The 72089-nt window shown below is 42.7% G+C and overlaps 2 protein-coding genes across 2 annotated transcripts in view; both read right to left on the reverse strand.

The window, feature by feature from the left end:
* The window catches only part of LOC142499950 (extracellular calcium-sensing receptor-like), a 12428-nt gene extending 2172 nt beyond the window's left edge, over window positions 1–10256 (reverse strand). The window contains exons 1-3 of the mRNA XM_075610008.1: window positions 9999–10256; window positions 6743–7582; window positions 5192–5416 (exon numbers count right to left, since the gene is read on the reverse strand). Coding sequence (XP_075466123.1) covers window positions 5192–5416; window positions 6743–7582; window positions 9999–10256 — 1323 coding nt within the window. The remainder of the gene's footprint in view (window positions 1–5191; window positions 5417–6742; window positions 7583–9998) is intronic.
* A 30677-nt stretch (window positions 10257–40933) lies between these two features.
* On the reverse strand, window positions 40934–46777 carry LOC142499951 (extracellular calcium-sensing receptor-like). Its single transcript, XM_075610009.1, has 5 exons — window positions 46493–46777; window positions 44622–45464; window positions 43123–43350; window positions 42276–42399; window positions 40934–41850 (listed from the first exon to the last, which is right to left on the reverse strand). Exons 1-5 carry the CDS (start codon window positions 46748–46750, stop codon window positions 40934–40936), a joined length of 2370 nt encoding a protein of 789 aa, XP_075466124.1. The 5' UTR covers window positions 46751–46777.
* Window positions 46778–72089: the final 25312 nt, after the last annotated feature.

The raw sequence follows: 72089 nt of genomic DNA on the forward strand, positions 1-72089 counted from the left end.
CACATTAACCGCCGTTGACTAACGCAGGATTTGGCTGATATACTGTACAGTACCTTACCAGAGATTAGGGAATCTCACCTTATGGGGCCTTTGCAGTAAGCATTCATAAGCGAGTTATCGAGCACTTATTGCCCAAAATGCCTACTGCTATTTAGTAAGTGTCGATAAGTGAGCGATAAATGACTGAATCATTCCAAAACATTTTGTTAAAAAAAAAATTGCAGAGTGAGCAGCGATAAGCTACTTATCGCCGCTTTCAGGAATGTTCATAAACTCGTGCAATTCTAGTAGCCGTGATTAGGTTATCGACGCCTATCGCGGATCTAGAAAGGCGATTTTTTCCCCCAAATCCAAATGCCAGGAAAAGTTGGTGTGAGGGTGGTGAGAAGCTGCCGGTAAGCGGCGAGACCGGCTTTTTTCTTAGAAAAATAAATGCATTTTTCCTGAATCGTATTGATGCTGGGCGTCTCCAGAGCTAATACCCGTTACTATCAGCACCAGAGACCCCCTGCATGAATCCGATGCATGAAAAATGCATTTACAGGCAACTTCATTAACTTAGCGGCTAACCGCTAAGGCAATGAAGGGGTTAACCACCAATGTCATGCTTATTGTGGGTAGCGGGAGTGGGTAAAGGTGGTATTTGGCCCTTGGTGGGTGTTTAGGCCTTGCGGGTGGACTTAACCCCTTCATTACCTTAGCGGTTAATATCACTAAGGTAATGAAGTGGTTAAACGGTCCCACTACCTACCCGGTAGGCCTAAACACCCATTCATCTACCACCGCTACCCATAATTAAAAAAAATACAACAGCCCTACTATCCACCTTCTAGGCCACCAAAAACCATTACAATATTTAATAAACAACAATACACAACCCTCCCACCCCCTGTGCCCCCACATAAAACCATTATTTATTTTTTTAAACACAGGATTAATACCACAGTCCAGCGGGGGTTCTGGGTGGTCCCCACGGGTGTCCACAGGCCCCACAGCGCACCCTGGGGGTTCCCACGGGTGTCCATGGGCCCCAACAGGGTCCACGGGTGGTCCCTGTGGGTGTATGGGGGTCCCTGGGTCATCCTAACGGGTGTCTGGGGGCCTTCAGGTGGTTCCCATGGGTGTCTTGGGGCCCTCGGGTGGACAAGGAAACTGGGGACTGTAGAGGGGCTTTAAGGAGCAGTAGATGCCAGTAAGCAAGATGGGCTTAGAAAAGGGGAGGCAGATTTTGCCAACAAGGATTTCAACAGAGGGTGGGCTTGGTAGGCAATGTAACATTGTAAATTGTAAGGTGGCTGCAATATAAAATAACACCCCTCCTCCTCTCTTTGACCATCTCTCCTAGAAATGGAGTATCCCTGAATAGCAAAATTTGCATCAGGAGTTTTGGCTCCATTTCCTAGATTTTGTAAAGGCTTTTGATACTGTTGATCATGCTATCCTGCTTAACAAACTCCAGTGCTCTTGATTAGGGAAACATGGTTTCATTCCTACCTATCAGGTAGATCCCAACATGTGTCCATCTCAGGATCTAACTCCAACCCTTTGGATATCACATGTGGTGTCCCGCAAGGCTCTATTCTGTTATGGGGCCCCTACTTTTCTCAGTGTTCATCAATGATCTTCCTACAGCTTGTAAGGGAGCCTCAATACACATGTATGCAGATGACACACTCTTATATGCACATAGCCATAGCCTCTCCGACCTTGATCACATACTTCAATCTGACTTTTTGAGACTTGAAATATGGATTTCCCAAAACAAACTGTTTTTAAACACTGACAAGACTATACCAATGGTATTTGGGACCAAGACTAAATTTTTAAAGCTTCCAGTGACTGATCTCCAGATCAGAACCAACGCTAACACCACCCTAGCTCCTGTTATTAGTTTTAAATACTTGGGAATATGGTTTGACGCCCACTTAACATTCAGGATGCCCATTGATACCCTGACATCCAAAACCTATGCCAAACTAGGTGTACTTTACAGGAACAAATCCTCCCTAAGTCTGCTGGTCAGAAAGCGTATCGCACAGCAGATGCTAATGCCAATTATCGACTATGGAGACATAGTATATGGCTCGGCACCCCAAACCCACCTTAGCAAACTTGACACCCTCTACAATTCAATATGCCGTTTTGTTCTCCAATGCAACTACAAAACACATCACTGCGAAATGCTCAAAGAACTAGATTGGTCATCACTTAAGTCTAGGCGCAAAGTACATCTTTGCTGTCTTGCCTTCAAATACTTTCTGGGCAAGCTACCCATGTATCTGAACAAGCTTCTTACCTCTACCACATGTAGTACTTATCATCTGAGATCTGACTCCAAAAGACTGTTCATGGTCCCAAGGCTCAACAAAGAAGCCGTCTGCTCCTCCTTCTCTTACCGTGCACCCCAAAACTGGAACAACCTGATGCACCAGGCCAACGCTTCTAAAGGTAAGATACATATTGGATGTATGTACTTCTATTTTTACAGGTTTTTTTTATTGGATTTTTTTGTTTGTTTTTGTTTTTCATTGCCCATTGACTGCCAATGTATTCATCTGTGCCTGTTTAGGGTACAGATGAATACAGTAATAGCAAATGCATTTTTGGCAAATGCATTTCTTCTATTTCCTTTTATATTTTCTATTTATTTGTATTGTTTAGATTAAATTGTTTGGAATTGTGATGGCTTGAATTTTCTTATATTTACAGATTGTTTTGTGTTTTTATTTAATGATGGGTTTTTTTTGGCTACTGGTTAAAATTGGTGTTGTCTAGTATTTGGATTAATTAATTGTTGTGTTGGTTAGTGCTTTTAACCATTACATTTATTTTGGGGCTAGTGGTGTGATTTATTTAATTGATTTGTTAGTGGTTTTATGTAATTGATTGGTTAGTGGTTTTATGTATTTAATTGATTGGCAAGGGGTTTTATTTAGTTAATTACTTGGTTGGATAGTGCTTTTAATTATTCTTTATGAGTGTTTAGGTGCTTGTTGTATCTGTTTTATTATTGTGTATTTTGGACATTCATGATTTTGTATTAGGGTGACCATTGAGTGCTATAGTGACTTATCATGCCCATATTATATGGGTATGATGTAGTACTATGCCACTCAATGGGTACAGGGTGTGTATAGTGGGTTCGGGGTGGGTGGTTAGGCTTCCTGGGTGGGTAGCGGGGAGGGTGGGTTAACCCCTTAATTACTATAGCGGTTATTTACCGCTTCGGTGATTAAGGGGTTAGGGGCCATTAGATTGTATTTATTATGTATGCTTTCTGGCAATGAAGGACATGGCCCTGCAGTATGCCCATGAGGGTACCCTTCATATTGTCAGAGATAAGTAGAATGGTTTAATGTACTTTATTTATACTGCCTGGATAATGTTGTGTTTAATAATGGGCAAATAATCTATTATCCATCTGGGTGGGTTATGCCTTGGCCATGTTTGGCGCTTGCTGGCGGAAGCGTGCTGACGCGCGCTCCCGCTCAGCACTGAGCCCCTACAGCCGCAATTAGAGCGGCTTTAGTAGGGGCTCACCTGCGCTTCCGCGCGCTTGCGGTAGCGCAGGTCTTAGGGGAATTTAAAATTCCCCTGCTTGCCGGCGAGACAGGCCGGTCACGTGAGCGGTTCGCCCAATGAGGGCGAACCAGCTCCGTGATGTCACTGGCCCGCCCCCGGCCATTGACGCGTCCGCCCCCGGACCGCCCCCTGACAGCCTGCTGAGAGCACTTGCGGTAAGCAACCGCAAGGCCAGTAAAAGCACCCGCTTTCCCTGAGCCTCAGGCCGCCAAAGCACGCCAGCGGTAAGCGTGTCTGAGGCCTTATGTATTGGTACATACTACATATTTTAAAATACATTTTATTACTAGTGTAGATGAGCAGGGGGTCTCCGGAACAGATCTGCATTGGTTTCATGTCCAAGGACCACCTGCTTCCCGAGATAGAGGCTCCATTATGGGGTGCCAGTATCTCCTATGCATGTTAATGTCCCACGTCCCGTGACCGTGCAAATTAAATGCATAGGAGATACCGGCACCCCATAATGGGGCCTGTATCTCGGGAAGTAGGGGGTCCCCGGACCTGAAACCAACGCGGTTCTGCTCCGGAGTCCCCCTGCTCATCTACACTAGTAATAAAATTAATATTAAAAAACATACGTTTTCTGCGACATTTGCACTGGGAGAGGCAGCTCTCTCTGAGCAGCTCTCTCTGCAGCAGAAAGGAATCGCCGGGTTAGGCCTTTTCAGAGAGGCGATCATCCCGCTGCCGGCAACTCGCCCGTTTAGTGAATTTTGCTATCACAGGTAATGAACGCTTTCTGAATACCGTGATAGCAAAGCTCACAAAAATGGCGATTTAAATGGTCCGGTGATTTTTTTTTTATGAACCTTTACTGCATAGGCCCTATATGTTCTTAGTCTGTACTCTTATAGATTACTCCTTTTAATTATGGCAGAAACAGGTTTCCCTGCTGTTCAATACTATTTTGGATAAATTAGGGGTAGAGAAGGGACAGAGATAACAGTATGTTTCATGCTGGTCCTTATTTTAGGCTTGTGAACCGTACATGCAACCATCCCTGCAGGATACCACCCCACGTAGAGGCGGAGGTTGCGCCGACATCGCTGGATCAGCGGATCCGCATTACCTTCCGGTAATAGGTGTAGGAGCACCTGGGCAGGTACTTCAAGTGAACCAACTATAACACCTTCAGTTCTTGTGGGCAGCGTTGTCACACACATTTGGGTGGCTTGTTGCTTCTGGACACAATGGTGGTTGGGTGCCCTAGGGCCCTATGTACTTTGGGTAATAACCCATCAGCTGGGACATTGGTTGGAGGACATTGTGGGTTACGGCCCTGCGAGGCCAAGTTGGTGGGGACATGGTACTATTGTTCATTACTCTTTTCATGCATGCAGTAAACTGTTATTATTACTATCAATGTGTGTATTACTGTATTGGGTCTTGTAACGGGGTTATCCAACATAGTAGGTTCCCGTACAGGTGGAGGTGCTGCCACCAGACGGATAAGGCACACCCCAGGCTCCCGGCAGTGGAGGTTCAGGCCTCTTCTGAGCCGCAGGTAATGCACCACATACACCGTAGCTACCATATCTCCCAGGGGGTGGGGGAAAGTGTGTTACACACAGATAACACCTTATACTGAGCACTGCTTAATAATACTTACATGACTCTGTCCATTCCATAAGATTCTGCTTTGGTCAATCTGCAGTTCATGGCCTTTCGGAGAGAGGGCATCAAAGCTTCCAATGTGGACGTATTGACTGCTCCCATTAGGGAAGAGCTGCCAGTTCAAAATATCCATATACACGGGAACATCACCATTCTCATCAAAAAATATCGTCTTACCAGCAGTATTGTTGAACTTCACTTTTTTGACGTAATAAAGCAGCTGAAAGGCAAAACATCACTAAAGCAGCAATCACTTTTATGAGAGATTGTACTTCTATTTTGAAAATTGAGCTACAGTTGTCCTGAGTTTTGCAAAATAGATATCCCTTGGTTTTACGCTAGTAGACAGGCATACTAGTTGTAGCCGATTTAGCTCACACTGCTAGAACTGCTACTGTACCTAGAAAAGCAGTGGCTGTGGGTTCTAGTCCTGTTGGATCTAAAATTAGTACAACATTCCAGTCACAAGGTGCCTTAGGTTTGTCAACTCAATATAGTTCCAATGGGAATCATTTTAGGAAGTGTGGGATGGGACTCATTTAAATATACTTTGCATTACCATTAGCATATGTCCTTGGGTACCTCAGGTGTACTCCTTTTTGGGGAGAGGAGGAGCAGATGAGAGAGGTCGAGGGAGAGATTTGCCGAGAGATCGATACACGGACTAAGAGAAACAGAGAAAATTTAACTTCTTTTACTTACTCTTCCTTAGTATGGCCCATGTTTTACTAAGCAGTCTCTGCCTATAAGACACTATCCAGTGCTAGGAAAGAAAAACTTACAGCCCATTGAGGTCAAGGTATCTTATGGCAGAAGACTTCACATATTAAACATGGGCTTTAATGATCAGAAATATCTTTTTGTTTTGAAACACTAAAAATCATTATCAGATGCAGCCAATAATTACAGCTGCTGATACTCTTTTAAAGCGTTATAATGATTTACAGTACGAATGTGCAATGGGTAACAGACAACAGAAAGATCTTCGTTATTAAAACAAGAGCAGTCACTGTGCAATGTGAAATGGTCAATGTAAAATTACCATATGACAATGACAATACATATGTGGTTTTTACAGATTCTTCTGTTAAAAAATCTGTTGTTGGGTTTTTGTTTTCACAGGGAATAGGTTAACCCCTCTCCACATTAAACATACAGATCTCTATATTGATTCTGATTACCTCTACTAATAACAGTGATTGTACTCAGCATAATTTATTTATTTATTTTACAAAAAGGCTCATCTTTTTTCCCAACATTCATGAGAAACCACTTTAAAAGAAACATTTCACAAGAAATTTAACAACTAAGATCAAATAGTGTTTGAGATTGTAATGTCTATTCGTTTTTTTTTTATTTTTAACTGTTTTTTCTTTCTCGTTTTCTCCCAGATAACACAACATAACACAACATATCCCATAAGATCATTGGGTTTCTATAGGGTTCTATGGCATTTTGGGTGCACAATATCACAATATCCCAACATATCTCACAAGAGGAAACAAATCCTGTTACTGTACATCTGTATATATGTGCTAGGTTGTACCTGCCAAGGTTGATGATTGTAAATATCTGCACAAGATCTGTTTTTGAACGGTCCTTGACCTGGCACACAGGAGCTCATCTGGTGCAAAGCATGAGCCAATGCAAAAACTGCGTTGTGAATTTTGTATGTGTATTTGAAGTTGTAGACATCATACACAGATGGATCAATACTGTCCAGTCTCTCCTTGCCGGTGCACTGAGGGGTTCCTTCCTCAGATGGTTTTGTAGATGTATAATTGTTGGTCTCCTCGGCTGGCCAAATACAGCCAAAAGCATTCTCCCAAAATGTCTTCATGAAGATGTCATCTAAAAACTTGGAAGGATGGATGCTGTAAAGAAATTCCTTGAAGCCTGGAATCTTCCCAGTCTGATGAGCGACCCCCAGGCTACCATTTAAGGTTTTTAAAATGTCTTTTCTGAGAAAATCTGAAATGGACCAGCTGCCACTGCCAACCCACACTTTGTCAGTAATATTGTGAAAGGAAGCCTCTTCCATTAGAGGGATGAGGTTCTCAATGGTGCAATACACAACAATCGCTGTAGCTCTTGATTTTTTAACGACATCTACAATTCTGTAGACAGACTCCATGGAGCTATAGGTAGGAAGAGTCTCTAGGAATGCAATGCAGCCACCGTTCTTTTCAATCTCTGTGATTAGCAGCTGACTACCTGATCTTCCCAGGTCATTGTCTGTGCTGATGACACCCACCCATGTCCAGTTGAAGTACATCATCAACCGAGCAATGGCAAAAACTGTACTGTTGTCATTGGAGAGTGTTCGGAGAAATGATGGGAACTGTATTTTATCACTGAGACGGGGGTGAGCTGAGGCATAGCTGACCTGACAGGTAAGATAATAGACAAATGTTCATGGTTACATAAACCTCTCAATGTGTTGCATATTTCTGTATCGCTAAAAAGAGGTTAAATATATATAATTTTGTGGAGTAATAGAAATAATGAAACAACACTGTTATAGATTATAGAACTCTATAATAAATGGGTGAACTGGTCTGAAACGGTTCCACCAATACTCCTTTAAAACATTTTTTTTATTACAGTAATACCAAATCCGATTCACACAACAAAACCTTACTGTGGATTGGATGCTAAGAAATCGTTGGCTTCAATCCTGTCGACATTTGTTTTTTTTTTAATTTTGATTTGATTCAGATTTCAATAGCTTGAATAGGGAGAAGGAGAGGAGATGGAGGAGAAAAAAATATGTCCATTTCTAATAATAAATAAAAGGTTCTCCTTTTATTGGGAGTTGTAGCATTTTGTTAGAAGATCACTTGCTACTGTAAATTGCTTGTAGACTATAAAAATAAATGACACACTCTTGAAAGAATGTAACATTTTATGTTGACTGTTAATCAAAATTTTAAAGAACTTTGGTATTTGTGCAACAGAGTGGGAGGTTTACCAGTATTTTGGCCAAATAATGGACTTCCTTAGAATAGTAGTGCCTCCTACTTATCCCTCATTACTTAAGTGGATGATGTGAGGTGTAGATGTGACCAGTATAGTTTATTCCCAGGTCAGGATATAGTGTTATTAATTATGATACACTGACTAGGAACTGCAATTAGGTCCTTTAAAAGGTAAGTAATATATTTTGTGTAGTATAGTGATAAAGTGAAAAACAGGCGCAAACAGATAAAGGGGTTGAACACTTAATATGTGAACAATAAAATATACTTTAAATGAGTGAAAAACAAGTAAATAAATTCACGTATATACAGTTTCACCCCCGGCTCTGACCCACTGGGAGGGGTAGTCTTCACTCGTCCCAAAAGGTTACAGTAGTAGACACGGAATCCAGGGGGAGCATGGGGAAGAAACAAACAAATCTAATGTGTAGCAGAATGACAATGGGTTAAATGAAAAGGTTTCACAATCTTGGCTCTTTTGAAATGACTACTTACAAGATGTAAGAGTCAAAACAGCGGGGATGACTATTAGTCAATGGTGGGTAAGTGATGCAGTTGTCATCAAGATGGTCCTGGTACTCAGGAGGATATAGCCCAAAATGCAAGAGAGAGAACAAACTGGCATAGCGCAGATCAACCAAGCTATAAAAAGTTTATGTAAGTAAAAATATATACACTCACAATGTGGAAGATAAAAATGGGCATGTCACACTAAAAAGTGTAATGGAGGGTATCAGCAGCCAGCTGGCTCACCATCCCGCAACTCTCGGCACTCGTCTGTCTCTGCCTCTGCTCCACTGCGTCGTCGCACGGCTCGGTGTCTGACGTTAGATCCGGTTTCATCGGTTTGGTGGGGGCTGACCTTCAATGACTCCTCTCCAGTCAGCTCAGCAACAGAAGACTCCCACTCTTCGCGTTTCGCTACGTGGATCACGTCGGCTTAATGCCAGGAAGGATACACTTCTCTGAGCCGCCGGGTCCACCAAACCGATGAAACCGGATCTGACGTCAGACGCCGAGCCATGCGACGACGCAGTGGAGCAGAGGCAGAGACAGACGAGTGCCGAGAGTTGCGGGATGGTGAGCCAGATGGCTGCTGATACCCTCCATTACACTTTTTAGTGTGACATGCCCGTTTTTATCTTCCACATTGTGAGTGTATATATTTTTACTTACATAAACTTTTTATACCTTGGTTGATCTGCGCTATGCAAGTTTGTTCTCTGTCTTGCATTTTGGGCTATATCCTCCTGAGTACCAGAACCATCTTGATGACAACTGCATCACTTACCCACCATTGACTAATAGTCATCCTCGCTGTTTTGACTCTTACATCTTGTAAGTTGTCATTTCAAAGGAGCCAAGATTGTGAAACCTTTTCATTTAACCCATTGCCATTCTGCTACACTTAGATTTGTTTGTTTCTTCCCCATGATCCCCCTGGATTCCGTGTATACTACATATATTTTGTGTAGTACAGTATACTAGTATTGTCAGTATCATGGCTAATTTCATGGGTTAAAGGGCTCTCTCTATATCAGCCAAAGTGGGCGTTTAGGTATTTTTTGGTTGAAATTTTGACTAAAAATGGCCAAATCGGCTTAATCGGTGGATATTGAATAAGCCCCTAAATATCTATCTGTCACTACCAAAGTGAATTAAATCAAGTAGTACTTTGCAATCTTTGGTAATTTCTCTTCACTTACAATTAGATTCCACCAGTGTTATGGTATCTGCCAGCATTCTCCTTATACCCTGTATTTGGCTGGACTTGTACAGTCTTATCAGCAGAATATTCAAAGTGATGAGATATTTCTTGCTTACCTGAGGATACCTGTAGAGTCCCAGGATTTGGGCTGTAGGCATTGAGGCCTTTGATGGCATATCTCCGACTATAGCAGATGGCATGAATTTTCCATGGCAATTAAAGTTTGGCACAAAGTCCTTTTTTCCTGATAAAATCCACATTGTCCCCATTAATGACCTCACTTCATTGTAACAGGAATCATAGATTTTGAAACCCAGTGTGACATTGGGCAGGATATCCGGTGTGTTGTTAATCTCCATGGTGGCGTACACCATGGTTAGGAGGTAGCGGTAATACCGGATATGAAATCTGAAAATGGAAAAAGGTTTACAAAAATTACATTCCAAATTAAGTTATTGATGTATCCTTACCTTGACCTTCAGTCTGTACATGATCCTACTCCGCATCACTGTTCCTGCTTCTCTGCCAACTTCTCAGATTCTTCTGTCTTTCACCTACTCCAAAAACAATAGTCTGCAAATAGATTTTCTTTACAGGGTATATCCTGGGGTTCGGGAGCTCCTGTCTTGACGTGTACATTATAGATGTATTTTATGTGAATACATGGAATGGCATTATGGGTTTTCCTATGGCTATGTCAGCACCATCTAGTATTATTAATTTTCTATTTACATTGATTGTGCACAGATTTCAACTAGTACTTTGTATATCCTTATCTACAATAGAGGGTCATATTCTTCAAACTAAAATAATTTATTCTTCTTGAAGACACTTAGGGGGTTATTCATTAAACTGTAAAAGTGCACTTGGGAGGAAGGGAGTCTCTGTGCAATAGTGCACCAATCGACACTATAACAGTTTAATGAATTACTAGTCCTGGTGTAACTTAGAGGGGCGTTTCTTCGTGTCCACTTTGTTTTAATAAATGCAGCAGCTCTTTGCCTTTAGGGTAATGCAATTATTTAACCTGCCGATTGATCCGTTTTCCCGTGATCGATCAGTGACGACACTACTTCCTAGTGTATGCAATATGGCCGCCTATTTCAAGAAAGGAAGTTGTGTAGCTTCCTGAATAGTTTCTATAGCAACCTAAGGAAGCTTAATACATTAACAAAAAACATTTAAAAGGCCATAAAAAGGGAACATTTAAAAAACAAAGTGTTCTCTAATGTTACACAACTGATTTATATAAAAACAAAAACTAAAATACATAGGATTTTGAAGGAAATCCTGCAATCCTGTATTTACAGTACTATGAAAGTTTCCTCCTTAGTAAAGTAGACCGTTGTGCACCCTTAATCTTCCCAATTTTGATCTCTCTCTCTCTCTCTCTCTCTCTCTCTCTCTCTCTCTCTCTGTCTCTCTCTACCGCATGTAGACGAATATCAAAGGCAGCACTCCAGGTGGTTGTCAAAAATAATGTATTAGATCAACAAGACATCATTCCAACGTTTCGGTCCACGAGCGGTACCTTTATCTCAGACGGAGTGCCTATGGTTCTTTATCATCCTCTATATATATATATATATATATATATATATATATATATATATATATATATATATATCATGTTAGCTGAGCTTTATAATCAAAAATGAATAGACAATACCGTTCTGTGGCTAACGAAATGCTTTTATTTGTGCGAGCTTTCGAGATACACTGATCTCTTCTTCCGGCGATGTTACAATGAATGAAGCCAAAAAAGGGTTTTTACTTTAAAACAGTGCATACTGGAATGTGATCTGTGATTGAAGCTCATCCCTCCCCCTGTGCAGTATGCGTTTTATTACTTGAGGTTTAAAATGGTCCCTGAATGTAAGTGATGTAAGAGTGGGTGTGTATGTAAATATAAATTTGTTAAGCGCCCACAAAGTATACAGCGCTTTACAAAAGGTGTGTGCGGAGTGGACGTGTATATATTGGTGTGGGTAGGTGTAGAAATATAAGAGGGTGTTGCATTACTATAAGTGTGCATACAGTAGATACTATGTGGTCCCTATTGGTATAAAGGGATGGAATTATATTGTGTATTTGTGTGTGCATTCATATAGCGCAGTATGTATAGACATGGCCTTTATCACTCATGGGAAGAGAGTTCACTTGTATCAGTAATGACTCCTGCAACTTCGGTCTTGGTTTAGGCCACCGCTAAGTGTCCCGAACAGTTGCATACATTTGTATTCATGCAACCATCTCTCTTTCAGTGTTCTAAGATTACCTTTGAGTATGGCCACCTTCAGATCATTCATTTTATGTCCAGAGTCAGAGAAATGTTCGCCGACAGGACTGACTCTTGTTCCACGTGTGATGCTGTGGCGATGCAGATTTACTCTCTTGTTTAGCCCCTGTCTCGTCTCACCTATGTAGTAGCAGCCCCCTGGGCATTTCATGCACATGATGAAGTACATGATATTGCTGGAAGACCAGGTGAACCTTCCTGTGATTTTGTACTCCAGATTCCTGTGTGGTATGCGTCCGCTGTTTGGAGCATTGCACAGGTTTTTCATCTTGCGTCCTGGCATGGTCTTGTCCCGCATTCAGGTTTATTGTTGGATACCTTACTTCTCACCATAATTTTCTTGAGATTATGAGGTTGTCTATATGATAATAAGGGTGTTTCAGGGAAGACCTGTTGCAGTCTTGTATCTTCCTGGAGAATTGGTTGTAGTTCCCTGGCGATCTTGCGTAGGGCTTCTAGGTGTGGGTTATATGTGACCACCAAATGTACCCTGTTGCTTGTCTCTTTCTGTCTGTATTCAAGGAGATCACTTCTTGGTATTCTGGTGCCTCTATATACACATACACACATTACTGCAGTAGGTCTGTGAATTATCATGTATTCAGCTTGGGTTCTCTGCTCACAATACTCAATTGAAAAAAAAAGTGTTTGTGTCTAAAACAAACAAATAAAAAACAATGTAGACATTTTGTTTTCATTTGTGCTTCTTGGGGTCCATGTGATGTGTTGTGTCATCGAGCACGGAAAAGCAACCATTAACAATAAACACTGACTCTCTTCCTCTAAGCCAGGGGTGTGAAAAGTAGGGGCTTGAGATTTTCTGGGGATGTGCGGCTATTGCAGAGGTCCCACGCTTCACCGAAGGCCTTTAAAATAAATCCCGGGGTTCGCGTGAGACCTTTGTAAACTTTTTACTTACCTTGGTTCCAGCCCGCGTCTCCATGGCAAGTGGTGTCAAATGACGTCACGTTGCCATGGTAACGTGATGTCACATGACCCCGTGTCATCATTTGATGCCGGGGCTGTGCAGGAGCAGGGGACGCGACCCAGAGGGTAGAGAAGACAGGGGGGTGCATTAAGGAAAGCTTGCACACCCCTGCTCTAAGCTATTGGTGAGAAACAGGTGGCCCGGGAGCTGTATGTGGCCCTTGGGGGCTTCACTTGTGGCCCCTATCCTCTGACCGCCCTTGCTGCCTGCTCTTCTCAGTGCAGAGGAGTGGAGATTTTGCTGGTCAGGATCATAGCTTCTGCCTGTTCCCTCAGCAGCTCGTGTACTGATAAATACAGTACAGCCCTTCTCCTCTCCTGTGCTAATCACTAGTTCCCAGTGTAAGAAGAGCAGCAGGACACTATGCATCAGTGTTCCGCATTATTCAGCTCAGCAGAACAGGGAGAAGCTCCTACCCACGGCTGCAACATCCCTTCTGCCTGTGCACCATATAATGTGTGGCCTTTTTGAGGGCTCAAGTGCGACATGTGCGACCCTTGAAGGATGGGGAGAGAGTTAGTGTTATTGTTTATTTTACTTTCCCGTGTTTGATGGTGTAATACATCACATGGAGCCCAAGAAGATCAAATAAAAAGGTATACTTTTTTTGTTTATTTGTTTCAGACACACATACATTTTTTTAATTGAGCATTGTGAGCAGAGAAGCCAAACTTAATACATGATAAATCACAGACCTACTACTGTAAAGTATATTTACACCGCTTTTATCTGTAGACTTCTATCGCGTCACAACATTTTATTTTCATAATTATTAAAAGCCTTAAGCATGGCTGTTGTTCCCCTGCACGGTAATAAGGGTTTTACTTACACTATGTGATTTACTGCTTTCCTAGGGAGGTTTGAAAAAAGTGTGCAGAATAAAGATTTGCTAATCAGTGTCAGCAGGGAGCTGTGTATGTGTGTGTGTATGTGTGTGTGTATGTGTGTGTGTGTGTATATATGCATGTATATGCGTGTATATGCGAGTATATGTGTACAAACACACATCCATGCATACATACATACACACATACACACATATACATACATTTCAGAGCCGGTAGCGGCGCGAAAATATGCATTTCTTCATCTTCGCCGCCGTCTCTCGGCTCCCCTCTCCCTGCCGTGCGCGCTCGCGGCCCTTCTATAGAAAGGCTGACTAACATCAGCCACTAAAATTCCGCGTGCACGGCGTAGCGCGCGCACGACACTATAGAACGTGCCTAACTGATTTGCCCTCTTTCCCCCCTTCCCCCCATTTCTTTCCTTACCAGCCTAAAAGCTACTGCAATTACATGATAAAAATGTCAGTATCATTTCTACTATTTGCTCTGTGTGTCGGCCCATACTGTAACTGTATCTACTGTATATCTGTCTATTTCCTGCTTTTTATTTGACACTATTTGTAATTCTCTTTAAGTACACAAACCATTCATGCAAGCAAAAACCTACACCGCCTGGAATATGAGGTTTGAGAGAGAAAGGGAAGCTCAGCTTCAGAAAGGGTGCAAAGCTTTAGCATTCATATGATTGAGCGCTGATGTGTGCTGAAAATTATCACCCTTTGGTGGCTACAGTATATGCCTGGGAGAGAAAGAAACATATTTAGATTGAGAACCAATTGAAGTATATACCTCACAGAACACTTAGAAAACACATGGAGATATAGCTGTGAGCACGTCCGAGATATCTGGGGAGAAAAATGCATTTGAATATGCAAAGTATATGTAAAGAAATACAATTAACACATTTCCCACGTTCTGTATCTCAAATGTGTTCACACGTATTGTATTGATGAGTGTTTTGGGTAATCTAATACATCTCAAAAGTTGACAAAAAAAATTCAAATTTTTTATTTCACCCTCATTTTTTTTGTGCTAAACAGCTCTATTGAATTGTTTTTGTCGATTTTGAGTTAGAGAAATCATTGACTAACCAAATATTTACGCTCTATATTTAATTCCGTCTGTTTCTCATTTTCACACCATGATCTACTGTACAGTACATCCTTATCTACTGCACAGCCTCAGATACACACAAAAGAAACAGGGATTTTTCAGGTGGGTAAAGGTACATTCCTGTAATACTTCTCACTGGTACCATTTTTTGTACTTTACACTGTCACATAAAATTTGGCGATTGAAAATGGGCACAAAATAGTGAATAATACTAAATTGGAAGGGCCATTGCATTAAAAGCCTAATAAAGTTATTCACTTAAAGGTTCAACACCCGGGTAGCAGACCAAAAAACAGCATATATATATATATATATATATATATATATATATATATATATATATATATATATATATATATATATCCATCTAATAACCTTCCTCAAACACACCTAACTCTGATTAATGCAAAGATATAGCTGCATTTGTTCCTTTAAAAATTACAAACAAAACCCATTTCTGAAAGGGATAGTATTTGTCCATGAATATGAAAAGTATACAAGAGGGGGTGGGGGAGTTGCCAGTGCAAATTCTTGACATCCAAAAAAAGGAAGTAGCCAGTGGAAATCAAACCCATTCCAAGTCTCAGCTCACCATGTTTACAAATAAATACATGTCCTAATAGGTGTCACATTTTGATAACAAAAAAGACATCAGTCATCCAGATTAAACATGTCACTTCCTACAGAATGCTTTTGTCCAAGGCGGGATTGACCCTTTAAGCACTTATAGTTCATTGTGCAGTTAAATGTTTGTGATAAAAGGCAAAGCACAGTAATAATAACTTTATTTCATATAGTGCTTTATCCCAATGGGACTCAAAGCGCTTCACAATCATAGTATAGTGCGGGTTATGCAGCGCATAGGACTGTTACAGACTCAGCCCCTGCCCATGACCTTACAATGTTTTTGGTTCCTGAGGCACAGGGAGGTAAAGTGATTTGCCCAAGGTCACAAGGAGCTGACACCGGGAATTGGCCTAGATTCCACTGATTCAATCTATGTGTAATTACTTACAGAATTAATGCCTTTACTCACTGAGTCTAAACAGAATAACTCACTTGCTGCATTGAAGAGGCTGTGGCTGTTCTCTGAATGTTATTTTTGGGTATTCTACGTTCAAGTGGACAACAAAGAGTCCCCCCAGTGTGATGTCTCCAGCCGCAGAGTAGCCAGCAATGTCTGCATTAGAAAGTTTGCATCCTTTCACTGATGTTACAAAGACACCGTCACAGCACCACACCAGCAGCAACAAGAAGTGCAGAAAGCAAAAAGGGAGGGAGCATGCAGGCAGACACATCTTGTTCTGGAATAAGAAGTTTATCATCAATCAATGTTTTTTATCAGCACGCCCCTACCCAAATGTTTCATAGGTGTGTTGGGTAGAATCTAGGAGTCAGATAGTTCCTTCTGCATCCCTATCACTGATCTGCTGCCCAGTTTGATGCGAATAAGATAAGAACCATTGGTCCAATCTCTCTGGAGACCTCCCATTCATCAAATATGTTATGTTTTCCCACCAATTACAAAAAGAGACACTCGCCCCCCCAAATCCCTCCCTCTCTAACCCCCGTCATTTTACCCGCATTTAACCCCCACTTTAACACCCGGCATTCTCCTGGCAACTTGAAGCAGCGTGACGTCATGTGAAACAGAGCGTCCATTTTCAACAAGCACCACGCCACAGAAAGTTCTCGCCAGCGGGTAAAATGCGCTCGCCCCATGTGAGGGGGTGAGTGCATTTGTTGATTTGTTGAGCCCAACAATATAACAATATATATTGTTTGTTTGTAATTTGCTTTTCAATACAGGTACCATATTATTTTAAACGTAATGTAATTAGATACACACATTTCTCCCACATAATTTATTTTCATTTCCATTCTGTCAAATAATTATCCCTTGGACAAGTCAACACTGCAAATAGCTACTTACCCTGCAAAGAGGAGCAGAATTCTTCATGATCTTACTCATATAATTAAACAGGATTATCGCTAGGAATACCTTAAATTGGCTAGATCTTGCATAACAGACAGGTTACACCTGAATCTAAACAATCAGACTCAGTTTAGCTAATTTCTTAGGAATGTGCATCCCCACTGTTAATATACTTGGTAAGCTTCTGTGTTTTAGTAACTTGTTCTATAATACAGTACCTACTGTACTGTACACAATACCTGCACAGCTCAAAGACCTAGTGAAAGGGGATGGTTTCAAGAGCCTTTATATAAGCCCAGCTTTCCTGGAACAGAGAAGAAAGCTGAGGGTATACAGTATGTAAACTATAATTATATACAGTATATTTTTAAATAATAGCGTGGGCTCTGTTATCTCTATAATTCATTATAATTAAATACTTTTAATAGCAACCCATGATTAAGAGCATCCTTTGGGGGAAAAGATAAAAATTATGGTCTTGCTAATTGTGACAGTTTTGATTGGTGGAGTAATCACATTTTTCTTGGAGAGAAGCAGATATTGTTACAGTATATGTTAGAATGGAATAAATTCCTGTAGGATAAATAGGTGACTTGTGCTCTTTTTGTGATTGACATTGCAAAGATTAAGCTTTTCTCTAATGTGGAAGCATTGAAACATTACCCAGTGAAAGGGTTAATTTATCACCTGTATTTAACCATAACGCTGTGTTGAGGAAAAGTGCAGTTTAGTAATAAATCCACATCGGGTGCTGAGCATTTGCGCACTCTGTGTAAAATAACAGAAGCATTTAAAAAAACTGTGACAGTAACATTATACTGTACACATGCATCTGGTGCTATTGCCCATGTATGTATGTTTGTACTGTATGTATGTATGTACTGTATGTATGTATGTACTGTATGCCTTTATTTATATAGCGCCATTAATGTACATAGCGCTTTACAGAAGCATATAAATAGCAAATAATACAAATAACAGATCATGGCAATAAGTGATTCAGACATAAAAGTAACATTTAGGAAAAGGAGACCCTGCTCTGAAGAGCTTACTGGTAGGTAGGAAGAACGTACAGAGAAAGTAGGATGGCATTCTGGTAAGTGTGTCTGCAAGGGGCCAAGCTTTATGTATCAGGTGTATAGTATCAGCCACGGAGCTACTCATAGGGGGTCATGTACTAAGCTCCGTTAAGTCGTTTTTAGAGCGCAAAGTGCTCTTAGAACGTGATGTTGCGCTGAACACGATGCACTAAGCCACGCAAACAGGCACTGTGCGCTCTAAAACTGACTTTTTTCCGGAAATTTTTCTATGTCCAACTTTGCTCATTTGTTACCCTGTTTGCGTTAAATTCTGCCCTTAAGCGGGAAGCACAAAGCAACGCAACCTTAGCATACGCGAAAGTTGCGTTCAACAGAACACGTCAGCTCAAAGTAGACGCGAAAAAAGCTGGACTTAGACAAATTTCTTGCATTACATTTTTGCATGCGCAAAACCCATACAACAGGCCGGCGGGTGTCCCCGGCTGACCCCGCGGGGGTCCAGGGGTCCCCGGCTCATCAAGCGGGGGTCCCCGCGGGAGAACTCCATCCCAACTCTGATTGGCTCAAGTAGACCATGTGACAGAGGCTTTGCTTCAGCCAATCAGAGTTGGGATGGAGTTCCCACGCTCTGATTGGCTAGCGTACCATGTGTCGCCGGCCATCTTTGTTTTGATGACGTCATCTTAAAGGCAATTGAAACTCAGCCATTCTGATTGGCTGGCGTCATTGCCTTTAAATGTCGTCATCATTTTGAAAAAAAAAATCCAAATCACGTTTTTCACGTGGGAAACATTTGACCAAAATGTGACGTCATAGGCCTATAAAAGCCTATGTCGCCTCATTTTGAAGCCAGACGCCGAGGAGGGTACACCTCCCCTCCTAAGAAGAAAAGACGGGCGTGGTGGAAGAAGATGGAAGAAGATGGAAGAAGATGGAAGAAGACGGAGAAGACCCCAAAGAAGAAAAGAAGACCCCAAGACTCACGGAAAGGATTACAAATAGAAGAAAGAAGACACCGTTATGGATTGTAAGGGTTTTTAATTTTATGGTTACCTGTGGATTGGTTCTAGTGCTTCCAGGTCATCTGGATTTCGGTGAGTGGGCATCTAACGGTAAGTAAACAAAAGAAAAATGTATTATTTTTACTTTTACAGGTTTTTTGATTTTTGATTCATGTCTTTTATTTTTTCAGTCCCATTTAATGCCCGTGAATGTATCTATATATATACATACATTCATGGACACTGAATGGGTGTATTCTATGTGATTTTTGTATGTAAATGCATTGTTTTTTATGCTCTATTATTGCCCCTGTATGTTCTGTATATCTATCTATATGGATAGACATACAGGGATAATAATTGATTGTTTTGCTAATGTTTTTGTTCTTTTCATGTATGGCTAATGTATGTATCAGGTTTATTTTGTCATTGGTGTGAATAATGTAATTTGTATTTAGTTACAGGTTATTTTTAAAGGCTTATTTCTGGTAGTTAGATTAGAATGATTGTGGTTACTTTCAATTAGAATTCTTTTGGCAATGGTTTGGCTTTAGGAATTGAGTAGGGAATTGTATAATTGATTTGTATTCGGTGTAATTGTTTTAGGAAATGGATTAATTGATTGATGGTAATTGTATTGATGTTGCTTAGTTTCTATTTGATTTTCATGATGGCATTGGTGGTTAGGGGACATTGTTCATAGTGTATTTTATTGTTACATATATTTTGCATAGTGTTACATGATGTACCGATTAAATGCATCATGTACACACTCCATGCAATTGTGTGACATTTCATATACATTTGTGTAGCTGCTGGTTTGTTGGTTTATATTTACAATCGATGCTGGATTTATTGTAACATGCAATGTGGTGATTTTAAGATTAAAAATTCATGTTTAGATTTATGCATGTTTTATGTGTTTCATAATGGGCAAATAATCTATTATCCATATCTGGATAATATGTATTTAGCACATTATTGTACTGTATGTTTGGGGGGGGGGGGTGGATGTATGTATTTAATGTATAGGTCCGGTTTATTTTTTTTACATACAGGGTTGGTTCCTTATGCTTTGAGAGAGACTTCTGGAGACCACCTGAGGTCTCCTCGGGCTTCTCACGGGTAACAGGCTGGCAGGTCCACGGGGGACACCTGCGGGGAAGAACCGGTGGCCACACATCTGTGGAGGCACCACAGACCCGTAGGACCCCCCGTGGGTCCCCAGACCCCCATGGGAACCACCCGAAGCCCCTCACCCCCCACCCAATTGTGGACCACGGTGACCCGCGGAGACCACCTGGTGGGCCATGGCGCCTGGCGGGACCCACCAACAGGCCTCCAGACCCTGTGTGAAACATGATGCTGGTAACCTGTAGGTCTGTGAGGTGACCTATCAGGCCCACCGGGGACTCACGTGGGCTTTGGCTATGAACCCTGTATGTAAAAGAATAAATCATGTATTTATGGGGGGGGGCACAGGGGTTGGGTTATGTATTTAATAAATAGAATGATGTTTATTGTGGAGCTGTGTATTGTTTTTATTGTGGGTACTGGGGGTGGGGGAAGGGGTTATTGGCCCCAAGGGTATGTGGGTAGGCCTCCCGGTTGGGTAGTGGGTGAGGGTGGGCCTCACGGGGTGGGGGGGTTAGTGGGGGAGGGTATGTAGGCATCTCGAGTGGTGGGTGAGGGTGGGTTAACCCCTTAATGACTGTAGCGGTTAATAACCGCTACGGTGATTAAGGGGTTAGGGGACATTACATTGGATGTTTTTATTCTTGTGTATGTTTTGCAGCATCGGAGGGGCATGGGCAGGATGAAGATGTGGATGAAGACGGCCTTCATCGTGGGTGCCTGTAAAAGGTAAGTGTAATATGTTTTTACTGTATTTATTGAATGTTATATGTATTTAAAATGGGCAAATGCATTATTATCCATATGTGGATAATAGTAATTTTGCCAATTACTGTATAGTATGTGTTAGGGGGGTGTATTTAGTTATAAATATTGTTTATTATTTTTGGAGGCGCAACAGGGTTACAAACGAGCAAAGTTGGACTTAGAAAAAAATCCTGAAAAAAGTCAGTTTTAGAGCACAAAGTGCCTGTTTGCGTTGCTTAGTGCATCGGGTTCAGCGCAACATCACGTTCTAAGAGCACTTTGCGCTCTAAAAGTGACTTAACGGATCTTAGTACATGACCCCCAATGTGTCTCGTATATTCGTGTGTCTATTCAGTGCAATATAGACTATGTATTTGCCAGTTAAATGCACAGATAAATTCCTCAAGCAGAGGTAAAAGAATTCTCAATGAATACACGCATAGAAGAATTTGCAGGCATAGATTCAGACAATATTGATGAAAGTAAATACATATTGAAATATACATAGATTTCATGAATTCTAGATACTGCTATGTAGTCATGATCATGTTATTATAAGCATAATGCAGGACAATAACAAAACCAATAACAACAATATAAATGTTATTGGCAGCAAATACACATAAGCATATATTGAACTAAGTCAGAAAATGTTTGAGTTCCTAGTCGATGTTCATGCCGGTTGGGTGAAGGGATCTCAAGTTGTATATCCAAAATATCTCTCTACAGTTAAGTGTAAATTCACGATTACCACCTCTAATTGGTAGTGGGATGTGTTCTAATGCACTAAATGTAAATGTGTCTATAGAACCCAGTGGGCATCTGGAAAAGTGTCTTGAAACCGTATATTTTTCATCATTCTTTTTAATAGTTCTAAGATGTTCCGCAATTCTGATTTTCAAGGGTTTAATGGTTCTGCCTATGTATTTGCTGCCACATGCACATTTTAATAAATAAATAACAACATTGGTATTGCATCTCATCTGTGTCTTAATGTTATATTTATTTTTAGTATGCCGACATCTGATCGATGTCAAAGAGGCTGCATTCCTACACATACTGCAAGTACGACATATAAAAGCCTGCATGAGGTGGTGGTATAACAGTCATTGGTGTAGATGATCTAAATAGACTCAGTGAAGGACATTTGCAAGGAACATTGAACACCCGCCTAAGAGATCCACTCCACATAGATCAATCTTAAAGAATAAATATTGAGACATGTCCAGCATTTCAGAAGCTTCTGATAGTGACAATCGGGGTCACACTGTGTCCTTCTTTAAGGGGACAGATTCTCGGAGACAAGATCCCAATACTAAACAGGAGCGAAATAGATCACCTCCATCCCATTATTTGCATAAAGAACAGACACTCCCATATACAACACAAGACTACTCAGAGTAAATATAAACTGATCAAGAGAACCAGACGGTCCAGTGGGAGAAAGCAATGCAAGCAAAAGGAAAAATAACTTTCGATTCCTGATAGTAACATCATTAACATATCTGGTATTGATTTTACTGAAGGAGAGATATTACTTTTGAATAAGGGACTTAACTTTGCTCCTGATGATAATTTCAAACTACTGTATTTAAAAAAAAAATCAATTTTGTTAAATATGACAAATATCCTTCACATTATGTTTTCTTTAAGCCCCGCAATTTATTCTAGCCTTATTTAGAAAAATAAATAAGATTTTTATTTTTTGGTTTGAACATTTTTTACAAGTTCAGTGTTCCATTGTTATTCAAGGCATTCTAATGCTCAATGCAGGCTTTGTTTTATATGTGCATGCGTCCGCATGACACGCAACAGCCATGCGTGTCATTCACCAGGAAGTATCATTTCTCTGCGGCCAGGGACAGCTCGTTTGATCTACCCTTGCAGCCAAAGCATGAAACATTTAATCGTGAAATTTCAATGGCCCGGGGGAGCTAGCTGTTTAGAGTTGCGAGGTGGAGAGAGGTGTGGCTCAAGGAGCCTGGTTTGTCTACTGCCATAGCCCTGCGTGTCATTCACAATGAAGTGAAATTAAAGCATGAAACATTTCAGTGTGAAATTTTATTAAAGGTGATTACATAAATCTATCTATCACATACTGTACTATCTATCACTTGCTGTGCCAACAAGCGTGAAATACAAGCATTTAGAAAGTACCGTAAAATTTAAGAAACATGAATATCACATTTTTAGAATAGTAAAGCTGGTAATATAAAAGTAAAAAAATGAAATTTTAAAATATAGTGGTTTTTGACTTTCATCAACATCATCTTCTGTCTGCCGACTTGACACTTTCATTTCTGGAGAAAAAAAATGTCGATGATGCTTTAAGTATATAGGTACTGTAGTAAGTATGCACGAATGCTCAGCAAAGTGCACATGCGGGAACCCATGCTTTAGTGCGCATGCGTCAATGCATTTACAGGCTATGGCACACATACAGTAAAGTACAGTATGCTTGTGACATTGGGAATTACAGTTACTACTGTGCAGTACATTATGTTTACCTTCATTAAAAACATTGCCAACTGGGAGGAATTACCCAATGTCAGGGGTGTACAGTGCGTAGCTGCTTGAGTCCATCATGTAGTCAGGATGCAAGCTGACAGAGTTGTTTGGTCCCTGCTAATAATATTGGGACAAGTAGCCAGACAGAGCCATGCAGGTATAATCAGGTTGAGGCTGGTACTCAGGTAGGGGCAGGTAGCCATGATGTAGGTTAATCAGCTTTTCAGTGCCGGTTGGACCGTAATGATAGTAGTATTGATATTGAGGCAGGTATTAAGGCTGGTAAGCCAGTGGTGGTACATTGGAGACTCGGGAAGTATGGTTAGTCAATCTCTTGGTCCCGATATTTTTATCTTTTGAAGTTGCCATGATCAAACATACCCACAAATAATGGGTGCAGTGACAAACAACCTTTTGTGCTGCCTGCACCTGGGGGTGTTCTAATAAAGCAATGCAGCATTGACAAATTATGCCGTAGAGAATTTTTCCAACCGTGCGGTTTCGGTGAATTTTTTAAGTAGTCATTCTTGTCTATGATATGGTAATAGATCTCAGATACAGTCACCTCGTTATCTGTCCCAGCATTAATAGCAGAAAATTTTGTGTATGCGAAACTGCATTGGAGTCTACTAAAAGGAGTTGGCATTGTATGTTCCATGCAACAGTCAGCAGTGAATACAATGTTAAATAACATGTTTAACATTCTGTTTTGTAATAAAATGTGAAATGCCTACATTTGATAATGTCTTGAGTGACCAAGGTCATTTAACAATGGACTACTGTAATGTCCATGCTTTTTATCTGGCCTTAAAGACACTTGTTTTCAGACATAGTGTAAACAGTATATATACTGTAGCATCCAATATCCCCACATAGACAAAGATATTCACTTTCAGTGCCGGACATTCACTGGACTGCAACCACACAAATAATAATTCCGTCTGACCCCTAAATACAGGAGGAACAACTCGCCGCAAACTCAACTACATGCTCCGAGTAGATGGAATATAGATGGACTATGTCACCCGAGATGCACGAGAGATGGCCGCACTTTTGTCCCGTGATGCGGTCGAGAAATGGCAGTTGCACCTGTACAGACCCTTAAAGTAGTGCCTAGGCTGCAGCAGCAAAACAACAGGCCTAGTAACAAGCTAAAAAGGAAGTTGCGTACATGCTGGAATTTCCCATTATATAGTATGCTTGAGTGTCTCCATGATTAGCGTAAGGCAGTCGATGATTATGTACTGTAATGGAGTATGTCAGGCAACTGGATGGGACCTTTCTGCAGCCTAGACTCTGGTATCTGGAGGGAGAGCTGTGTACTGCTGAGGCATTTTGAGGAAGCCACTGCTCTTGTGAGCAGTTATTAAGATGGCATAAATCAGATAATCCCTCGATTTTTTTTCTTGAAAAAACCTGAATTGATACGCAACACAATATGTTGACAATGATGACGATGATGATGATGATGATGATGATGATGATGATGATGATGATGATGGTGGTGGTGGTGATGATGATGATGATGATGATGATGATGATGATGATGATGATGATGATGATGATGATGATGATGATGAAATGGTGGCAATGGTTTATAAATTGCTTGAATACCTTATAAATGACCCTTGTTCTCAGTATCAAACGGAGAAATAAATACCTTCAGGTTACACTGTTAAACCCTTGCTTCAAAGACAGAATGAAAGACTCATTGCCCCATAGTTAAGAGACTGTGGCAAATGGCTAGGAGAAGCTAATTGATTGTTTTCAGGCATTGGAAAAGAAAGAACGGCCCAGAGAGGAGGGCAATGAAGGTTCACAAAGGGCAGCCTAATTGGGTGTACATTCCACACAAAAAACGATAACTCAGCCTCAGGTCAAGTGGCTTTTGATAGTGATGGTGGTGTGGATGACGGTGGTGGTGGTGGTAGTAACAGCAACAGAAGTCATGGCCCATCCCTATGGGAAATGCTTCATCACTATGGCATGGTTCATACTAAAGCAGAAGCAGCAGACACCTCTAATAACACTAGTGCTATGGACATTGTGGAGGCCTATATGGGTGATTGTTCATTATTCCTGCCTCCTGATTCTCATCCTCTTGAATACTAAATTGCTAAACAAGAAACATTGCCTTTTATTACAAAGGTGGCAGTGGAGTGGCTGAGTTATGCTCTTGCAAGTGTGTGGTAAGAAAGAGAGTTTTAAGTAAAAAAAGAAAAAAAAGAAAGAGGGTTTAGTGTAGCTGGTGCAATCCTAACTGATGCTAGACAAAACTGTGCCATGGTAGCGGAAGGATCACTTTTATCAAGATGAATTAACATCTAATTCCTCAGAAAAGTATGACTCCTGCACCCAGCATTGAAGAGGTTCAGAAATAGCGGCCTAATTACTGTGCTAAGATTATCACAGCACTACCAGTGCCACCGCCACCCACTACTCTAACACTACCAGTACTATAACACTTAAAAAACACAATGCAACAATAGCTGTCTTCCCATCTCCAGTATCAGTGCCCACGGCAGAGATGTTGTCATTGAGCAAAACTAGTACCAGCGGTGGAGCTGGCCAGTGTGCAGCATTGGCAGCTTGGCATTGGCACAGTGCTTGGCTTGTTGTGTTTATTAATATATGTATTACTGTATATATGACCCCTATACCACTTATAGTACATCTCTCAGTAGCATATGGGTGGGATAGAGGTCCCCAAAATCAAAGACATACTCCGTTTTGTGAAAATTGTGCTCACAACAACGATAATAGCAATAACCTGAGAACACGAAGTCAGCATTCTGGGTGTTATACCGCTGCATTAGTCACAGTCTCAGACTGAAACCCCTGCCAGTTGACCCTGAGTCTGTCAGTGTCACTGAATTCCTGCTGTCATGTCAGTGGCTTACTGTATAGTTGTTGTTCATCACCTGCCACCATCACCACATCTACCACCAGCAGTACAACCACCATCATCGTCATTATTAGCTTAGTGTCAAAATCAACACTTGCAAACATGGAATCATTTTAGTTATACTGTTGTTTATTTGGATCATCAGGTGGGGGTCCACATGGCCAGCTCCCAAACTGCTGTGCTATACCAGGCAGGCAGTGGTACGTCTGGCCCTAACATTTCTGTCAGAATTGCCAGTTATCAAATTGGCATCTGGCAATGCAGTACAGTCATTCACCTGTTAAGTAACATCCAGCTTGGCATTGGAAGAGTGTTTGGCTGGTTGTTGTGTATGTTCTAACCACAGTTTCTGTTCCATCTCTCAGTAACGCACGAGAGAGAGGGAGGGCACAAGGACATACTCCTTTTATTTTGTTAACAGTTTGCTCAAAATAATTATTAACCTGTGAACACTAAGTTAGCACTATTTGAGTGTTGTATCTATGTGAAACAATGGTATAGAACAGGACGAGAAAAAGCACCCTAAGAGGCGGGCAACGCGTCAGGGGATGTGTGCTGTTTTTAGACAATTTGGCTTATATGCCAAATAAAGTGACTTTAGTAGGATTTTTTTACCTACTACCAGCATCATCTCTATTTCAGCAGTGCCCGATTTTCTCTCCCTTTTCTACTGTGTGAAACAATGCATGTTCCACTTCACTGCCACTACTCTTAGCAATATGCTTTTGAGTGAGAAAAAAAACAAAGCGCACAAAGCGCACAAAGCGCACAAAGCGCACAAAGCGCACCACGAATTAGATTAAAATATAACAATTTTAATATTTGGTCAGATGACCGCAACACACAAATAATACATTGCAATGGATAATATCCTAAAACCAATAGATCAAAACATTCAGAAATAAAACATATAACAATTATGCCCCTGACGAAGTGACTGACGTCACGAAACGCATAGGGTGGTTTTTGTTGTTGCAGAGACCTTGACATCCTCCCCTGGCAGCCCTCCTGTCCTCTCTCTACCCAGCCTGAGTCCTCTGGGCTTCCCTGTTCTTGTCCGGCTACTTCCCCTGCCTTCGCGCTGCGTGGTGACGTCACTGAGGTATCGCGAGACCTTTGGTCTGTGTCTAGCTCCTCGGTGATAACCTCAGCAGCATAGGGTCCAGGTTATCACCTGTGGCACCCCCCACACATCAGGACATCAATCAGTGTGGTAGCAGCGGCAGTCCCCGGCATCGTGGATCTCCGGAGGCGGTGTATTACCAACCACCTACCAGGCTTCGGTTCCAGTTTAGGACACTGTGCTACGGGCTTATACCTAGCAGCTATGCTGTAAGTAGAGTTTCAATTTTATCCCTACCGGTTGTCATCGCTTTAATAGTGTCTCTTGCACAACATTCAAGTGTTTGTTGCCTTTTATTCATTTTAATTCATTTGCATTAAATTTGTAATTATTCTCTCGTTTATCATATCAGTGATTATTTGTTTTAGTTGGTTTTAGTTGCACTATAATCTTTTTCTTTTTTCTTTTTTTGTGTGTTTGTCTTATCTGTTTGTTTGTCTTTCCATGAGACTTCATCGAAGATTCTACTCTGGATTTCCACTCAGCCTTATTGGACTTTATATTTGGTCAGGCTTTGTTTGTTATTCTTTTTGGAGGCGCCGGTTTATTTGTTTTTATATAACAATTACATAAAATACACAGACACTCCCACATAAGGGGATATTGACCCAGTAACAGCTTCTATGAAGCCTCACATCAAAACATGAAGAAAAAAAACAAAGTTAATCAAACAAACATTCACAGTGGAAGTTCCATGAAAAACATGATTTGTGACCACAATGAGGGGAACTGATACTAACCACAAGCGATAGCGGGTGGCCGGTGTGGGCGCGAAGGTCCAGACTGCACCGACACTCGGCAGAGCTTCTATCCGCACTTTTGAGTGACTGACGCTGAATTAGTTGAGTAATTTAGTAGGCACATAAAGTAATTAACACACCTGGTCACAGAGGCAGACTGTCTGAGATAAAACTAAAATTAGCTAAGCTTTGCAGTGGCATAATTAGTAATCACAGAGTGACTTGCCACTGTGTCAGTATCACTGCATGCTGTCAGTGTATTGTTGTGTTTTGCTGTTCAGTCTCCCACTGCCACAACACCACCATCATCATCATCATTTTATAGACAAAACGTGCAAATATGGCATCATGAATGAATTATATTAGTTATATATTTTTTGGACCGACCATCTAGTGGGACCCAAACAAGCCAACACCCAAACTGCTGTGCTATGGCAGGCAGTTCCCCAACATAACATCGAGGGGGAAATTGATTGATTGAATTGATTGACACCGTCATGCAGCCACCATTATGGAATATCTAATTTGATAGTTGTCACAGTGCTTGGCTTGTTTAACATTTGTATATCCTAATCCAGCGGTGCACAAACTGGGAATTTTCTTAGGGGGGGGGGTGTGGCGCGGGTGGTTGCAGAGGCCCCGCGCTCTTCCCCGAGGCATTTAAATTAAATGCTGGGTGACCGCAAGAGGTCTCTGCAACCTCAATTTACCGGGATTCAGCCGGCTTCTGCTCACGTTGCCATGACAACGCAATGTCACATAACGCAGTGGGGTCATGTTCTGTGATGCGTCGTCATGGAAACGTCATGGAAACGTCATGGAAACGTGTATCAAATTACGCTGCGGGGTCATGTGACATCATGCCACATGACCCTCAGCGTCATTTGATGCCAGATCACTGGAGAGGGGGTGTGATCTCGTGGCACACTAGGGCGCAAGTAATGCACAGGTGGGAGGGAGGGACCAAGGACATACCTCTTTTATTTGTTTCCCGGATTTTTACCTTATGATGAAAAATGCTTCATCATTTAATTTAATGCACTTTTCCTCTTAGATTTGACACTCATTTTGACATCTACCTCATTATATAAAAAGTCACAGCAGCAAATAGTGATGAAGACTTGAGAGAATGAGATACAGTACAGTATGTGAAACTGTTGAAACTGCAGTCAGTGAGGATGAGTATTGATTTGAATGGTTTGCTGTGATTGACTTACAAATGTCCATGGTGACAAAGATAATGCTGTTACTGCTGCGGCCGAGTTATGACGCGCGTGCAGGGGGCGCAGGCACCCGATGACGCTTGACCGCGCATCGGTGACGCGCGGCACGCCGAGGGGCTGCCACTAGCAAGCCGGGAAATCTCCCGGCTTGCGGATCTGGCCGCAGTGTGATAAAGTGTGTCGGTAGTGTACTTCCACCACATAAACTGGATTGTGTCCACTCCACTAAAACCACTGACGTAACAGTTAACAAATAACACTGTCACTCACTGACAGTGTCTACTGTAGCCTGTTGTGTGTGTTAACAATGCTACCACCACTAGCACTACCACCGTTCCATCATTATCATCATCATAATTTTCTCATTGCCAAAGATTAAAAAAGGCATCCTATTTTATTTGAACATCTAGTAGTGGTCTAAATAATCAAGCACCCAATCTGCCATGATATGCCAGGAAGTTCCATAACATACCATCTAGGGTGGAATTGATACCTGGCACTGTCTGCAGGTCAGCCACCAGCCACCAGCCATCATTTACATAACACCGAGGTTGGCTCAGTGCTTGGCTTGTTTAACATTTGTATTTCCTAAAACTAGTTACTGTTCCATCTCTCAGTACCGCACGGGTGGGAGGGATGGCCCAAGGACATACTCTTTTTATTTAATTTTTTTATTAAACTCCTCTAAAGTCCCAGAATCAGAACTCCCAGCCCCCCAACAGGTGTCCCAGCATGCCACTGAGCCTGGAATGAGATTGAAAAGACCTGTACTTAGCTCTACTCCCCAACCGAGATTGAGTACAGAGCACAAACAGGTGATGCAGAGTTGCTTCCATTCCTTTCTCCTGCCCCCGAGTCCCCAGACCCAGAGTCACTTGTGAATCTCACTTCAGACCTTGGTGACACAATTTTTGCCCATATTACTGGGCAGTGGGTACTGGCCTCCCGTGATGTGTCTGCTCCTGACATTAGTTAAGATAATTATGCAAGATAAGGAAGGTTTAAAGTTTGCCTCCCTTCCAGTGGCATCACAGGTCGGGTGAACGGTAGTCCCCAATGTGGATTATTTTACTTGTAATAAAGTCCAACCTTTACCTTCCTGATATAGTGCACTGTAGTTTCCAGTTAGAATGCACTCACAAATTATCAGTTTCTTGTACTCTTTTTTTTATGTGGTTCTCTTTTTCCTATTTGGTCCTCAAAAACCCAATAGGATTCCGTTACCACTCATTAACCATGCAGAAAATTGTTGACTGCTACAACAGTCACCTATGTAAATCTAGGTTGGCAAACTTGACACATGAGTCTTGTTGTAGCACTTTATACGGACAAGGCTCATCTGATTTGAGCACACACCATAACAATGTAAATGTAAAAAAAAAAAGTTTTTTTATTACTACATTTTTATTTAGTTTAAGGAAAATTGGATACAGAACAAAAAAAAGGGGTGGTGTGAGGATTTGGTGCCATCAGCACCCATACTGAAGCCACAATGTCCATCTTGTTCCATGGCAGTCCTTTACTCACTTCCACCCACACTGAGGCTTCAAGGGCATTCTTTATCACTGATGTCCTGCCTATAAAGAAGCTGAATTTCCTCCAGAATGTTGCCAGAGCGTAGTTCCTGTTTGTTTTTGGCTGGCTGGCTCCTGTGTTCATCTTGCTTTTCACCATACAGTACCTTGATTCCAGCTTATGACCCAGACCTTGCACCTCTGCCATCTGCCTCGACCATTGCCGGTGACCATGACCTATTTCCTTTACCGCCTGCTTTGACCCCAGCCTGTGACCCCGACTATTCTATTCTCGATTCAGGACTATAGATGTCGGTTCGGGTCGGTGATCTTCAACTGCCATATTGATGACCCCTCTCTCCTTTGGGCTTCCAGCTTTCTCTCTCTAACCTCTTCTTTCGACCTGCAACAGAGGCATGTAGCCAGCACCCACAATGATGGCCACAACCGTGACCTGGTTTTCACTAAAGAACTTTCTCTGACTTCTCCATTTCCCCTTTTTCTCTCTCGGACCATCATGTCATCTCATTTTCTCACTCTCACTTCTCCCCTTCTCCAACTCCATCTGCCCCTCATTTCTGCAGAAACCTGCACTCTAATTCCACACACACACACACACAAAATTGGCCTTACTACCTCCTTCTACATAACTGTTGGAAGCACTATCATACAGCCAGTATCACATGCACGCTGCCTATGGGTCACACTTTAATCCTCTCTCACATTCTCCTCTCACATTCAAAAGGTAGCTAAAACCTGTCATTTTCTCCTACACAATATTACAAAGATACACCCTTTTCTCTGTTGCTCTACTGCTAAAACTCTGACTCAGGCCCTCATTCTCTCCCGTCTTTATTACTGTAACCTCCTGCTGTCTGGCCTTCCTGCCTTTCACCTGTCTGCCCTTCAATCTATCCTAAATGCTGCTGCCAGAATCACTTTACTCTTTCCTAAGTCTGTCTCAGTGTTTCCCCTGCTGAAATCCCTCTCTGCGCTTCCAATCAAATCCTGTATCAACCACTCAATTCTCCGCCTCCCTTTTAAGGCTTTACACTATTCTGTGCCTCCTTATAAATCAGCCCTAATTTCTCGCTATACACAACCCGACTCTTGCGTCCGCTTTAGGATGTCTTCTCTTTACCCCTTTTGTGTCTAAAGCCCTCTCCCACCTTAAACCTCTCACTGACTGCCCTACACCCCTGGAATGCCCTTCCCCTCAATATCTGACTAGCATCCACTCTATCCACCTTTAAGACCCATCTTAAAACATACCTCCTTAGCAAAGCATATGAGTAGCTCCGTGGCTGATACTATACACCATGTACATCGACCCTGTCCCCTTGCAGACATTTTTATATATAAACAGTAATTAAAAAGTAGGGTATGGTGTTAATGGAATTAAACAGTATACAGTAACAATCAAGCTAAGGGTAATTAGTAAATGAAATTCTACTGTAGAGCTTGAATTGTATAGTAATCCTTAATACTGTAGGAATGTTTCATTTCCACAGCTGTCGGCTTTGGAGCTGTAAGTGTGTTTAAGAAGTGGATAACAATGAGGCTAAGGTGTAACTGTAGGAGGAAAGGCTACTGTAGGAGTCACTGTGCATAGCATTTTCAATGGCTTGTTGGTCAGTCACATCTTTATTTACTGAAACGTCCTAGTTTTAAAGTGTGTAAACAATGTATATGGTATATGTATATGTATAAGTATATGGTTCTAATAATGTGTACAGTGTATCTCTATGGGCCCGCTATGATTGAATACAAAATTAAAAATACAGTATATATTTTACACTTAGTCACTTGCAGAAATAAAGTTTGCAGTGGCTGTGTGTATGTGTCTATGTGCATGCATGTCTATGGAACATATAGGCTGTGTGTGTTATTCACTAGGAATTTGCAATTCAGGAGGAGAGAAGAGACGGCCAGAGGGGAAGGAGAAGGAAGGAGCCAAGTTTTTTTACACATGAGGAAAAGGCAGAGAATTAGTCCTTTGCCACTGGAACTTCACCCGGGGTAGAGTTTTCCGCCTGACAGAAGAAAAGTGGGGAAGGGAGGACACCTTTTTCTATTCTATGCCAACATCCAGTCAAAATGGTGGCCAAATCCCCCAGCACTAATGTGTACACTGAATACTGTCATATTACAGAACAAATGAGTCACTTTGCACTTGCAATGTTTTGCATTGTATAAAAGTATCTTAATGTATACAGTATATCTCTATATGCCCACTACGATTAAAATAAAGTACAAAAGTGTATAGTACAAAAGTGTATAGTATATCTCATCAGTATTAATAAGGTTCAAAATTATAATGGTTTTTAGACTTTCATTGACATTATCTTCCCGCTGTCGATTTGATGTTTGGAATTCTATAAAATAATTGTGAAATAATTTACTGTACACTATTGATAATAAATAAATAATACATGCTTACAGTACAGTGTGCCCATGCGCATATGCGCGTCTTTTGATGTAGGCACGTATGTTCTATAAAATGCATATTTCATGTAGGTGCATGTTTGGTCTATGGAACGCATATTTAATGTAGGTGCATGCGTGATCTATGAAATGTATATGTGGGTTATTTGGGAATTACATTTCTACTGTACAGTTGTATAGTACAGTACTGTATTTAAAGTTGTGTTAATGTATATTTAGCTTGAAAATTGGGTAGCAATGACCCATTGTTGAAACAAGTGGTGTACTGTACATAGATTATTGAGTCGATCATGTAGTTGGGATATAGGTTCATCTTGTGGATCTTGTAGGTTCAACTTGGAGGAGAAGGTACAGTACAGTTAGGGCAGGTACTCTGATGGAGGCAGGTAGTTGGGATGTAGGTTCATCTAGTTTTCTGAGTTGTTTGGTCTGCACTGATAATGGTATTGGGGCAGCCACTCAGGTTGGAGAGAGCAGATACTCGGGTGGAGGAAGATTGGAGGGACCAGTCCAGAAAAGTCTATTATTCAATCTCTTGGTCCCGACCACTCTCTTTCTCCTTTGAAAGTTGCCATGATCTAACATACCCATCCACGATGCATGAAGGGCCCAGCACCCCATTCTCTTGCCGGGACACAGAGGTGTTCTAATAAAGCAATCATTAATGCTTACATTGTGTCTAATAGATTTCCCACCTTTCCGGGTTTGGTGTTTTCTTTGTAAAATTCGTTCTTTTCAACGATATATTCATAGATCTCATAGATTGCACTCTTATCTGTTCCGACTTGAATGGCGCAATTTATCATATACAGTAGGCATAATTGCAAGCCGGTCTTGTGTGGCAAGGAGCAAGTGCCATGTCCCATACCATGCACAGCACAAAAGTTATAACACAGATTCCGTAAATGCATTGTATTTTTAATAGTGTGAAATGGCAACAGTAGACAAAGACGTATACATTGTATCTTCCCCTCCAAACACCTGCACTGCATTGTAAAATTCAGAGTGTCATCGTAGCCTAAGATATTCAGTGTGCCAACTGATGGACGTGCACTGAACTACAACAACACAAATAATAATTCTGTCTTACAGCAGACAACGTCCGTGCGGCTCAGTTATAGTAACAGAGGAGAAGCTGCCCCTGAAGATATTTTCCTCTTGTTTGCTCCTAATAGATGAAAAGGAGATGAAAGGGGCTCTCTGTATCCACAAGGAGCTTATCTGCTCCCGGGGTCACAAGCCTAAGTTTGGATCATGCATCCAACAGATACAGAGAGGCCCCAACCGTTCAACTCATTTTCATTTATTAGGAGCAAACAAGAGGAAAATATCTTCAGCTGCAGCTTCTCCTCTGTTATTATTACCGAGGCCAGCCGGCGAGATTGATTGATATACGCGACTGGAGAGGCAAACACAAAGCAGCCGATCCCACGTCTCTGCGCCTGGTGAATCAGCTGTGATAGCAGTGATGTCACCTGAAGGAGCCGATCAGATGGAGCGACCGGTCGACAGAGCAGAGCCAAACAGACGGAGCCAGCGCGCCCAGTATCATCGCCAAAACCGACTGGGGAACAAGACTGCAATGTACTAGGCGCATGTCCTTGTTACGTCTAGTAAGTAGGATTCTAATTTTAATAAGCAATGGAGAAGAATATTAAGTCAATTTTTTTTTACATTTGTGACCAATCAGTTTTTTTTTTTTTATACACTTGAAATTTTTATTAGATTATGCGAAATTATCCAGAAATACAACTTGAATAGAGGGAAAATTATCAGAGGGGGCGGCGGGGGGTACAAAATTAAAACGGGGAGGGGGGATAGGGAGGAGAACAACCTTTTGGTGAAGCAGCAATAACATAGTACATTTCCATATAACCACACTTACTACATTTCGTACAGTGATAAGAAAAAATCTGGGGCTACCTCTTTCTTAGGGTATTTCTAGGTAAACTGCTGTGATATTGAGGGATATAGACTTCCTAAGTTAAGACATTATATAACTTGTAAGCACATGCCGGGGTTAACAGCCAGAATTATCAGCTAAGTTTGAAAAAGGGGAGGATTTGTAATATTATAGGCTGAGGGAATTTTGGGATACATTTCTGTTTCATATAAACATTATCCATGGTAGCCATACTTTCTGAAACTTATCATATGTATCGTTCAAAAAGCTTGTGAGCTTTTCCATTGTGCATATAAACCATAATACATAGTGGACAGACAGAGCCCCTGTAGATAGCACTCTGTTTCTGTATGAATTGGTGATTTATTTAAAATAACTTTATTAATTGACAATATCGTTAAAATATTGGGGTTTAAAACAATGATTAAATGATGCCAAGTGTGGCTAACTCTATGGATAGGTGTATCCAGAGGAGTATACAATGGTGTATTAATGCCCAGTGTTAGGGTAATTCACTGGCCCTAGTGTTCCTCATATGGAGAGAATGGGCTAGAGTTCTTGTAATGAAAGTAGCGGCTGTGTGGACCACAGATGTAGTGCCCCAGTATTGAAATACTAGTAGGTGCACTAGTTGATTGGACCTGTACTTAGCTGCTTTTGGGCTGCAGCTATTGGTACATTATAGACTTGTGTATACAGATCTAGGTCTATGTGCACCTATTAGGAGTTTTTAACACCAGCATGTGTGGGTGGTGGTATTTAAATACAAGTGTGTGATACTTAACACGTGTACATCCCAAGTGTGTAATAACAGGGCTAGAATAGACACTAGTATTAGTTTTGCAATACTGGTAAGTTAGTGGCACTGCTGTAAATTCTGTATATACATATACCTAATTAACAGCTGAGTACTGCTCCTTTTAGGGTATTAATATCGGTCTATTATGAAAGACCTTTCCCTAGTTGGTATAGTGCTCTTCATATGTGGTAATGGTCTGGCACTCCAGAGGTTAATTGCTGGATTGGTTGCCGTTTTGCTCAATGTGTATGCCAATTTAAGCTAAATGCTGTGTTTGGGGATTAGCATTCAGGCTTCCTGCATTTGTACTGTGATTTACTGCCAGATATTCTCTGTGCTTTACTGATGTGTGACTGCTAAGATCGTAGGATCTTTCAGCAGTCCATTACTGTGCAGGGGCTGAGACACGCTGACTCTTTGAATCTCTCTGAGTCAGTGTACATGAACTCAGGCTCTGCTCGTGCACGTGGTCACGTGTTTGCCGACGCGCGCGTTTCGCGAGTGCTTTGTCAAGGCTAAGGTAATCAGAAGCACAGCATTTAGCTTAAAGGGGCATACACATTGAGCAAAACGGCAACCAATCCAGCAATTAACCTCTGGAGTGCCAGACCATTACCACATATGAAGAGCACTACACCAACTAGGGAAAGGTCTTTCATAATAGACCGATATTAATACCCTAAAAGGAGCAGTACTCAGCTGTTAATTAGGTATATGTATATACAGAATTTACAGCAGTGCCACTAACTTACCAGTATTGCAAAACTAATACTAGTGTCTATTCTAGCCCTGTTATTACACACTTGGGATGTACACGTGTTAAGTATCACACACTTGTATTTAAATACCACCACCCACACATGCTGGTGTTAAAAACTACTAATAGGTGCACATAGACCTAGATCTGTATACACAAGTCTATAATGTACCAATAGCTGCAGCCCAAAAGCAGCTAAGTACAGGTCCAATCAACTAGTGCACCTACTAGTATTTCAATACTGGGGCACTACATCTGTGGTCCACACAGCCGCTACTTTCATTACAAGAACTCTAGCCCATTCTCTCCATATGAGGAACACTAGGGCCAGTGAATTACCCTAACACTGGGCATTAATACACCATTGTATACTCCTCTGGATACACCTATCCATAGAGTTAGCCACACTTGGCATCATTTAATCATTGTTTTAAACCCCAATATTTTAACGATATTGTCAATTAATAAAGTTATTTTAAATAAATCACCAATTCATACAGAAACAGAGTGCTATCTACAGGGGCTCTGTCTGTCCACTATGTATTAAGCTACACGCCCTTTGCAGCACCAGTTTCATTGTTCTATAGTAAAGCTGAAGCGGGGGTAAACATACGTATAAACCTGCATATAAACCATACCTTGTTTCTGATTTGCGGGATTGATGGAAGTTTGTCCTGTTTCCAAAGACCTGCCAGGGTACATCTTGCCGCGGTGATAATGTGGGTTATTAGCTTATTCTCCGCTCTGGTGTGGCCCTGGAGTGGCTTGTTTAATAAAATCAGCCAAGGATCTAGGGGGATATCCCTGCCTAAAATCCGGCTGATCCAGGATCTCACTTGTGTCCAAAGAGCCTGTACATAGGGACATGACCACCACATATGCAGAAAAGAAGCTACCTCACCACAACCCTTAGGACATATAGGGGAGTAGCCTGGTAAATATTTAGCAATATTTTCTGGTGTATTGTACCAACGTGTCATTACTTTATATGCATTTTCCCGAATGGTTGAACAGATTGAGCTTTTGGCTACTGCTTCGAAAATGTCCTCCCAGTCCAATCAGTTGTTTTTATACACATTTTATATGGAATTTGATCCAATATTTAAGTAATCCTGCGACTACAGTATTGGTCTTCCACAAGGATATTTATATTTATAGTCACCCTCATTCAGTGTAATATATCCAAGGGTAATCCACTATTGTGGCTCTCTTTCTCATCTCCACCTGTGCAATATCCATGATCGCTCAGCGTGTAGCACTGAAGAACCTTCAATGGCAGAGTTGATTTCAACAACACAGCTGGTTTCCAAAGGATATTCGTCTGGAAGGGTTTGGTCACGCCTAACATAGAGTTTATATCTACAGTTCAAGCACCTTATAAGCCTTTTTGTTCCCAAGCTCACCCAATCTGGTTTCCTAAGAAAAACAGTTAGACTTTTTAGGCTGCATATGGGCTTATGTGGGATTTATAATATTATATTACAACACAATATTGTATTTTTGCACAGTAAATTGTTTGTATATAAACGTACACTACATCACAATTATTTATAACTAGTGCTATTTACAATAATTTTAATCTCACATGGATATTGAATGTTTAATCATTTGTGGATAAATAAATGTTAAAAAGTACCATGTTTTTGTGTAATTTGTTTGATCAGGTTATCTTTATCTATCATTAGGACTTAGATTAATATGTAATAATATTTTAGGTTTGAAATAAGTGGTACATGTGAAAATCCTAAGTGGCTCACAAACTTTTTCTCCCCACTGTATATTGTGAACACTGTGATATCAGTACAGTACAATTATTGCGCCAACTTTCAATACACATTTTAGAACACTGGAATTGGATTAATTTCCCTTTGAACTATTCCTTTACTTGTTTATAAACTTCAAGCTTAACAGTTCAATAAACTTTGCTCGTGAGATCTGATACTAAAACTCGCTTCGAACCCCAATAAATGATGGTGAACTGCAACACAACCCAAACTTTAAAAATGGCGAAGATGCAAAGTGTCAGTAACTAGACAGTACAAACTGCATCTGGGTCATGATGACTGTTAAATAATTTGGTGTTCCGTTTAGTGACAAAACCCGACAGAAAAGGACGAGGTCAAGGAGTGAAAGTACAATAAGACAAAGTAGGACTGAGGAATTGAATTGGGACTGAGATAATTACTGTCACAGTGAGGATGGATACGACAAAGAATCTCCATATAATTGAGGAGGCACAACCTAAAGGGACAGAATCATTAGCGCACTCTGAATCTATCCACAACCGCTCCAAATCCTAAAACTGGCAGGGGTGTGCAGCCTCAAATGCTCGCTGATGGTCCATGTCCGCATATCATCAAATACCTCACCACAGCAATGTACCCACAATTCAGGCATTGGTTGCATCTTCACAAAATGCCACGAGAAGGGTCCCAATGGCTGTTCAGTGTCACCGGACCCTGTCCCACTTTGAAGCCCAGTTTGTCTAGCTCTCACTCCTTGGCTCAGTTGCCTCTGGGGTGGTGTTTGTGGATGTGGGGGAGATGGAGGAAGTTCAGGGAGATAGGTGGAGAAGGAACAGAGTCACTTCTCACAGCAGGAGCAGATGGTGTAACCTGCCTGGGTCTAGTGTGCCAATGGGGAGGAGTGGGTGACCAACGCCTCCATAGGTGGGTGATGGTGCTACTTTCACAATGACCTGCAGCAGAATCATGATGTGAGACATGTGTGGACGCACAGGTTTGCTTACACTGTCTCTCCCAGACATCAATAGTGATAGGTCAGCAAGTGTTGCTGCAGAACACTAATCCCCAGGCATCCTCCATTCCTGCCCTTATGCACCGTTGCCCAAAAAAGAATGCAGTGCACCATCACAGAACCACTTATGGAGCCACGGCTGGGCAAGCAGAGATATTCCAACACCATGCTAGTGGCTTTTCTGAGCAGACGATGGTGCCCCTGTGATGTGAGCGAGCTAGGGAAGCAGTCTGGAATACCAGGATGCAAATCCTGGTAACTACCACCATGATGTCTTTGAGAGGCACTTCCACTTTCTTCTGCCTCATCTTCTCCAGGATGCTCCTCGCTAAGCTTATGGGAAAAGCCACCATCCCCACCACCAGTGTCACCCTCAGCCTCGCCGAATTCAACTGGCACACTCCCTGGACCAAAGCGGCTTTCTGACTGCTTGAAGCACTCCCTGGTACTCTACCCACTCCTGGTACCATGTTTCCAAATCCTGAACACCCACATCCACACCTGATGATGCCTCCATTGCCCAAGCTAGATCAGAAATAGCAGGAGTAAACGTGCTGGGCATAGCCTACTCAGGTGGTGCAGCTTAAACAAGATCCAGGGAAACCGAGTGAAACCCGTCATGGTGGACCATAAAGAGGCTAGAACTGGGCCCTACCTCAGCAACCCCTGACACCAGCCTGACCCGCTTATGCACACAACACATGCTGCTTCATCTCTTTCTGCTCACACACCTGTATAAACAACAGCTGGGTCTGGGCACAGGAAGCCTCATCAGTTTCTGTCACTCATAAAGTTTAAGAATAACAATAACCGTGTACACATGAGGTACATAAACACACACACAGAAATAAGATGTCGGCCTGTGGACCGCACCCTCAGAGCCGACAGGAGGGAAAGCTGTGACAGGAGTCCCATGTCCGGTAACAGCGGGATCTTGGTGCTGGAAGTAGCGTCCGGCTGCTGGGCTTCCTTATCCCCTGCTGGTGTGCATCTCCTCTTGCACTCCGGTAGAAGGGCCGGTTAGAAGACCAGAGACTCACCCAAGGTAAGGTATGACAGGGGGGCTATTGTCGGGGAGGGTTTATACGTACACACACACACATACAATTGTGAGGCTAAATTTTAATAAGGACATTGACTCCCTTTAAATGTATTTATTCTCATGTACTGTATATTTGCAAACTCATGTGGCCAGTATTCCTATCCATGTTTTTCAGATCTAAGGCAGATAGACAGGTTGCGATTATCAGCGAGTGAGATGTACCAGGTCTTATTCACAATCCTCCCTTATCGCTGCTTCTCCCTGTTATATACTTTTTACTGTTCATCTGAGGCTGTATTATAATGATGTAGCATTTTGGAAAAAATATGCAAACAAGGAGTCCGGAGCTTGAAGATAAGATGGCAAAAACCTCCACAGCCACCATGTGTTTGCCTTTGGTGCTGAGATAAGCTGGGATAAATGTCAACCAAACACTGGCAAAAACCAGCATACTGAATGTAATAAACTTGGCTTCATTAAAGGTGTCAGGGAGCTTCCTGGCCAGAAATGCCACTAGGAGGCTAATCGAGGCTAAGAGACCCATATAGCCCAAGACGCATGAAAATAACACTTTGGATCCCTCATTGCATTCAATAACTATGGTTCCAATCTCTGCTGCCATATTGAGTTCTGCAAAGGGGGGAGAACATGCCAGCCAGACAGTGCACAAGATTATCTGGATCATTGTACAGAAAGGAACAATATATCTGGGAATCCTGAATCCCACCAGCTTTCTTATCCTGCTGTCCGGATTGGTAGCACTGAACACCAGGATGACAGTGATAGTTTTGGCCAGTATCACAGAAAGACAAACAGAGAATATGACCCCAAACACCACCTGGCGAAGCATGCAGGTCATCATGGTCGGGCGACCAATGAATACCAAGGAGCAGAGGAAGCAGAGAATGAGGGAGATGAGGAGGAGGTAGCTTAGCTCTCTGTTATTGGCCTTTACTATGGGAGTCTTGTGCTTTATTATGAACAAGCAGAGCACAGAAAGTGTGAGCAAACACAAAATTATTGAAATACTAGCCAAAGAGGCTCCTAAAAATTCTTCATAGGAGAGGAACTGGATGTGTTTTGGCACACATCCCTCTTTTAAGGTATCAGGCCATTTATCTTCTGGGCACCTGAGGCATTCATTGTTATCTGGAAAAAATAATGAAAATAATTATTAGATTAACACATTCACTGCTCCTGTCTTGAAGATGAAGTTCTCCAACTGTGAAAGAGTTCACACATTTAAGATTTTATTAATTTTTCCTGAATCATTTTTTTCCAATCTTTTCATACACAGCAAACAATAATTTATATTATGTCTACAGTATACTGATTTATTGAGAATTTTAATTAGGAGCAGAGCTACAGACCTCTGCATTCTATTCCTACAGTATGCTGCTAAGTAAGATAATACGTACAGAGATGTTAATGATCTGTGGTTGCTGACAATTCATACCCAACCTTCAGATATAGGAAGGACTAACCATAGTGGGTAATGAATTGCTAATATTTTTCAGTAACTAAACTAGTAACATGTTGACAGTACAGTATTCCTAAGTGTATGTATTACACACCGGCAGGGTTGAGGATCTCGCCTTCAGAGCATGGTAAACAATCAAAACAGCAGATCTTTTGCCCTTGGCGTGTGGCTCTTCTTTGGCCTTTTGGGCATGGGGCACTGCAGACTGAGAAAGGAGCCTGAAAGAAAGTGAGTTGAGAAAAATGATGTCACGTCTTTTGTACAATACAATATAGTAGATCAACCATATGATGTAGTGCCTCACTCACAAGTTACATACACACATTATGCAGGGCATGGTCAATTGGGTGTGTCTATTGATTCTATAATTCAATAGCGTCAACACATGCAAAGGTCTGTTTTCTTAGACCATGATAGGTAAGCATCGGTATACAAGTAGTGGCTGCAGTGAATCAGTTAGGAAGTTTGTGGTTGGTGGTATTGTAGTTTAGAGCAGGGGAGCACAATATTTTCCCCCAGTGCCCCCTGCCAGCTGTCCTCCTCTCCGTGTGCCCTCTCCCCCCCTACCTTGGTTCCCAGCATCTGGGCTCATGACATCACATTGCCATAGCAACGCAAGGTCACATGACCCTGCGCATGGCGACGTGTCTCCAGAAGCCGGCTGAACCAAGGTAAGTGAGGTTTATAGAGGCCTTCGCTGCTTCCCCGGCATATAATTTAAGTGCCTTCGGGAAGAGCATGGGGCCTCTGTAAACCCTGCGCCCCACGGCAGATAATCTACATGCATATCCCTTATATAGTAAAATTTATTTTAAAATAACAATGAGTTTATTTATGAATTTACAGTATAAATAGAGACGTGTACTTACATCAGGAAGCAGCTATAAGTTTCTTAAAACACAGATAACATCTTATACTGAGCACTGTATAATAATACTTACTTGAATCTGTCCTCCATTCCATAAGATTCTGCTGTGCTCAATCTGCATTTCGTGGCCTTTCGGAGAGCGGGCATCAAAGCTGCCAATGTGGACGTATTTACTGGTTCCATTAGGGAAGAGCTGCCAGTTCAAGATGTCCACAGACACGGGAACATCACCATTCTCATCAAAAAATATCGTCTTCCCAGCAGTGTTGTTGAACTTCACTTTTTTGACATAATGAAGCAGCTGAAAGGCCAAACATCATTAAAGCAGGGATTATTTTCTGAAAAATTGTACTTTTATTTTGAAAACTGAGTTAGTTCTGTATTTTTGAAAATAGATATCCCTTGGTTAAATGCTAGTAGACAGGAATACTAGTTGTAGCCGATTTAGCTCACACTGCTAGAACTGCTACCTAGAAAAGTAGTTGCTGTGGGTTCTAGTCCAGTTGGCTCTGAAAATAGCACAACATTCCAGTCACTACGTGCCTTAGGTTTGTCAACACAATATAGTTCTAATGGAAATCATTTTAGGAAGTGTGGGATGGGACTCCTTTAAATATACTTTGCATATCCATTAGCACATGTCCTTGGGTACATTAGGTAAGCTCGTTTTTGAGGAAAGAGAGAAAGAATGAGAAAGAGGCACTAACTAAGAGAGACAGAGAGAAGATTGAACTTCTTGAACTCCTCCTTATATGGCCCATATTTACCATAAAGTGGTATCTGGCCACAAGACACCTTCCAGTGCTGGAATAAACCTTACAGCCCATTGATGTCAAGGGCTGTAAGGTATCTTAAGGCAGAAGACTTCAGATAGTAAATATGGGCCTTAATGATCAGAGATATTTTTTGGTTTTGAAAAACACTAAAAATCATTATCACGTGCATAATAATAATAATTACAGCTGCTGATACCAATTGCACATTCATACTGTAAATCACTATAAAGCTTTAAAAAAAAAAACAGAAAGATCTTCTATGTGATTAAAATAGGAGCAGTCACTCTGCAATGCTGTATGTGGTTTTTACAGATTTTTCTGTTAAAAATTCTGTTGCAGGATGTGTGTGTTCACAGGGAATAGGTGACTCCTCTCCACATTTTCAAATTAAAAATACAGCACACTACTGTATAATGGTTCTGATTACATCTACTAATAACAGTGAATGTAGTCAGCATCATTTTTTAAATTCATTTTTAGAAAAAAAGGATCATCTTGTTTCCCCAACATCAATGAGAAACCACGTTAAAAGAACAATTTCACAAGGAATTTTACAACTAAGATCAAATAGTGGTTGAGATTGTAATGTTTGTTCATTGTCTGTATTTGTAAATAGTTTTTCATTTCTCATTTTCTTCCAGATAACAAAACATATATCCCAGTATATCACATAAGATCACTGGGTTTTGATAGGGTCCTATGGCATTGTGGGAGCACAATTTCCCAAAATTTCACCAGAGTGAAAAACAAAGCCTACTACTGTACATCTGTATATATGTGCTACTCTAGGTTGTACCTGCCAAGGTTGATGATTGTAAATATCTGCACAAGATCCATTTTTGAATGGTCCTTGACCTGGCACACAGGAGTTCATCTGGTGCAAAGCATGAGCCAATGCAAGAACTGCGTTGTGAGTTTTGTCTGTGTATCTGAAGTTGTAAACATCATACACCGATGGATCAATACTGTCCAGTCTCTCCTTGCCTGTGCACTGAGGGGTTCCTTCCTCAGATTGTTTTGTAGATGTATAATTGTTGGTCTCCTCTTCTGGCCAAATACAGCCAAAAGCATTCTCCCAAAATGTCTTCATGAAGATGTCATCTAAAAACTTGGAAGGATGGATGCTGTAAAGAAATTCCTTGAAGCCTGGAATCTTTCCGCTCTGAAGGGCGACCCCCAGGCTACCATTTAAGGTTTTTAAAATGTCTTTTCTGAGAAAATCTGAAGAAATTGACCAGCTGTCACTGCCAACCCACACTTTGTCAGTAATGTTATGAAAGGAAGCCTCTTCCATTAAAGGGATGATGTTCTCAATGGTACAATACACAACAATCGCTGTAGCTCTTGATTTTTTAACAACGTCTACAATTCTGGAGACAGACTCCATTGAGCTATAGGTAGGAAGAGTCTCTATGAATGCAATGCAGCCACCATTCCATTCAATCTCTTTGATTAGCAGCTGACTACCTGACCTTCCCAGGTCATTGTCTGTGGTGATGATACCGACCCATGTCCAGTTGAAGTACATCATCAACCGAGCAATGGCAAAAACTGTATTGTGGTCATTGGAGATTGTCCGGAGAAAGGATGGAAATTTAATTTTATCACTGAGAAGGGGGTGAGCTGAGGCATAGCTGACCTGACAGATAAGATAATAGACAAAATATTAATGGTTTCATCAACCTCTCAATGTGTTGCATATTTCTGTATAGCTAAAAAGTGGTTTACATACATATATATATATATATATATATATATATATATATATATATATTTTTTTTTATGGAGTAATAGGAAGAATGAACAACAAAACCTGACTGCGGATTGGACGCTAAGAAATCGTTGACTCCAATCTGGCTGCTCCAATCTGGCTGATATTTCATTATTTTATTTTGATTTGATTCAGATTTCAATATCTGAAATGGGGAGGAGGAGAGGCGGTGGGGGAGCAAAAAATATGCCCATCTCTAATAATAAATAAAAAGGTTTTCCTTATATTGGGAGTGGTAGCCTTTGTTAGATGATCACTTGCTACATTGCTGGTAGACTATACAAATAAATGGAATACTCTTGAAAGAATGTAAAAAATATTGTTGACTAAGTCAAAATTAAAGGGCATTGGCATTTGTGGCACAGAGTGGGAGGTTTACCAGTTTTTTGCCACAAGATGACTTCCTTAGAATAGTAGAGCCTCTCTCATTAATTATGTGGATGATGTGAGGTGTAGATGTGACCAGTATAGTTTATTCCCAGGTCAGGATATAGTGTTATTAATCATTATACACTGACTAAGAACTGCAATTAGGTAATTTAGTAGGTAAGTAATATATTTTGTGTAATATAGTGTTAATAGCATGGTTAATTTCATGGGTTAAAGGGCTTTCTCTATATCAGCCAAAGTGGGCGATTTGGCCTTTTTCTGGTTGAAATTTTGACTAAAAATGGCCCAATCGGCTGATTCAGTGAATATTAAATAAGCCCCTAAATATTTGTCACTACCAAAGTGCATAAAATAAAATAGAACTTAGCAATCTTTGGTAATTTAACTTCACTTACATTAAGATTCCTCCAGTGTCATAGTATCTGCTAGCATTCTGCTAATATATGGCTGGACTTGCACTGTCTCATCAGCAGAATGTTCAAAGTGATGAGTTATTTCTTGCTTACCTGAGGATACCTGTAGAGTCCCAGGATTTGGGCTATTGGCATTGAGGCCTTTGATGGCATGTCTCCAATTATAGAAGGTGGCATGAATTTTCCATGGCAATTAAAGTTTGGTACAAAGTCCTTCTTTCCTGATAAAATCCACATTGTCCCCATTAATGACCTCACTTCATTGTAACAGGAATCATAGATTTTGAACCCCAGTGTGATATTGGGCAGGAAATCCGGCATGTTATTAATCTCCATGGTGGCGAAAACCATCGATAGGAGAAAGCGGTAATACCGGATATGAAATCTGAAAATGGAAAAATGGAAAAAGGTTTACAAAAATTAAATATTAAATTACTAATGTTTCCTTATCTTGGCCTTCAGTCTGAAGATTCTTCTGCCTCACTGTTCCTGCTTCTCTGCCAACTGCTCAGCTTTTTATGTCCATCTCCTCAAAAAACTGCAGCAGAAAACAATTTCATCCCATAACCTTGTAACCTTGTCATCTTATGCTTATTTTCCCATGCAGACAAAACTTCCAAAATGTTGTACATTGATGCTTTAGTCTGCAAATAGATGTTCTTTACAGGGTATATCCTGGGGTTCTGGAGCTCCTGTCTTGCTGTGTACATTATAGCTGTATTTTATGTGAATACATGGAGGGGCATTACAGGTTTTCCTCTGGCTCTGCTAGCACCATCTAGTATTATTTATTTCCTATTTACATTGATTGTGCACAGATTTCAACCAGTACTTTGTACACCCCTGTCTACAATAGAGGGTCATAGTCTTCAAACTAAAATAATTATTCATGAAGACCCATAGGGAGTGATTCATTACACGTGAAATTGTGATTGGGGCACTATCGTACAGAAAATGTAAGTCATTGGGAGTTTGTGTGCAATAATGCCCTGATCTGCACTATAACAGTTTAATGAATAACTTCCCTTGTTCTGGTGTGACTTAGAGGGGCATTTCCTCTTGGCCACTTTGTTTGTTTTAAAAAATGCTGCAGTTCCTTGCCTTGATAGTAATGCAATTATCTAAGCTGCTGATTGATCCGTTCTCCCGTGATCGATCAGTGAAGACACTACACTACTTCCTAGGATATGCAATATTGTCTCGTATTTCAAGTGAGGAAGAGGTGTAGCTTCTTAAATAGTTGCTATAGCCAGGGCCACTGACAGTTCCCTGGATCAGCAAGACCGGCCGGGCACAAAATATACCAAAAAGACCTAAGGGACACACTAATGAATATACTGATGTCATACACATGTAAACCACACACACTGCAAGATGGAAACCGTTAAGGTAAAGCTAACCCACCGTAGTGGGAAGTGTGCAGAAATCTAGGAAAACTGTGTAGAGATGGATAAATTCATATGAAAAAATAACACAAAAAAAAAAAAAAAAATTCTAAGTGTCAAAAAGAAAATCATCACATAAAAATGAACAAATGTCCAGTTGTATCCAGGATGGTAAGAAATCTTAAATAAACGAATAGCATATAAAGTCCTTCAATTGTAGCATAGGGAATAAAGGAAAAATATACTCATCCCCCCTTGAGTTACAGAGTGCGGTAGTATAACTCAAAGATGCCAGACAGAAGTTACTGCAGTTGGTCTGTGATTGATCATGTATTCAGTTTGGGTTCTCTGCTCACAATGCTCAATAAAAAAAAAAAAAAGGTCTAAAACAAGCAAATCGAAAAGAAGTATACATTTTTTTATTTGTGCTTCTTGGGGTCCATGTGATTGGTAGCGTCATCAAGCACGGAATAACAGCCATAAACAATAAACACTAACTCTCTCCCTCTAAGCCTTTGGTGGTCACCAGGTGGTCCGGGAGTGACAGGCATGTGGCCCTTGGGGGCTTCACCTGTGGCAGCCGGTGTTTATTGTTATTTTAATTTTTGCTTTTATCTGTAGACTTCTATCCAGTCACAACATTTGTATTATTATTAATATTATTATTATTATTATTACATTGCTTGCTTGTTTGTCATATTATGACCCTTACAACTGCCATAGACCCTGTGACCACATTAGTATAACTTTCTGCTGTAACATTCAATCCCACCCATTGTTCATTGCGTCATTTCAGGGTGGAACGGGTTAACACTAAAGCCCTTAAGGATGGCTGTTATTAACCTGCACGGTAATAAGTGTGTTACGCAGCCTACACTATGTGATTCACTGCTTTTCTAGGGAGGTTTGAAAAAAGTGTGCAGAATAAAGATTCGCTAATCAGTGTCAGATTTAATTTCCGGTGGTTGGATATTTTCTCTCCCTCCTATTTCCCCGCTCCTTCATTCCTTCTCTAACTATTTGCCCTCCTTCCCCTCCCTTCCTCCCCATTTGTTTACTTTCCAGCCTAAAACTACAGCAATGTTACTTGCTAAAAATGTTAGTGTCATTTCTACTACCTGCTCTGTGTATCGCCCCATACTGAGACTGTATCTACTGTATATCTGTCTATTTCCTGCTTTTTATTTGACACTATTTGTATTTCGCTTTTTTAAGTTCACCAACCATACAACATGTTGCTGTTTCTTTTCTCATTTGCAAAAAGTTAAAAACTATTATAAAGTTCGCAAGCAAAACCCAGGAATATGAGGTTTGAGAGAGAAAGGGAAGCCCAGCTCCAGAAAGGGTGCAAAGCTTTAGCATTCATATGATTGAGAGCTGATGTGTGCTGAAGCTTAGGCCGCAGCCCCAGTGCCTTCTACAGCGCACGCCTCGGCCTCGGCATACGCTATGCGTCCAAACATCGCCCCTCAATGGGGCTGGGCCCAGTAAGTACCTTTGCGTGGAAGGTACAATTTTTTCCAAAGACAATGAGATTGGATTTAAAAGATGTGACGGAGGGGTGTCCACGCCACCGCCGGCGGTTCAGCCAATGAGGGCAAACCAGCCATTTGAGGTCATGGCCACACCCCTGGAAAACCCCAGCCACAACCCCTCCCGTCGCAAACTGTGCAGTCTTGTCCTAGACCGCAGATCGCAGTTAAGCGCTGTGCACACGCCGCACGCCGCAACACCCCCAACCCTACGCACGTGCTGCAGTGCACACTGGGACCGCAGACTTATCCCCCTTTTTTTGCCTTTAGGCCTGGGAGAGAAAGAAACATACTTAGGTAGAGTACCCATTTATGTATATACCTCACAGAACACACACAGCCCATGGAGATATAACTGTGATCACATCCGATATATCTGGGGGGGGTAACACATTTGAATATGTAAAGTACATTTAAGTTAAAAAAATGAACACCTTTCCCAGGTTCTGTATCTCAAATGTGTTCACACATATGAGTGTTTTGGGTTATTATAAATCAATAAATTTGGGTAGTCTTATAAATAAGCCTCTCTCTCTAAATTTGACAACGTGTGTTTGAAATGTCAAATTTCACCCTGATTTTTTGTGCTAAACAGCACAATTGAAATGATTATGTGGTTTTTGAAAGTTAGAGAAAAATATTGGCTAACCAAATCTTTACATCTCCCACCATCAGTTTCTCATTTTCACTTCATCCATCTATATCCTTATCTACCACCCAGCCCCAGCTATGCACAACAGACCCAGGGATTTTTCAGGTGGGTTCATGTACATTCCTGTAATACTTCTCACTGATACCATTTTTTGTACTTTACACTGTCACAAATAATTTGGGCACAAAAATGGGCGTGAATAACACTAAATTAGAAGGGCCATTGTAATAAGAACATAAACAACAGTATTCACTTAAAGGTTCAAGTCCGGGTAACAGACTAAAAAAAGCAGCATTTTATAAAAATAATAATAATAATAATACATCTAATTACCTTCCTCAAACACACGTAACTCTAATTAATGCAAATGCAGCATATAGCTGTCTTTGTTTCTTTAAAAATTTGAAAATTACACACAAAATCAATTTCTGAAAGGGATAGTTTTTGTCCCTGAATATACAGAATATATAAAGTATAAAAGAGAGGGGGGGTAGTTGCCTTTGCAAATTCTTGACATCACAACAAAGGAAGCAGCCAGAGGAAGTCAAACCCCTTCCAAGTCTCAGCTCACTGTGTTTACAAACAAATACTTGTGCTCATAGGTGTCACATTTTGATAACAGAAAAGGCATCAGACATCCAGATTAAACAAGTCACTGCCTTTAGTATGCTTTGGTCCTAGGCGGGATTGACCCTTTAAGCACATAAGCACTCATTCAACACATAAGCAGTTCATTGTGCAGTAAAATGTTTGTGATAAAAGGCACAGTAATAATAACTTTATTTCATATAGTGCTTTCTCCCAATGGGACTCAAAGCGCTTCACAATCACAGTAGAGCACGGGTTATGCAGCACATAGGATTGTTACAGACTCAGCCCCTGCCCCTGCCCATGACCTTACAATGTTTTTGGTTCCTGAGGCACAGGGTCACAAGGAGCTGACACCGGGAAATGAACTAGATTTGACACCGGGAAATGAACTAGATTCCCTGATTCAAACTCAGTGTTGTTTTTTTACAGAGCTGATGCCTTTACTCACTGAGCTGCTCCTGGTACTGTAGTAAATAAGGTGTCCAAACAGAATAACTCACTTGCTGCATTGAAGAGGCTTTGGCTGTTCTCTGAATGTTATTTTTGGGTATTCTACATTCAGGTGGACAACAAAGAGTCCCCCCAGCGTGATGTCTCCAGCAGAAGAGTAGCCAGCAATGTCTGCATTAGAAAGTTTGCATCCTTTCACTGATGTGCCACAGACACATTCACAGCACCACAACAGCAGCAGCAGCAAACAGACATGCAGAAGGCAAAATGGGAGGGAGCATGCAGGCAGCTGCATCTTGTTCTGGAATAAGAAGTTTATAAATCAGTCAATATTTGTTATCAGCACGCCCCTACCCAAATGTTTCATAGGTGTGTTGGTTAGAATCTAGGAGTCAGATAGTTGCTTCCGCATCCCTATCACTGATCTGCTGGACAGTTTGATGCATGTAAGACAAGAACCATTGGTCCAATCTCCTTACCTCCTGGAGACCTCTCATTCATCAAATACTGTATGTTATGTTTTTGATCCCACCAGATCATGCAAACATCGTATTAACTCCAGAAATGAGTATAATCAGTTCTTATAATTGTCCTTGCCTTCTGACAACCTTTATGTCACTGAAAACTCTTCTTCTTTCTTGAAATACATAATTCAACCACTTTTAAATGTACTATCTGCATTCAATCAATGTTCTTGTTTGTGATAAATAAGGACATGTTATGAATATTACACAGAAAATAGTTTATGTAGACTATTACCTTAATGTACTTTGAACACTATTAATTTGTTTTGATTTCCATACTGTCATACAATTATCCCTTGGACAAGTCAACACTGCAAATAGCTACTGTACTTACCATGCAAAGGTGAGCAGAATCCTTCATGATCTCACTCCATATCATTAGACAGGATTATCGATAGAAATACCTTACTGTAAATTGGCTAGATCTTGAATAATACACAGGTTACACCTTAATCTAAACAACCAGACAGTTTAGCTAACTTCACAGGAATGTGTATCCCCACTGTTAATATACTTAGTAAACTTCTGTGTTTTAGTAACATGTCCTATAATACTGTACCTACACAATACCTGCACAGCTCAAAGCCCTAGTGAAGGTTTCCAGTGCCTTTATATAAGCCCAGCTTTCCTGTAACAGAGAAGGAAGCTGAAGGTGCTTGTAAACTATAATTATATATATATATTGAAAAAATAATAGCGTGGGCTCTGTTATCTCTAGAACTCATTATAATTAAATACCTTACAATAGCAACCCATGATTAAGAGCATCCTTTGGGGGAAAAGATAACAATGACGGTCTTGCTAATTGTGAACGTTTTGAATGGCCGAGTAATCAAATCAAATTCTTCTTGGAGAGAAGCAGATATTTTTATATGTTGTTAGAATGGAAGAAATTCCTGTAGGATAAATAGATGACTTGTTCTCTTTATTGTGATTGACATTACAAGGATTTAGCTTTTCTCTACTGTAGAGGCATATAAATAATTACCCAGGGAAGGGGTTAATTTATCTACTGTGTTTAACCATACCGCCGTATTGAAAAAGTGCAGTGTAGTAATTAATCCACATCAGGTACCTGTAAGGATCCGTTATCTGCGGCGTGTTCAGCGCAGTGCTCACCTACCCCAACCTGCGATCGGGTGCCCCGCTTCCTCCTCTTCCCGTGACTCGTCCCGCACTGCTGCTGGTACCAACCATTAGCCTCGGGTTGCGCGCGGACCCTGTGCCGGAGGAAATACTGTCCCCGTTGGCTCCGCCTCCAGGTTACGCCCGCACTGTGACGTCACCAGCGCGCAGCGTGCACACGCTATGCGAGGTCGGCACGCGCACACGCCAAATCAACTCCTGGCTTCGAGCCAATACTCCACAGCTGCTGCTAACGTCCACCCAGCCTATCACAGTAAGGGATACTGGTGAGTACAATCTGCCTGCAGCTCATTGGCCTAATGTTCCTTTATATGCTCAGCCAGCCCTCTGGCAAATCGGCTGAGCATAACACTTCATTCAGTGCGAAGTGCTTACTGCAATTCCTGCCTCCGTGTCTTGTACCTGCGTCTACTGTTCCTAGCTCTGTGTTGTAGCATATAGTCGTGTGCGGGGGCTTCTGTAGCCCTCTCTAGTTCTGCACAAATTTGCGTTATTAGACCTTTCTGGTGAGCTGTTTCTCTACAGAGCCGCTCAAAACCTGTGAGAGGGGGAAATTCCAACGTTGGGGATAGTGTTTGAATGAAGTGTCGAATTTGTAGGTACTTGAAGACGTTCAGCCCTACTATTTCATATTTGGTTTGTAAGTTTTGATAGCTCAGGAACTCCCCGAAGCTCAAGAGGTCGGCAATCGCTCTGATATTTTTTGCTTGGAATTGGTCAAATTGTCTGGGCTCACAGCCAGGAGGGAATTTCGGATTTTTATGAATTGGTGTAAGTTGGTATTGAGGTGTTGTGAGCTTATATTTGAGTTTGCTTTTCGTCCAGTTCTCCCATGTGTGTCTCATTGGGCCTAGTTTGAATTTACTATTCTGCATGTCCTCCTTGCTCAGGGACCAAAGGCAGGCCGGCAGTGAAGGTGTCCTGGCATATTGTGTTTCTATATCCAGCCAACAATATTGATTTGGGTTAGCATTCCAGACTACCACCTGTCGCAGTTGGGTGGCCAGGTAGTATCTTGTGATGTCTGGGACTCCCATTCCTCCTCTCCTTGAGGCTAAGAGAACTGTTCTGGAGACTCTGGGTTCTTTTCCCTGCCAAATAAAGTGGAAGATTAGCTTTTGGATGTTTTTCAATTCCGAGCCAGGGATGTGGACCGGGAGAGTCTGGAAGTAGTATAATAATCTAGGGAGTATATTCATTTTAACCGAGACCATTCTCCCGATCCATGATATCTGGTATCCTCCCCATTTCTCCAAATCTTGTTTGATTTTATGGAACAAGGTCGGATAGTTGTGTTGATATAGGGATTGGTAGGTCCTCGATATCTTAACTCCCAAGTATTTGATACAGGAGGAACTCCAACGGTAATTAAAGTTTAGTTTGAGGAGTTTCACCTCTGGCTCTGGCAGACTTAGGTTCAGGGCTTCTGACTTGTCATTGTTTATTTTATATCCTGAGATTTTTCCAAAATCTCAGAGTTCTTTTTGAAGGTTGGGTAGGGAGATTTGGGGTTTGGAAAGGGTTAAGATGACATCATCTGCGAATATGGATATTTTATGCTGCCTGTGTCCAATTTCTATTCCCTGGATATCTTTATTGAGTCGTATTGCCGATGCCAGTGGTTCTATCATTAGCGCAAAGAGGAGAGGAGATAGGGGGCATCCCTGCCGAGTTCCATTTGTGATCTCGAATCTCTGGTTATTACCCCTGGTACTTTTACCGTTGCCGACGGGTTTTGGTATAGTCTATGGACCCCCTCTAAGTATGCGTCCTTAAAGCCAAATTTGCACATAGTGTGGTCCAGGAATTGCCAGTTTATTCTATCGAACGCCTTCTCTGCGTCTAGACTTAAAAGTAGTGCTTTGGTGCCTGTGAGGTGGACATGATCAATAATATTGATTATCTTCCGGGTGTTGTCTGAGGCCTGCCTCCCCGCGACAAATCCTACTTGATCAATATTAATTAGCCTCGGTAAGATGGGGTTTAATCTGTTTGCCAGAATTTTACTATATAACTTGAGATCACTATTGAGAAGGGAGATTGGACGGTAGCTTCCAGATTGCATCGGATCTCTGCCTTCCTTGTGTATAATAGCCAAGCTGGCCAGAGACATTGTTGGGGGGATTTGGTTCCCTTCCATAAAATGGTTGAATGTTTTTAAGAGATGCGTGGATAGGGTAGGCAAGAATCTCTTGTAGTAGACATTGGTGAAGCCGTCAGGGCCAGGAGACTTAGTGATCTTTAATGATTTGACGCCTCTTCCAGTTCCTCTTTTGAGATCTCAGCGTTGAGGACTGTGTTATCCTCCTCCGTTAGTGTGGGGAGTTGGCATTTATCTAAATATTGTGTTATAAGTTCTGATGCTATCGGTTCAGGTCGGCCGTTCTTAGCTCTTAAATTGTAGAGTTCTGTATAATATTTTGTGAATTCCGCTGCAATTTTGCTGTCACTATATTGTATCTCACCAGACCTACTCTTGATCACCGTTATTAGGGATCTTTTTTGTACCCCTCTCAGTTTACTGGCCAGGAGTCTGTCAGCCTTTTTGCCCTTGTCATAATATTGTTGATTGGTCCATTTGAGGGCCTTTTCAACGTCCTCCAGCTGGGTTTGCCTAAGTTTTGTTCTAGCAGATAGCAATGTTTTGTATATTTTTTTTGAGGGGTTAGCCTTGTGGGCTTGCTCTATTGTTTTTATGCTATCTGTGAGCTCTTTGATTAGCACTTGGCGGGCTTTTTTCCTGTGGGATGCGATGGAAATAAATTTCCCTCTGATGGCTGCCTTATGGGCTTCCCATAGGATTGCTGGAGAGGAGACTGTTCCTGTGTTGAAAAAGAAATAGTCCTTAAGTGAGGATCTGATTTCTCTTTCTATCTCAGGGTGATTTAGAAGTGAGTCATTCAGTCTCCAGGAGTAGTTTGTTGTTTTTTCGAAGGGGATTGAGTGTCAGGGTGATCGGGCATGATCGGACCATGTGATTGAGCCAATGTCCGATTCAATGGCTGCCGCCATCACATTTTTGGTGGTCAAAAATGGTCTATTCGAGAGTAAGTCTGGTGAGGTGCTGAGTAAAATGTGTAGTCTCTCTGGCCCTAATGCTGGGATCTCCAGACATCCACTAGTGAAAACTCGCTCAGGATTCCCCTAAACCTTTTCCCCTTGATTTGGGAGTGGGTTGTACGGTTGTACAGTGGGTTGTACGGGGGGGACCCACTGTGGTTGATCTGTCCTCTGTGGGGTTTAAGACCATGTTTAGGTCTCCTCCCACTATCATCGATGACAGGTATCCCGGGTCAACGCCTTCGAGAACAGTTTGTAGGAATTCTGTTTGGTTCTCGTTCGGGGCGTATACATTGTTCAGAACAATTGCCGAGCCCGCCAAGGAGCCATATACCACTAGGAACCAACCCTCTGGGTCCATTGTTGTTTTGACATGATTAAATGGGGTGCCTTGTCTGATAAGGATAGCCACACCCCTCTTCTTACTACTAAATGATGAAAAAAAGCATGTTGGGAACATTTTCTTGAATAAATTTGGGGGGTCTTGTGATGTGAAGTGGGTCTCCTGCAAGAATATAATGTCTTCCCCCGATTTTTTCATGTCTTGGAGGGCTAGCCTCCGCTTCCTATTGTTTAGCAGTCCTTTGACATTTAGTGAACGGATCTTTATTGGGGCTGTGGATGTCATTGTGGGTTTTTTGTGGTTTGGGGTCTCAGGATCTCACCTTTCCCACTAGGGGAGATCTTGCTTTCATTTCCTGGGGATTTATTACATCTTGGGCTGCTTGTTTTATGGGAGGTGGGTGTGACTTGCCCATATTTTCTTTGAAGGCTGCTTGTGGGCTGCCAAGGAGGGGGGGGATGGGAGGGAGAGGGGGGGCGGGGTAAAGATTCGCTGGGACAGGGTCAGCGGATAAAGAGTAGGAGGATTAGGTCCTTTCTAGGTCCTAATATAGTGTTGCCAGGCCTTGTAGTGACCGGCATTTGGGCAAATTTGCCCGTCCGGGGAGGTTCCGGTGAAAAGGACCGGTGTGCAACAGAGGGGTCCAGACCCTAGGTTGCTAGCGTAATGCGCTTTTCCCCCTTCTGTTTCCTTGTTCTGGTTTCGGTATGTGTTGTATTGCATTTGAATGGGGGGGGGTGGTTTGTGAGGGTAAAAGGAGGGAGGAGGGGGGGGGAGGGAGAGGGAGGGGGAAGTGGTGGGGAGGGGAGTGCCTGGGGAGTATTCCAGGTTGTGAGCTATTATGTCATATATGTCAGTTGTGTAGCCCAGACAGTTTTGCAATTTTGGGGAGGCATATAAGGGAGTACAGGCATACCCCGGTTTAAGGACACTCACTTTAAGTACACTCGCGAGTAAGTACATATCGCCCAGTAGGCCAATGACAGCTCGCGCATGCGCCTGTCAGCACGTCCTGAACAGCAATACCGGCTCCCTACCTGTACCGAAGCTGTGCGCAAGCGGGGAGACTATAGAGCCTGTTACAAATGCGTTATTTACCTCAGTTATGCATGTATATCACGATTGCAGTACAGTTCATGCATCAATAAGTGGGGAAAAGGTAGTGCTTCACTTTAAGTACATTTTCGCTTTACATACATGCTCCGGTCCCATTGCTTACGTTAATGCGGGGTATGCCTGTACATTGCCCTATAGTTTACCTCAACCTTTTGGGTGTGAACATTCCATTGGTTCATTTTTGTACATTTAGTCTAGCAACTTCTTGGGCTATTACAATTTGATAGGTCTCATCAAGGATGGGTGGGGGCGGGAGAGGGAGGGTGGGGGGGGAGGGGGAGGGGGGGGGAAACAGGGGACATTTTCAGTGAGGACATTGCTTTACAGTTTGCATCAACCTTTTGGTATGAACAGTCCATTTTTTCATTTTTGTACTCTGAGTCTTGCAACTTTTTTGGCCAGGTGCAAATTGACAGGTCTCCGCCGGGGTGGGGAAGGGCGGGGGAAGAGGGGGGAGGGGGTGGGGGGGAGAGGGGGAGGGGGGGGAAGGGGCGAGGGCAAGGAGCATTTCAGGGAATACATTTCTTTACAGTTTTCATCTGGTTTATGACAGCAACAAAGCATTTGTTCAGTTGTGTGCACATTGTCTTGCAGCTTTTTTAAGCTGATGTTGATTGACAGGTTTTCCCCAGGGCAGGAATGGGTAGGAGAGGGGGGGAGTGGGGGGGAAAGGGGGAGGGAGGTGGGGGGGGGGGAGGAGGGAAGGGGGGTCATACAATTCTTTTCATATACATTGGTATTTACAGCATAGACATGGCATTTACTGGTTCTCATTCAGCTTCCCTTTTGTTGTTCTTGCCTAACCATCATTCTGGTATGGGTGTGGAGAGGAGCTCCTGTCGAGATGGGGGGGGAGGGGGGGAGGGGTGGAGGAGGGGGAGGAGGGGGGAGGGAAGGAGGGGGGGGCTAATATTTCGGGAGGCATACAGTTTTATTTGACATACCCTGTGGAGATTATTTAGCGTGGATCACGTATAAGTGGGGGGGGGGAGGGAGGGAGAGGAGGAAGGGGAAGGGTGGAGGGGGGAGTGTGGGGGGGGTGCATGAGGGGAGGGTGCATGGGGGGGGCCTACTGGCTCTTCACATTTGTTATCTGGTTTGAACTTTAAACATGGTAACCTTAACATCAACATTAACATCATAAAATATTGTTTGGGAGTTTGTGTGCGAGTGCAGTGATTGGAGTGATACTCCGGGTCGTTCTCCGTGGTGCATTTGCAGTGTCCAAGTTCCCTTCGTGATTGTAGGAATCTCAGGGGGGCCACTGGGGGGGGGGGGTATGAATATGTGGGGAGGCCTTCCTTGGCCGGGGGGGGTGCCACAATTGCCTTGGGGTCTGATATGGAAATGGGTGACTATGACCCTGTACTGCTGTGGCACTCATTGTTTGTGGCAGGTTTCTATTGGGACTCGTTATGTTCTGGTTAGGCCTGGGTTGTCGAGGTATTACGACCTCCTGTGCCCAGCTATGTTGTGTGGGAAATAGTACTCACGATTACAGGTATGTCCGTTGTTCCGACAGTGAAGGGGGGGAGGGAGACACGAAAAGGGGTCTCGGTCTACGGGTTGCGTGCCCACTTTCCCCGCTACCATGGGGACGTTCCGGTCGTCGGGGCCTCCGGGGGGGGGGGGGGGAAGGATATATTTTCTGGTGCTCCTTCTTGAAGGTGGAGCTTGGTTCCTCCGCTCCCCCGTGTCGCTGGATTGAGCTTTGGCGTCGGTGCTTCCGGTGTGTACCCTCGTAGTCGTGGGGAGGATCAGCCGCTGGTGCTGTCCCGGTGAGTTGTCGAGTGCTTTGCGAGGGCCGGATGCACGCTTTGCCTTCCATCTGACTTCTCGTTCTTCAGTTCCTGATGTCAGTGTCGACATCTGTCGGTGTCATCAGCTGTCTGCTCGTCGGGGATCAGGTATGCGGACGGGGTCGCAGATGTCTTGAGGGGGGTGGGGGAAGGGGGGGGGAGGGAGGGGGAGGGAGGGAGAGGGAGGAGGGGGGAGGGGTGGGGAGGGGGAGGGAGGGGGAGGGGGAGTGGGGGGGAAGGGGGGGAGGGGGCGTGGGGAGAGGGGGGGAGAGGGGGGGAGGGAGGGGGGGGAGGGGGGCAGAAGGGTGGGAGAGGGGGAGAGAGGGGGGGTGGGGGGAAAGGGGGGGGGTGGGTGGAGGGAAGAGGGGGAAATCCATCAGTAGTAGGCTGTTATGTTTGACCGGTTGCAGGAAGTAACTTGGAGTGGCCTTGTTTGTGAGGCCTCTGGACACATCACTTGGGTCGTCCTTGCTTCTGTCCTGCCAGTCTTTCAGAAGCTCTTACCGGAGGGTCCAGTGTGTCCGGGTCTTGGGTTCTGGTGGGGTCCTCGCTCCACTCCGCTGGCGGGTTCAGTCCCATTGCTTTGGCAAAGTGCGCCATATCTTCTGGGTGCCTGATAGTGTGGTATTTGCCATTTCTTTGCGCCAGCAATTTAAATGGGAAACCCCATTTATATTTAATCTCCTTTTCACGGAGTAGTTTAGTGAGTGAGCATTTCCTTTCTCCTAAGGACTGTGCGCTTGGACAAGTCATTGTATATTTGGAGCTGATCGTCCTTATATCTGACTGGCTCCTGTGCACGACAAGCCACCATTATCTGCTCCTTTATGGAATAGTGGTTGACCCGCGCTATCACATCTCTTGCCCGGTTAGGGTCGTCCGACCTTGGTCCTAGGGCCCGATGCGCCCTGTCCATTTCTAAGTCTCTGAGAGTAAGGTCTGGGCATACTGACTGAAAGAGGTCCAACAGGTAGGGTTTGATCTGGGCTGGGAGAACCGATTCCGGGATCCCTCAGATTCTGACGTTTTGTTGTCTATCTCGGTTCTCCTGATCTTCCATTTGGTCCCTAAGGCTGCTCACTTCAGCCCCCAACCGGTAAATTTCATTAGCGGGGTCCTCTTGGGCCTGTGTTGCGTCGGCCATTTTAGTCTCTAGCACCGCGGTGCGTTCAGTGAGGCCTGATATCTCCTGCTTCAATTCGGAGACCGCAGCTTTTAGGTCCGCCTTTAATGAAGTATGGAGTTTGTTTAACATAGATGTGATCAACTCTTGCATATAGTCCCGCGTTAGGGCTTCGTCTGGTGGCGGTGGCGTTACTGTGCAGTCGCGCTCCATTGCTGGCTGCTTGGTCCCGCGTGAGTGTGTGGAGCCGGCGCCATCTTGATTTTTTGTGGCAGCCTCCGAGCTCCGTTGAGATGGGGAAAAGAAGCGGGTAACTCCTTTACCTGTTTGGGCTTTTTGTTTGCCTGCCATTACACTCGTGTGGGTTTCCTGCTTGTTTTATCCCGGTTTCTGTTAATTTTTTTGGGGGGGGAAAAGCGCTTCTTTCGTTGTTTTTATTCTTGGGTCTGAGGAGCTCCTCTGCTACCCGACAGTTCTCATCGGCGTCCTGGACACGCCCCCGTTCTTTATCTCTCTTTAAATGTGTCTCCTGCATGAAAATCGTTTTTCATCTTTTTTATCTCTTCAAGGGCCCGTCTCCTTTTCACCGTAGTGTTTAGTCCCTTGACATTCAGAGTGCCTATCCTATATGTCATGTTTGTTGTGTTGTCTGGGTTCGTAGTTGATAGGTAGGGACCAACCTTAATTTATCTCTAAGTCCAATCTCTACCTTCCTTAGTGTCACCTTTTCCTCAGAGATCACCTGCCCATTGAAACTTTGGGTAGTTTCTCTATGCAACGTTTGACTTGTAATAGAAGAAAAACAAACAAAAATACATAAAAACACGCACGTATACAAATGCAAATGTAACCAATCTTGGTGTGGAAATATAAGGGGGGAGACGAATGTGTGCAAGCCCAGACCGTCCAGCCATCCCCGTTCCAGCTCCACAGGGGGGGAGGAAAGGGGGGAAAAGGGGAGGGTGGGGGGTATGGTGTTGAGGGGGGAGGGAGGGTAGGGGGTAAGGAGGGAAGGGGAGGGGGGAAGCAAAAGCCTATTATCTGTCTACTCTCTTTTTCCATTACGGTCTTGATAGTTAGCTTCTTAGCCCTTTCTTGCAAACATACATAATATTCAACCTTAGCATTCTAACTTAATGGCAAGACAACATTTTACCTTTAGTTTATTATCTATCATACGACTGTTATAACATCACAGCACTACTATAGATCTCTTTATAAACCAGTCTAGAGCAGTGTTTCCCAACTCCAGTCTTCAGGGAACCCCAACAGGTCAGGTCTTAAGGATATCCCTGCTCCAGCACAGGTGGCTCACTCAAAATGACTGAGCTGCTGATTGACCCACCTGTGCTGGAGCAAGGATATCTGTAAGACCTGACCTGTTGGGGTTCCCTGAGGACTGGAGTTAGGAAACACTGGTCTAGAGAACATAACTATAAATCAGACCTCTGTTTTGACAGCAAAACATAAAAGTATATAGTCAATGATCTCAATTATTTACTCTTCTTCCTCAATCAGTGGTCTCTGTTTTATCCTGTGGTTTCCTCCTGTCTCCGAACTGTCAAACCACTGCTGTCGTTGGCCTTTCTGTTCAATTTACTGCCTATTTCTGCCCGTTGTTGCCCTCTCCGCTCTGGCTAGGGCCGGAGAGTTCCTGAAGTCGCGGAGTCCTTGTAAGGAATCGGGGAACATGTCCTTTGCGACGTGTTCTCTCCTTACCTGTCTTATCTCAGACTTCTGCTCTGGCACCAGCGCGTGCACACACCCCTGCTCTGCTTACAGAGTGCGCGCACATGCAGATCTTCTAGTGTGCCATGGAACTTAGCTCCGCCCCCTCGGAAGCTCCACGCTTCTCTCATGCGCGACGCGCACACGTGACGACGTGCACTGCTCCCCAGCTGCGTGGCAAGTATTCAATTAGCCCACTTGTCTCCTGCAGCCAATCCTTGCATCTGCGGAGGCCACACCCCTGCTCCGCCACCCTTGCTACTGGTTCCTGTTTCCCATAAATACCCTGCTTTCACTCGCATAACTTCTTGTAGCCTTGAGCTCCTAAGTCTGTTGTCTTGTGTTTATCTTGCAGTTTAACCCTTCGTGTACCGACCCGGCTTGACCTTGGAACCTCTCTGGATACTGACTCCGGCTTACCCTCGACCTTGCGGATATCTCCAACCCAGACCACGGCTATACGGACCTCACGATTCTAACCTCTCCAACCTCAGACCACGGCTCTACGGACTTCCACAATTCTGCCCTCTCCAACCCCAGACCACGGCTAACGAACATGACTATTCTGAACTCTCCATTCCAAGACCTTGGCAAGTATCGACTAACCCACTCTATCCATCCCAGACCCGGCTATGTTTGACAATCCGCCTGCCAGGCACGCTTCCGCTGCTGTGGGTGCGTGGTTTACTACTTCCCCATCTCAGTACCGGGGTCCTGTCTCGTGGGCAGTGCAAGCGTTACAGTCCTGCAGTCTTTAACTTGCTTTGGGTCCTGGAATATTGAGTCTTTCAAAAAAGTTAGTGGGGTTTTCTCCGTATCTGAGCACGGAAACTTTCCCTTGTTGTATAACGGTCAGTTTGGTAGGGAATCTCCATGTATATCTCACATTGGCTTTTTGTAGGTGCACAGTATTTTCCCTCATATCTCTACGGTGCTGTAAGGTTAACGTGGAGAAATCATTATAAAGCTGGATCCGGCCCCATGTATATTATCAATGCTTCTGGCATTCTGCATAATTAGTTCCTTTTCCGTTAAAATCTTGCATTTTTATGACAGTGTCTCTCAGGGGGTCTGATGGTCTAGGTCTGGGTCTGAGCGCTCTGTGTGCCGTATCCATTTCCAGGTCCGTTCCTGTGATTCGTCTGTCAATGGGAAAATATTTTGTGTAGAGATAAGACTAACACTCGGGTTTCCACCGTTTCAGGTATACCCCTGATTCTTATATTAGAGCGTCTCCCTCTATTGTCCAGATCTTCTATATGCAGAAGCATATTCCGTACAGTCTCATCCTGTTCCTGCACGTTATGAGTTACATACTCCTGTACTGTTGAGTCTGCTCCAGCCCCATGAGAGGTGGGGCTCCTGGTCCACGGAGCTCTGGTGGAGTGGGAGGGGGGGTGGTTAGTGTCGCTCCAGCTGCCTCCCGAGCACCAGCCACCAGTTCCTCAGCTCCTAGGCCGTTTCTCTGGCACTCGTGGCTGTCGGGCTGCTTCGGATGCCTCTCTCCCTTCTTAGACTCTCTCCTCAGAGAGAGCAGAGCTGGTCGGCACCATTTTTGATCACCTGTATGCGGCGGTGAGCCCGTACTTCTCCGGCCTCTGCCGGGGTTATAACCGCCTCTCATTGGTGGGGGCGTGCGTTGGGCAGAGGTCCGGGGGCTCCCCGTTCACCCGGGGCTGACCTGGGGCGCTCCGTATATTTCGCAGCCTTTTTCCCCGCGATCCTGCACGGAGCTCTGTGGCTGTGCGACCGCTCAGCTGCTGGACACGCCCCCATCACATATCACTTTAATCACATATTATGTTTTGATTCACTTACTTATCACTGCGTTGCACATTCACGTAAGAAGTGGAAAACAATAGGTAGTGCTAATATAACAACAGAAAAAATAAAATAAATGATGGGCAGCCTAGATATAACTCTGACCCCTGGTCAGATGTAAGCAATGGGAATGGTAATTATATCTCTGGCGCTCACAGCAAATAAATAAATATAATAAATTCATACAACCAGATGGTAATGCTGGCAGATCCAATGATGATCTCCACAGGATGCAGTCAAATATGAAATATAAAAGAACAAAAACACATAGTGTAATATTGCAAACACTAATAACAAACTTACTGACAAAGACTAACAACTGTTCCTGAAACTACACAGGTGACTGATAAAAAACACATTTAATATAACATATATTAAAAGAAATGATCACAATCATCACAATGATAGAAGGTCCCACTATATAATCCACAAATGATCAAATGATCACAATGATAGAAGGTCCCACTATATAATCCTGCTGGGGCTGAAGCCCTTCACTTCACTTCAGCCCCAGCAGGATTATATAGTGACACTCTCGCTCCAACCAAAATGGCCACCAAACCAGGAAGTCAGCTTCTCTCTGACTTTGATTGCCTGAACCTTTTCCAGGGCTTTAATTACGGTAGCTCTCCGCCAGTTGCTCTAAGCCAGTGCCCATGCAAAATATTATTATACTGGGTGTGCTCCCTTGTCCTATGTGTTCCCCTGTCCTTTTCTATCGATCTTGTTGTGACCTTGGAACTGAGACATGAATATCCGTGCCTTGAATGCCTGCCATGACCCAGAACCAGACCCGACCATTCTTGCCTGCCGCCTGCCTCGATTCTGAACAGCACATCCTGAACCATGCATTTCTAGTACTCTGATCCTGGCCATAGTCGTCGTATAACTCCCTGCCTGTGCCCTGCTGGTTTGTATCCTAACCTACAGACAGCAACGTTACAGCCACAGTGCTTAGCTTATTTACTGTATCATTTGTATGTCCTATAACCTAGTAACTGTTCCATCTCTCAGTACCGCACGGGTAGGAGGGAGGTTCCATGGACATATTCCTTTTATTTTTTTATTCTGTTCTCAATTCTCAATCATTATTATTTATTACATTGTGAAAAAAACACTCATGTTTTGAGTGTTATATTGTTAATCACTGACCCAGCCACATCTGACACAGCGCCACTCCCTGTATTAATATTGTTGCCCTCTTTCCCACTGACTAGACAGGTCTACTGGTGCTATCTTTACCTGCTGGCTCATAGAGATCTGATTCTCCGCTACTCGGAGCCTGTGGCAACAATATAAGAATGGGCAGCGCCTCCACTTGCACAGGATTTCCATTATGTGAGATTCCCCTGAACAAGAACAACAATAACAGCTTGCATATATATATATATCGTAATACTTTACTATATTGAATGCATGCACATATATATATACATATATATATATATATATAAAACCGTGATATACCAGTGGCCTCTGCCACACGTCACCGTGAGTAGTGTCCCCCCACCACCGTGTGTATATCCCACACCAAGTCCAGTGTAACCGACCAGTCCCTTGGTCACTTAACCTCCAAAGTGTCCGCAAGGAACCCACCTCCCCCCAAGGCGGGATCAGCACCTGAAAGGTACCAGTTTGTTGGTGCACGTGTGAAATACCTGCCGGGCGTTCCAACACCCGGTCGCTGATTCTTCACAAAGGATCCACAGATCGAGCGTCGTCTCTCTCAAGAAGTTCCCCACCGCATGAGATGCTTCCACAAGCTGTGACGTCCAATGCCTGAGCCCAGACTAATAATGACAGGCTCCTCACTGCAGCACTGAGTCCCTGACAAGCTCTACACACTAATTAGGCAAAGTCCCTGTCTAATGGCTGTTCCCTGCAGCAACCACAAGCTAGGGATGTCTGAGGGTCTGCACTGAGGCCTAGGGGGAATACTGGCCTATGAAATGGGTCTCTGACCCCTGCACCCACACACCTGCTCTCCCAGCACCCACTGGCTAGCGTGGTCCCAGCTGCACAATGGTACTCCTTCAGAAGGAGAAAAGGTCGATGCACCGCATGAATGACTTGTGCAGAGGCTGAGGGATGTGACTACAAAATACTTTATTGCAGCATAGTAGTGGAGCTCTGGCGGATCCTCTGACGCGTTTCAGCCACAGGGGCCTTTGTCAAAGAGTGATCCGCCAGTGACAAAAGAGTCCTGATATAGTGAACCAAATCAGCACACCTGTGGAGCAACGAAACACAGGTGTACTGAGTGATTCATCTAGCACAGGAGACACACCTTGTAACAATACAAATCAACACAAAGGGTTAAAACCGGTCTCAAACACATAGGAATAAAAGTGCATTAAACGTATATATCAAAAACATATATATCGATGAGACTAACATAAAAAACAATAAACATAATAAAAAATATCTAGAGCTACCAAACCAATGCTGAACATAATATCTTAAATTAATAAAATAAACTAAGGTGATCAAATCCCTGTAATTGGATACAAATATACATATAGAACAAATAGTGAAGTGAACATGTAAGAAAAAATCTAATACTATTTATAAATATAATGATGATGGGTAATTAAATGTATAATATAATATGATACATAATAATAATATGTCTACAACATGAATAAGACTCAATCATGCAAAAAATGTTTCAATTCCCATTCTATGTTAAGTCCATTAGGACAAAGAGTATCTAATGAGAAGATCCATAACATCTACTGTTTGTTAAGGGAATTTTGTTTATCACCACCTCTGATATGAATAGGTATATGCTCTAAGCCAAAATAGCGAAAGTTGTCTATACTTCCTTGTGGACACTCTGTAAAGTGTCTAGAGACTGGATGTGTGGTGTCTTTTTTAATGATAATTCTGACATGCTCTGAAATTCTAAGATGAAGAGATCTAATAGTTCTACAAACATATTTTTTGTTGCAGCCACAAGAGATGACATATACAACAAAACTAGTGTTGCAATTGATAAATTGATAAATTGATAAACGTCAAGAAAATGAATAGAAATCGGATCTGTTTCTAGTGTGAATGTAAGATTAACTTCATTAGTATTTAAAGTCTGAAAAAACATGTTTCGAGTGTCCAAATCACCATCCCAAATAAAAATGAGGTAATCGATATAGCGTCTGTAAAAAATAATATTGTGACGGAAAGTGTTAGTGCTCCCATAGATACAAAAAAGAAAAACCGGCGCCAAAAAAATAATAATAATAATGATAGAATGTTAATCAATTCCAAACCATAAAAGGTGAAGTCCAAATGAAAATCCTTAGATGAACAGAGGAATTGAGCTGACGACTCTCCTCCCAGACCGTGCAATAAGACCCTGGTAGGGTAAAAGCTGTTCACACTAAGATGGTGGGGTAGTCCTCCAAAGATGGCGACCGGAGCTCCCTCACGGGCGTCCCCACGTGATTGGGTGGGAGATGAATCACTCGAACTGCAGGGCTTTCCGGCGGATGTGACGTCACGCCCCTCACTGCTCCTATTGCAACGCGATGTGATGCTCCCAATGCGAGTGTCCTCTCTCGCTGCTCTGCCCCTACGGCTCCACCAGCTAATGCCCAAAGTCCTCCGTGAACAAAGATAAGCTTCTAAAATGAACAGCAACTTCCCGACGCGTTTCGTGCGCATGCGCGCACTTCTTCAAGATGTGAATACTGTAGACTCGCATAGTCCCATAAAAAGATTGGCATAAAAGGGGGCAAAGGATGTCCCCATTACTGTGCCCCGTTTCTGAAGAAAAAGTTGTGAGTCAAATAAAAGATAATTGTGAGAAAGTAAAAATAAAATGTAATCAGTGATGAAGGTGATTTGTGCTGTGGATAACGTGGATAATAATTAATAGTGATAAATGGCTTGTAAACCGTGTTGGTGTTCAACTTTTGTGTAGAGTGACGTGACATCCATGGTGACCCATCTTTAAGTATCACTCCAGACAACCTCTCTAAATGCAATCAGAAGTGCCGTTGTGTCCTGAATAAATGACGGTAAAGAATGTACAAGTGGTTGGAGGAATCTGTCTACATACCGAGAGACACCATCTCCCAAAGATCCAATACTAGAGACGATAGGTCGACCCGGAGGGTTCTCAAGTGATTTATGGATGATAAAATCACGGAAGAAGAGATCAGTGTATCTCGAAAGCTCACACAAATAAAAGCATTTCGTTAGCCACAGAACGGTATTGTCTATTCATTTTTTATTATTAAGCTCGGCTAAGACAGTACAGATACCTCTACATATATATATATGTATATATACTGTATATATGTAGTCCCCTTTCCCTATGCCTAAGGGAACTACGTGGCAACTACGTGGGCTGCTATACCTGTTTGCTAACAAGTGGCCTAATCCTCCGCCTCTGGGAGCCTGGGGTGATCTCTTTCTCCTTGCAGTGCAGTGCCTCCACCTATGATGGATCCCAGCATTGGCGGGATATCCCCTCACAGGAACCAATACACAGTAAAGAATAATACACCACACAATTTATATAAACTAAGGTTTACTGCATACACCTACTAACACATACACACATACAATAACGGGAATAACTGTACTCACAGGGTACACCCAATAACCCCACACGTGGTAGTTCCCCCAAAGTATTGAGGGTGCCGTGGCATCAATACCCCATGCGTCCTGTCCTACAGTAGCAATTTCCACCCAAGTCTGAGGTAGCGCTAACCCCTGTGGATGTAGCAGCACGTTGGGTACCTGCCTGGCTTGGCATAGTGAATTGGAACGGGTCCCACACAGCGGGACCAGCACAGTTCCCACTTCACTGGAGGAATAGAGGGGGACTCGGCTACATCTATATAATATATATATGTAGAACAAGATTTTTCCCCCCAAAGAGCAAACAAGAAACAGCACTCAATAGATAATGCAAAGAATACCTGCATTTAAAAATACAAAGCACACTTAATCCAGCGTTTCGGTCTAGAAAGGACCTTCCTCAAGAGAGTCTTGTTCTTACTATAATCCCTACGCTCACACACATTTTTCACTCCTCCCTCTGCTCTGGAACCTTTCCATCCTCCTTCAAACATGCAACAGTGATACCATTACTCAAAAACAGCAAGCTTGACCCTACCTGTCTTTCTAACTATCGACCTGTCTCCCTCCTGCCTTTTGCCTCTAAACTCCTTGAACGTCTTGTATTCTCTCGCTTGCTCCATTTTCTCAACACCTATTCTCTCCTAGACCCTCTACAATCTGGCTTCCGTACTGCTCACTCCACGGAAACAGCCCTCACTAAAATAACCGACGACCTCCATGCTGCCAAAGACAGAGGTCATTACACTCTGCTCATATTACTCGACCTCTCTGCAGCATTTGACACCATGGACCACCCTCTTCTCCTTCACATTACTCTTGGTATTCGGAACAAAGCTCTATCCTGGATCTCCTCCTACCTCTCCCATCGTACTTTCACTGTCTCTTCTGCTAACACCTCCTCCTCCTCTATTGATCTCTCTGTTGGGGTACCCCAGGGCTCTGTCCTGGGACCTATTCTCTTTTCTCTGTATACACTCTCTCTAGGTGACCTAATAACATCTTTTGGGTTTAATTATCACCTCTATGCTGACGACACACAAATATACTTTTCAACACCTGACCTTACACCTGCTGTACAAACAAAAGTTTCTGAATGTCTCTCTGCTATATCATCCTGGATGGCCCTCCGCCGCCTTAAACTCAACGTGGCTAAAACAGAGCTCCTCATACTTCCTCCCAAACCTGGCCCTACTACCTCCTTCCACATTACTGTTGGAACTACGATTATCCACCCAGTAGCCCAAGCACGCTGCGTAGGGGTCACACTCAACTCCTCTCTCACATTCGCCCCTCACATTCAAAACATTTCTAAAACCTGACGCTTTTTTCTCCGCAATATAACTAAGATACGCCATTTCCTCTGTTGCTCAACTGCTAAAACTCTGACTCAGGCCCTCATTCTCTCCCGTCTTCATTACTGTAACCTCCTGCTGTCCGGCCTTCCTTCCTCTCACCTGTCTCCCTTACAATCTATCCTAAATGCTGCTGCCAGAATCACTCTACTCTTTCCTAGATCTGTCTCAGCGTCTCCCCTCATGAAATCCCTCTCCAGGCTTCCGATCAAATCCCGCATCTCTCACTCATTCTTCTCCTCACTTTTAAAGCTTTACACTCTTCTGCCCCTCCTTACATCTCAGCCCTAATTTCTCGTTATGCACCATCCAGACTCTTGCGTTCTTCTCAAGGATGTCTTCTTTCTACCCCTTTGTATCTAAAGCCCTCTCCCGCCTTAAACCTTTTTCACTGACTGCCCACACCTCTGGAATGCCCATCCCCTCAGTACCCGACTAGCACCCTCTCTATCCACCTTTAAGACCCACCTTAAGACACACTTGCTTAAAGAAGCATATGAATAGCACTGTGGATATTCTGAACACATGATACATAAAGCTTGGCCCCCTGCAGACGCACTTACCAGAACTCCCTCCTACTGTCTCTGTACGTTCTCGCTACCTACCAATTAGATTGTAAGCTCCTTGGAGCAGGGACTTCTCTTCCTTAATGTTACTTTTATGTCTGAAGCACTTATTCCCATGATCTGTTATTTATATTATCTGTTATTTATTTGATTACCACATGTATTACTACTGTGAAGCGCTATGTACATTAATGGCGCTATATAAATAAAGACATACAGTACAATACAATGCAATTTATGCTTATGGAACATGCACCAAACAACGTTTTCTGTATTGGAGTGCCAGCTGTGTCTTTTTGCATATAAATACATATATACATACACACACACACAAAGTATTCACCCCTTGCTTTTTCACTTTGGCATGATGCAACAAAAGACATGGACTACGTTCCTTTAAAGGTGTTGGGTGGATTTAGAGAACCAAAGTAGTTCTCCTGGGTGAAAAGAATATCCCCTTGCTGCCTTTTGATTTCAGATAATACAGGTTTACATGTAAAATTTGAAATAAGGCATTGACTATGCATTATTATTTTTGATGGAAGGGCCTAATAGATTTGCTTTCTCTTTCCCTCTCATAATGCCCACCATTGACCCCTTTGACTCATGGCATCCAAAGCAGTTTGGATATGCTCTGATGGGTAGGTGAATTTAGCTTCTTCCTCCAACACTATTGGGAAAAGTGGGGAGTAACAGGGGTAATTAAAAATAAAAATGAAAGTTTGACTCAAAAAGTGCCAGCAGAATGGGTTCTGGCGAGCCCAGAATGGGGCTAGCATGGCAGGCATTAGGCCTTCAAGGGGGTACTCTTATTGCAGTCATCGAGAGTCCTATGGACAACAACTGGCAGGACCACACCTTTTCAGTAGGTTTCCTATCTATTTCCTTTTACTCAGGACCTTACGGAAGACTCCTACATCCTCCTTTTGGTGAGATGGGATCCCCATTTACCCACTTATACTTTCACGAGTCTTTTATTGTGATCCCCAGGACTCTTTATTAAGTCCCCTTGTCAGGACATACATTTGACAATTCGGTATAAAGGACAACATTCTTTACTTGCTTAGAAACTTCAAGCTTTACAGTTCAATAAACTTTGCCCATGAGATATCATGCCTAAACTCGCTTTGGATCCAAATCGATTATGGTGCACCACAACACAGCCCAAAACATATAAAAATGGCCAAGATGCAACCAGTGTCAGTAGCTAGACAGTACATACTGTATCTGGGTCATGATGACTGTCAAATAATTTAGTGTTCTGCATAGTGACAACCCCCAACAGAAAAGGATGAGGTGAAGGAGTGAAAGTACAGAAAGACAAGGTAGGACTTGAAATTGAATTGGGACTGAGCCAATTAGTTTCACAGGGAGGATGGTGAGGATGGACAATCTTCATATAATTGAGGAGATGCTACCAAAATGGGAAAGGATCATTAGCACGCTCTCGAGTCTAACCATGACTGCTCAAAATTCTAGAATTGGTCATGGTGGGGCAGCCTCAAAAGCTCACTGATGGTCCATGTCCACATATCATCAACAACCTCATCAGTGCTAACAATGTGCCCACAATTCAGGCATTGTGCCTTGACAGAATGCCACGCAAAGGGTTGCAATGTCTGTTCTGTGTAACCAGACCCTGTCCCACTTTGAAGCCTGGTTTGTCTCGCTCTCACTCCCTGGCTGAATTACCTCTGAGGTGGTGCTGGTGGATTTGAGTGAGAAGAGAAGTTTCTACAGGCAAGGAGATGGGTGGAGAACTTCCACAATGACCTGGAGCAGAATCATAATGTGAAACACGTGAGGACACACAGGTTTACTGATGCTGTTTCTCCCAGAAATTAATATGGTAGGTCTGCAAGTGTTGCTGCAGAACACTCATCCCCAAGCTTCCTCCACTCCTGCCCCATGC

The sequence above is a fragment of the Ascaphus truei genome, chromosome 7 (assembly GCF_040206685.1).
Source record: "Ascaphus truei isolate aAscTru1 chromosome 7, aAscTru1.hap1, whole genome shotgun sequence".
Classification (NCBI taxonomy): Eukaryota; Metazoa; Chordata; class Amphibia; order Anura; family Ascaphidae; genus Ascaphus; species Ascaphus truei.

Excerpts from the sequence above, each read along its gene's own strand:
- LOC142499951 (XM_075610009.1), bottom strand. The coding sequence starts at position 46,750 with ATGGTTTTCGCCACCATGGAGATTAATAACATGCCGGATTTCCTGCCC. Across the intron at positions 42,400-43,122 it reads GGAATGGAGGACAGATTCAA|GCTCCTTTCTCAGTCTGCAG; the intron begins GTAAGTATTATT and ends ACTTTCTTTCAG. Across the intron at positions 41,851-42,275 it reads CGAGATCCTCAACCCTGCCG|ATAACAATGAATGCCTCAGG; the intron begins GTGTGTAATACA and ends TATTTTTTCCAG.